General features: G+C 46.0%; 2 protein-coding genes across 3 annotated transcripts in view; one reads left to right on the plus strand and one right to left on the minus strand.

Moving 5' to 3' along the window:
- Positions 1-16,439: 16,439 nt before the first annotated feature.
- Positions 16,440-41,709, minus strand: SLC1A6 (solute carrier family 1 member 6). Of its 2 annotated transcripts, XM_003413048.3 has the most exons (9): positions 41,505-41,709; positions 38,620-38,757; positions 36,695-36,899; positions 35,161-35,203; positions 34,353-34,696; positions 31,288-31,521; positions 29,987-30,181; positions 17,547-17,681; positions 16,440-16,710 (listed from the first exon to the last, which is right to left on the minus strand). In XM_003413048.3, the coding sequence occupies exons 1-9, from the start codon at positions 41,707-41,709 to the stop codon at positions 16,521-16,523; spliced, it is 1,689 nt and encodes a 562-aa protein (XP_003413096.1). In that variant the 3' UTR covers positions 16,440-16,520. The 2 variants fall into 2 exon arrangements, with proteins under 2 accessions (XP_003413096.1, XP_064136925.1); XM_064280855.1 differs by lacking the exons at positions 16,440-16,710; positions 17,547-17,681; positions 29,987-30,181; positions 31,288-31,521; positions 36,695-36,899 and having other exon boundaries at positions 34,666-34,696.
- Positions 41,710-68,446: 26,737 nt separating this feature from the next.
- Positions 68,447-72,089, plus strand: part of TEKTL1 (tektin like 1) — a 6,526-nt gene continuing 2,883 nt past the window's right edge. Inside the window, exons 1-2 of the mRNA XM_003413302.2 lie at positions 68,447-69,016; positions 71,575-71,679. Coding sequence (XP_003413350.2) covers positions 68,447-69,016; positions 71,575-71,679 — 675 coding nt within the window. The remainder of the gene's footprint in view (positions 69,017-71,574; positions 71,680-72,089) is intronic.

Genomic DNA, 72,089 nt, shown 5'->3' on the forward strand with positions numbered 1-72,089 from the left:
TACTTGAGGAGTGGGGTGCTTCTAGGCACTTACTGGTAGGCTAAAAGAGCTTTGTAACACTTGCTCAAGTAAGGCAGAGGCTGAGGGCCAGAGAGAGGCGTGCCTGTGGGCATGGCTGGGAAAAGCTGTCCTGACGGAAGAACCACATCCTAAGTGTTCCTGAACCTGAATGGTAACGTGTTTACTTCCCTAATAAACCCCATAACTGTGAGTATGGTCTGTGAGTTTTGTGTGGCCATTGAAATGAATTATTGAACCCAGCAGAGAAGTAGAGAGTGCTGTGGGAGGAGGGACAGTTGGCATCAGAATTGGTAAAGATGGTGGAGAGAGGAGGCATGTCTGACCTCCATCTCATAGGAATCAGCCTTGGGTTGTTGATCTTAATTCTCCTTCCCCCTTGTAAAGTTAGAGGAGGTCAGATGCTGCCTGCCATTTTTACACATGCATATGCAATAAGGGCTCAATCATGGCTGGCTGATAAAAGCCCTGAACACAGAGGCTAACAGCTTCCTGTTTGGCAAAGGGAGGGTGATGCACCCTCTTTAAGACTTGGGAGCTTTGCACTGGTAATCCTCCCAGACTTCACCCAGGCATTTCTTTCTCAAGATGAACCTGATTTGTATTCTTTTGTTATATCTGTAATCATAAGTATAGTACTTTCTGTGAGTTCTGTAAGTTGCTCCAGTGAATTATCAAACCCAAAGGAGTAGAGGGAGCCAGCAGGTAAAAAGTGAGGAAGCCCAGGGGAGGCCTGTGAGCTTGCAGCTGGCATCCTGAAGGGATAATGGGAAGACCCTGAACCTGTGGCTAGCTTGTCGGAGGTTTGGGGTGTTGTATGGATTCCCTAAACTTGCAGCCGGTGTCTGCGTATTTGGTAATCTGAAAGCGTTCTTTCAACTTGCGAGCTTTGACCTAACTCCTGGTGGCTAGTGACAGGGAGTGAGTTATGCATGAGCAGCTGGTGTCAGAGATGATTAAGAAGTGGGGATTTGATTACTCCTCACATTTTGGGGATGGGACTTATGTTGATTCTTATCCATGAAGTTGGTGTCAGACTAGTGGGATTCACCGCAACAATGCTGACTCACAGAAATACGTGGTTTTGGAAGAGAAAAAATTAATGGAAGGAGGATGAGAAACCTTTGATTCCTGAATGGGATGAAAATCACCCATGGTATCAAACTGCAGCTGTGCTGAAGTCAGTTACTAGAGGCAAATTTACCAGTGGGCTTTAGGGGTGGTGGGTCTAAGTCCTAAGGAGTTGGCTCACTGGGTGCATGTTGTTGTTGTTAGGTGCTGTTGAGCTGGTTCTAACTAATAACGACCCTATGTACAACAGAACAAAACACTGCCCAGTCCTTGCAGTCCTCACAATCACTACGTTATGCTTGAGCCCACTGTTGCAGCCACTGTGTCAATCCATCTTGTTGAGGGTCTTCCTCTTTTTTGCTGACCCTCTACTTTACCAAGCATGATGTCCTTCTCCAGGGACTAGCCCCTCCTGATAACATGTCCAAAGTATGTGAGATGTATTTTCACCATCCTTCTTCCAAGGAGCACTCTGTTTGTACCTCTTCCAAGACAGATTTGTTCCTTCTCTTGGCAGTCCATGGTTGTTGTTGTTGTTGTTAGGTGCCGTTGAGTCGGTTCCGACTCATAGCGACCCTATGCACAACAGAACCAAACACTGCCCAGTCCTGAGCCATCCTTACAATCGTTTTTATGCTTGAGCTCATTGTTGCAGCCACTGTGTCAATCCACCTTGTTGAGGGTCTTCCTCTTTTCCACTGACCCCGTACTCTGCCAAGCATGATGTCCTTCTCCAGGGACTGATCCCTCCTGACAACATGTCCAAAGCATGTAAGACGCAGTCTCACCATCCTTGCTTCTAAGGAGCATTCTGGTTGTACTTCCTCCAGGACAGGTTTATTCGTTCTTCTGGCAGTCCATGGCACATTCAATATTCTTCACCAACACTGTAATTCAAAGGTGTCAATTCTTCTTTGGTCTTCCTTATTCATTGTCCAGCTTTCACATGCATATGTGCATATGAAAACATCATGGCATGGGTCAGGCACACCTTAGTCTTCAAGGTGACATCTTTGCTTTTTAACACTTTAAGGAAGTCTTTTGCAGCAGATTTATCCAATGCGATGTGTCTTTTGATTTCTTGACTGCTGCTTCCATGGCTGTTGATTGTGAATCCAAGTAAAATGAAATCCTTGACAACTTCAATCTTTTCTCCATTTATCATGATGTTGCTTACTGTTCCACTTGTGAGGATTTCTCTTTTCTTTTTGTTGAGGTGTAACCCATACCGAAGGCTGTGGTGTTTGATCTTTGTCAGTAAGTTCTTCAAGGCCTCTTCACTTTCAGCAAGCGAGGTTGTGTCATCTGCACATCGCAGTTGTTAATGAGTCTTCCTCCAATCCTGATGCCCTGTTCTTCTTCTTATAGTCCAGGTTTTCATATTATTTGCTCAGCAGACAGACCGAATAGGTGCAGTGAAAGGATACAACTGTGACGCACACCTTTAAACTATGCAGTATCCCCTTGTTCTGTTCAAAAGACTGCCTCTTGATCTATGTACAGATTCCTTATGAAACTGTATGATAAACTGACAGACACATCATGGATGCATAAGGAAAAGCAAAGTAACAAGAAATATACAGTTCCTTGGTTACTGTTATCTGTAACAACCAAAATGAAAAGGAAATAGCATTGGGCGAATCCTGATGCAGGGCCTACCTCAGGTCTTACTCCATCAGAGTTATGATCACTAGCCTCAGGGCCACCTACAAAAGGGAAAATTATGTTGGAACAACAGAAAATACCTCTACAGCCTCTGTTCACCGAGAAAGTCGTCCAGATGGGGGAAGGGCAAAACCAAGAAACTGCTGAAACTAGGGAGTATAGTGTGAAGGAGCTGTCTCATTTTGTAGATTGGTATCATCAGTTTCCTGAGGAACCTTTACTAAAATGGGTTATGACAGTAACTAATTCAGAGGACGGGTCTTTGGTTTCAAGTGCTGCAGAATGGAAGAGCATGTCAGTGTTGATGCAGACCCACAACTCATTATTGAACAATCACAAGTGGCTGTACATGATGTAGGCATATGCAGGTTGTCCCTGAGAGGACAGCTAGCCTGAGAGACTGGGTAAAAGCCACAGTGAAGTTTGTTTACCCCAAGGGAGACTGGCCTTCTCCCCCTATAAATGCCAAGAGGAACACTCTGGATGAAGTAGCTGATATGCTGCACATGCAAGTTATGCTGGGGTGGCTTTGTGATGATTGGAGTATTCATCTGCCTGATATGCACCTTGCTCAGGCCATGGTAAATATTGTGATTTAAGGGGGCTGCTTTTGCATGGGCGCCCCATCTAAACTTGCCACTGCAAAACTGAGCAATAGTCCAGGTAGACTTATCAGATTTACTGTCCCAGCTTCCCCTTATGAGCTCTACATATGCAAAAAAGATAAGTGTGATTCATCAAATAAAAAGGAAAAAGAAAAGGAGGAGTCAAGGGGCTCATCCCAGAAGAATGGAAATCTTTAGATGGTTACAAAGAAATGGGGTGAATACAGTAGACAGTGATGCAGTTGGGACAGAGGTCTTAATGCGGCACTACAGAAAGTTAGGTGAATGAACAGAAGCTCCTTCTGGTCCCCAGCGTTAAAAAGGGCTTAGCAAGCCTGCTCTATTTATCCCAGTCTGGCAGAATTTTAAAAAACCAGAAGGCAAAAATCACAGTGAAAAGCCCCACCAGGAATTGCTTGGGGTTAATCAAGGACTGACAAAGGAGCCAAGGTTTCCTGGTTTGACCTCCACCCAAGGCCATATGCATTATGAATGGGTAAAATGGTAAGGGGTAGAGAAGAAAAGTTTAAAATTAGGATGTTTAAACAGGCTTTATGTGAAGTGGTTGTACCTCCTTGAATGTATTACGGAAATGAATATTGTGTCTGAATGGGAAATATTTCCTTTACCTAGTATTGTAAAATAGAAGGCATGTGGGCTCACCCTTCGGTCAATATTGATTAAAAAGGACATGCTAAATGGTAACTAGTAAGATTGCCTGACCCCACACAGGTTGTTGATTTCAAACACTGTAGCATAGAAGCAGGAGTGCTGATACACATAAACTCACTGTATAGTATTCCTGGGTAGGGTGTTGACTGGACTTTGTGTTAAAAGACTGTGAGCACCACCCAGCTACAACCTCTGGGATTTTTGACCAGATTTCCATTAGAGAGACAATTACTAACTGGATATTGGATTTTGATTGAGACTGCCACAATGAATGAAGGACATAAAATAATCTTGAAAGCTTAAACCCATAATATTTTCAGAGATGTTGGAGAAATGCTCTAATAGGGATGGTGATACCCAGTAGGGTTCCATAATAAAGTGGAAATGGTTTATACAAGAACATGCTACCAGGGTAATGCAACGAGACACAAGCAGGGAGCATCTTTTCCCTTAGTGTTATCAGGTGGAAACCCCAGGGTTTGCTCCGTGAGACTCATCACAGTTAATAAACAAGAGGGCGAGATGGGAGAGTAGAAAGGTGCCTTTATTTCATTGCACAAGGAAAGGAACGTCATGGCTGCTGCCACCAAGACTGCTCAGCAAGGGCGAGAGGGAAGGTTACTTTTACGGGGCTTACAAGCAGGAAATTCATACAAGTTACATCAGGAACAGTTTTAATCATACGACGTAGGCACAATGAGGTTTACATATAACTTCATGCATTGCGTGTTCAGAAAATGGTGGTTAAACTCCATCCAGAGGCAAGGAAGTTACTAGTAAGTATGAGGTACTTCATGAGCTAAAAATTTATCCAGAATGTCAACATGGTGCCTAAACCAGTTTCTGCCCATTTCCTCTAGTTTTGGGCAGCAGTTAAGGAAAGCGGAACCAGGATGTTAGCGTAAAGCTACAAGTTGTGTCAAGCAAGGGAGCCAGGATGTTAATGTAAACCTACGGGGTGTGCCAAGCAAGCTGCTCGAGGCAGGGGACCTCTAGCTTACTAAGGTCAACTTTGGAACCACAGGAAAAGCAGCCAAATCCTATTGCCACTTGGGCAATGCCCTATGAAAAGCTCTCAATTGACCAAAAACCTGCTTGGTTCATGCATGACAGCTCCAGGCTGCACGGACAACATCCCGTGTGGAAAGCTGTTACACTATAACCAGCAGATGGAAACTTATTGGAGAAGGTAAAAACAAAACAGTTCAGTGGGCTGAATTGCACAGTTTGCCCCTACATTTGGGTTTTTACTGACTCATAGGCAATGTTCAATGGCCTGCCTATAGTGTCAGATAAAAGAGAAATAGAAACCTGGTCTATTAAAGGATGCCCATGTGGGGCATAGCCCTGTGGAAGTCTGAGAGGTACATTAAAGTAGGACATGTCAGTGTCTGTCAGAAAGAACACTCTTCCAGGACTGGAAGTTAATTGGAGCAAGCAAGTAGATATCCCGGTATGCTCCCTTTAGGTGTCCACCTGGGCCCATGAGATGAATGGAAATGAGGGAGGTGCAGCAATGCAGAGATGGGCTGAATCTAAGCATAACCCTCTTGGACCATTTGAGGCACAAAATATCAATAACTGTTTTGACTGCCAACAAGAGATAGAATGCAAATGGATATGCAGCAGATTCCCCAGGAGGAAGGCCTTACACATAGTTGGCAAGTCAGACTGATGGTGGTAGCCCCAGGAGACTACACTTACTTTGGACTGGGCTCTGCTTAACCAGTGATAGATGCAAATTTTCAGAGTACTGTAAAATAACTGGAAGAGAAGATTCTCCATCAATCTGGACTGCTGAGTCATATTTCTTCAGAATAAGAAATGCTTTTATCCACAGAGTAATGATTGGGTAGAGAATTAGAACAGGCAATTGAAACATTGGTTGTCTAAAACAGGAGGAGATAAAGGCATGAAGGGCTGGCTTTCACACCTTCACATGTTGAGTGTGCTAACACTCAGCATGAGGGGAGGCAGGGAAAATCCTTGCTGGATCAATTCCTCTGTTTTTCTGGTGGATTTGGGGAACAGAGGGTGAAAAACCAAAAAAAGGAGGATTCAATTCTTCCCGATAGCACTTTAATTTTATTCTTTTCCTCACATGACCTCAACTTTTTTTTTTTTTGTCCCCCTACCTAATGCTGTGGTCCCAGGACCAAGGTTGCAACTGTGTGTAACAGAAGCAGGAATGATTCCTAAGCAAAAAACTGCGAATGGGTGGACTGAGGAAAGGCACTTACTAGACTAGCATTGCTGCTGGCAATCTAAACCAGGACAGTGACTGAACCTAATATCATTTCCAAAAATGGAAAAGTTTTGATAATGAAATGAATAAATGAGTTATGCTATGAGGGTAATCCAACATTATATAATACTTAGAGCAAGAAAATAATATTATCTCTTAGCTCAATTACACCACATGCCTGAAATGGTTAAGTTGAGATGACGCCTGCTTTTGGAATCTGACAAGATCAGATGGAAGCCTGTGGCAAGCCAGAGTGGAAGGACCTCTTGCCATATGGTATGACGATGGACTGATATTAATAGCTAATCACTGATCAAAGACTCTAGTAATATGCTACTATCTTTTTCAGGTTATGCTATACAACTCTAGCACTGTTGAATCCTGATGTTAATAGTGAAATGTATGGGAAGAGAAAAGAATCCTCTAAATGTTAGGCATAGAAAAGAAAACCATATCCAAAGACCACAGAGTGGCCTCTACGGTAACAGAAAACAATCTTGGCCTTTGTCCTTGGTTTCTGTGAAGCAACCCTCGTAATAATTGAGATGCCTTTATCTGAAACCTCAGACTATACCTGAAGATTTATGCTAATTAGTGGGGGCTTCCCAGACCAGAAAAGATTCACCTGGTACAGTGGCATCACTAGGGGGGTACGAGGGATACAGACCACACCGGGTGACACTGTCAGAGGAAGGTGACAACAAAATGACTGCCTATAAAAATGTTGTGCAGTGTTTTGGCAGAAATTTATTATTTTTATAAAAATATCCCTGTAGTTAGTTATAACAACAAAAACATTTTTCTTAAGCCCAGCTTACACATATCAATATGCCTACAAGGCTAAAACTCTATGCTAATTTACTTTTTGAACCTTCTAATATGCTCAGTCAGAGCTGTTATTTTATCCAATTACAATGAAGCTTCAAATCGTGATTTTGTCTGTATGTTCTACAAGCACGTGCTGTTTTTGTTACTGTCGATGTTTTTATAGTTGCTGATTTTGTCAAATTTTCTGATGTTTTAGCTACAATATTATAGTAATTAGTATTTGTGAACCTATATCAATAATTTTTTGAGAGTGAAGCAGTAATTAAAGGAAAAGGAGTGATACTCAGGAATTATTATTTATGAGTAACATTAGTACAAAAAACATCACTAAGGATTCCGTATGGTCTTGTACTGGAGGAAGTTCATGTTGGAGTGATACCATGAGTTACTGCACTGGGGAACACCAACCCTAGTGATGCCACTGTCCTGGGAGGCTGATGGCAACTAACCTCAGGAGGCATGATTTAGCCTATCATGCATATGCAATGAAGTTTCAATCATGAGAGGCTGATAAAAGCCCTGAACATGTAGGCTAAGAAAGCTTCCTGTTTGGTGAAGGGAGAGTGACAACCTTCTTTGGGACATGGAAGCTCTGCATTAGGAACCCTCCCAGACTTCATGCATGTGTCTCTTCCTTATGATTATCACGATTTTTGTTCTTTTGCTATGATAAATATGTAATCATAAGTATAGTACGTTTTGTGAGTTCTTCAGTGAATTATCAAACCCAAAGGAGTAGGGGGAGCCAGCAGATGAAACTGAGGAAGCCCAGGGGAGGCCCATGGGTTTGTGGCTGGCATCCTGAAGGGTAATGGCCCCAAATCTGTGGCCAGCGGGTCATAAATTTGGAGTGTCATGTGGACTCCCCAGACTCGAGGCTGGTATCTTGTCTATTTGGTGTCTGAAGGAAGGTGTCCTTTAACTTGTGAGATCTGCCCTAGGTCTGGCTGGCTACAGTTTGAGAGAGAAAGTGCCATCTGGGCAGCTGGTGTCAGAGATGATGGAGAAGTAAGGAAGTGGGAATTTGATTACTTCTCACATTCTAAGGATCTGATTTATGCTGATTCTTATCCATGAAGCAGCCCTAACAAAACACCACAGAGTGGGTGGTCTTAAATAACAGAAATTTGTTGTCTCACAGTTTTGGAGGCTGGGAGTCCAACTCAGGGTCTCGGCTATATGGATTCCTTCTGAGGGTTCTGAGAGAGGAACTGTTCAGTGCCTCCCTCGTAGATTCTGGTTTCTGGCAGCAATCTTTGGCATTACTTTACTGTTTGTAGAAAAATCCTCACATGGCATCTTCCCGTATCTGTTCTCCCATTTTGGAAGACACGACTCAGAAGAGATTAAGATTAGAACCCACCCTACTCTGATATGACATCATTTAACTTATAATGAAAGAAAAACCCTAGTTCCAAACAAGGCTACGTTCACAGGTACCAAAAAAACCAAACCAAACCCATTGCCATCAAGTCGATTCCAACTCATAGTGACCCTACAGGACAGGGTAGAACTGCCCCATAGGGTTTCCAAGGAGAGCCTGGTGTATTTGAACTGTCAACCTTTTGGTTAGCAGCCGTAGCACTTAACCACTATGCCACCAGGGTTTCCTTCACAGGTACGGGGGTTAGGAATTCAGCCTATCTTTTTGAGGGACATAATTCAATCCATAACACCAGATGTTGCTGCTTGAATTTAAAATTATTAAAGTCAGTTCCTCTGTCACAAGACCCACATCTCGAGTGTTTGTGGCATGTGTACTAGTTGGCCACCTTATTAAACAGTGGGGATAGAGAACATTTCCATCATTGCCGAAAGTTCTATCAGACAGCATGGCCTTGGAAGGATGCTGCCTTTTATCTGTTGAACTCTTCAGGGAAACCCTGTGAAGACCCTCAGTTAAAGTAGCTAGCAAATTTCTTCTATACCGGTTAAAACTTGCAATTGGCTGCCTGTAACAAAAACCAGACTATGGCGGTTTAACCAAAAGTTTTCTTTTGTTTCCTCCCACGACCCTTCATGAAGCATGAAGTCTGGAACTACACAGCTCAGGGCTTGTCCTCAAATGCCCAAGATATCTACACTTTCCTGCTTTACCATTCTTAACATGTGGTAATCACCCTCATGGTCACAAGATGGTGTCTCTTTTCAGCCATTGCTACTGCCTCCTAGGAAGGTAGGATGAAATATAGTGTAAAAGACATCCCATCAAGCATTACTATTTGAATGCATGTTGGCTGGCTTCAAATTGGTGCATCTGTGTTATTTGGCTTGAAAGATTTTTCTGGTGCCTGGAGTCTGCTCTGCCCATGTGCACAGAGGATGTCCCAGGAATCATTCCTTAACCAAAGACTCATACAAAACCAAAGCCAAACCCATGGCTGTTGAGTTGATTCCTTTTCATAGTGACCCTATAGGACAGAGTAGAACTGCCTCATAACTTTTCCAAGGAGTGGCTGATGGATTTGAACTGCCAACCTTTTGGTTAGCAGCCAAGCTCTTAACTGCTACACCACCAGGGCTTCAAGACTCACACAAGTTGGTGTATAAACACCCCAGCTCCCTTCCTCACTGAGTGAAATAACTCTTTGAGTCATCTGCTACACCGGCTTCCAGCATTTCCCAGCAGGAGCCCCAGTTACCCACTGGGTAACTGGCTTGATAACACACATTATAATGACTGCTTTCCCTTCTTTGTATCACATCCTCACTACCCCACCCATGTTTCCTGGGACCACTAAAATTTTGGTCTAAACTAAGCTGAACTGAATCTTCCAGAATTCACTTTCTTGTTATGTTTGTGCTTTGGGTTGGCCATGTAGCGGGTTGATTGGTGTCTCCCAGAAAGTTAGTGCACCTGGAACTTGTTAATGTGACCTAATTGGGAAAAACAATCTTTGCAGATATAAAAAAAGAATCTTGAGGTGAGATCATCCTGGATTACGTGGGCAGGCCCTAAATCCAATGACAAGTGTCCATATGACAGAGGAAGAGAAGACACAGAGAAGAGGAGAAGGCTACGTGAAGACAGAGGCAGACTGGAGTGATGGCAGCCACAAGCCCAGGAATGCCTGGAACCACCAGAAGCTGGAAGAGATGAGGAAGGATCAATCCTCCCTTAGAGCCTTCGGAGGGAGCACAGCCCTGCTGTAACCTTGATTTCAGACTTCTGGCCTTCAGAACTGTGAGAGAATACATTTTTCCTGTTTTAAGTCACCAAGTTTGTGCTAATTTGTTACAGCGGCCCCAAGAAATAACACAGACCATGAAGAAAATTCTTGAGAGGTTTGCAGAGTTGAAGGGAAGCAGGAGCTGTCTGGTGGCTCACATTCTTGCAACTGATCTGCTGATCCACCTCCTTGCTGAGAAACAGCAATTGGACCTGCCACTGCTCGACTTTCCCCTGGATCCTCAGTCAGCCTCTCTGACTCCAGGGGCAGGCGTATGTTTACCTCCATGACAAAGGGCTCTGGATTCTGCAGGATACCTTCCTCACCGTCAGAGGCAGCACCAATGGACATAGGTTTTAGTCCACCCTCATGACATTCCATTTCTTGATGTTGTTTCCAGCCTTTCCTTCATCTTCCCCATTTTACATTCATCTTCTCTTTTCAGGATGAACCCAGAAACCAAGTCTTGTGTTTTACAGCAGATGACCTGTGTGGTCAGATAGGCCACGGATATCGGTTAATTTCTTTCTTGTTCTGGCTGCCATAGCGGATTTAAAAGAATGAAAAGATAATCTAATCTAATCCACAGTCCCCCCAAAATGATCTGTTTCCTTTGCCCCCAGAGGATAAAATCCTTTATTCTTTGAAATCCAGATGTATAAAGAAAACGGAGTTGGAGGAATGTTCCAAAGGTTGGAGGACATGGGGTCATGGATCCCTTGACAGTATAAGTCATGTCCTGCTCCCACCAAGGGTCCTCTGAGGATGAAAACCTCTGCTCATGGGCGGGGTAGGGCTGGGGGCTGACATTTTGGTTAGAGACTGGGATCCTAGGCAGAGCTCTCTATGGTCAAATATGGAGAAACTCAAAAAAACTCATTGCCATCAAGTAGATTGCAACTCGTAGTGACCCTATAGGATAGAGTAGAACTGCCTCATAGGGTTTCCAATGAGCAGCTAGTGGATTCGAGTGGCCAGGAAGTTTTATAACCAGAGGGGTCTCTTGCCTTTACATGAACTGTTTCAAGTCTTTGACCATAAATGTCACAGTGCTGACTACAGGTAGACTCAAGATGATCTTGGGCCCTTCTCCCAGCTTCTCTCAACTGTTTATGCCCCAGAGTTCTCTTAGGATCCAGAAGGACATGGAGGGGGTGGCAAAACCTACCTGAGCTTGGATTTTTCTTCCATCTTGGGGGTAGGTGCTCAACTGAAGTTTAATTTGATTTGGAAAAAGTAAGTGTCATGTTTCTTGGATCGAAGGGTCATCTTGTTGTTGTTAGGTGCCGTCAAGTTGGTTTTGACTCACAGCAACCCTATGCACAACAGAACAAAACACTGCCTGGTCCTGCGCCTTCCTCACAATTGTTGTTATACATGAGCCCATTGTTGCAGCCACTGTGTCAATCCATCTTGTTGAGGGTCTTCCTCCTTTTTGCCGACCCTCTACTTTACCAAGCATGATGTCCTTCTCCAGGGACTGATCCCTCCTGATAACATGTCCAAAGTATGTGAGACATAGTCTCACCATTCTTGCTTCCAAGGAGCATTCTGGTTGTACTTCTTCCAAGACAGATTTGTTTGTTCTTTTGTCAGTCCATGGTATATTCACTATTCTTTGCCAACACCATAATTCAAAGGTGTCAGTTCTTCTTTGATCTTCCTTATTCATCGTCCAGCTTTCACATACATATGAGGCAATTGAAAACACCATGGCTTGGGTCAGGTGCACCGTAGCTTCAAGGTGACATCTTTGCTTTTCAACACTTTAAAGAGGTTTTTTGCAGCAGGTATGCCCAATGCAATGTGTCTTTTGATTTCTTGACTGCTGCTTCCATGGGTGTTGATTGTGGATCCAAGTAAAATAAAATCCTTGACTACTTCAATCTTTTCTCCATTTATCATGATGTTGCTAATTGGTCCACTTGTGAGGATTTTTGTTTTCTTTATGTTGAGGTGTAATCAGTACTGAAGGCTATGGTCTTTGATCTTCATCAAAAGGCTCATGGAGTTTAGTTATACTCGTGACATCTAGAGTCATATACTCTTTGTTTACTTCCCTTGTGTTTTCCCCAAACTTTTAATAAGGGCTCATTAAATATCCCACCTGGTTCATTATCCTGTAAAAAAAATAATGCTAAGAGACCAATATTCACCGTTGTGTAATTAACAGACACAGTGCCCCCTGAGGTCCCTATGGGGGCGGCAGACCCAGTTGGCCTCAGGAGTCAAGATGTGGGGTTACAAGACTGTTATGGACTGAAATGTGTCTCCCAAAAATGTGCCAACTTGGCTAGGCCACGATTCCCAATATTGTGTGATTGTTCACCATTTTGTCATCTGATGTGATTTTCCTATGTGTTGTAAATCATACCTCTATGATGTTGATGAGGTGGGATTGGCAGCACTTATGTTAATGAGGCAGGACTCAATCTACATGATTAGGTTGTGTCTTAAGCCCATCTCTTTTGAGATATAAAAGACAGAAACTAGCAGAGAGACAGGGGGACCTCACACCACCAAGAAAGCAAGGCCAGGAGAAGAGTGTGTCCATTGGACCCAGGGTCCCTGTGCCTGAGAAGCTCCTAAACCAGAGAAGATTGATAAGAACCTTCCCAAAGAACTGACAGAGACAGAAAGCCTTCCCCTGGAGCTGACACCCTGAATTTGGACTTCTAGCCTACTAGACTGCAAGAGAGTAAAATTCTGTTTGTTGAAGCCATCCACTTGTGGAATTTCTGTTATAGCAGCACTAGCTAACCAAGACAGAATTTGGTACTGAGAGTGGGGTGCTGCTCTAACAGATACCTAAAATGGGGAAGTAGTTTTGAAACTGAATGGGTAGATGCTGGAAGAGTTTTAAGATTGCCTTGAAGAGACCATTGGTGGAATTTGGACATCAAAAGGAAGCCTCCGAAGGAAGTGAGGGGAGCTGTTACAATGGAGATGGGACAGTGAGAAGTAGTAGCAGAGAAACAGCAGCAGCAGAACAAGGAGATCAGCACAAGACAGCACTAGAGTCAACCCAAAGAGTGAGAGGGTTGAGTGCCTTTGTGGAGGAGACATCCTGGCAGACTGGGGTACCTCCAGGCACTTATAGGTGGAACTAGGCTTGCCCACCCGTGGAGAAACAGAGCTGAGTGCCTTCCGGCCAAAGTTTACTGGCAGAGTAGGGTGCCTCTAGGCACTTATCAGTGGAGCTAAAGAGCTTTGGAACACTTGCCCGAGCAGGGCAGACACGGGCAGTGAGGCCTGAGGGGCCGAGAGACCAAGGAACCAGGTAACAGAAGCTGAAGAGACAAGGAACACGGGAAGCAGAGCTGCCTCAGTCCCAAAGGGTGGAGTCACCACTCAGATGGATTAGGAGAATGGGGCTGCCCAAAGCCGAGGGAGCAGAGTTGCCATTCCAGTAGGCCTTTAAGGTGGAGCTGAAGCCCAGGGCCAGTGGGCCTTCATGCAGAATCTGGAGTGTATGGCCAATACCCAGAGTCTGGAGGGCAGGGCCATTGTGTAAATGGTCTCAGAGAACAGAGGATTATTGTCAAGACTTGAGGGCTAATGTAATGTGTTCTGCTCACTTACTTGATGCCTGTTATGCCTTCTTTCTCTCCATTTTCTCCCATTTGTAATAGAAATGTCTAGCTTGTGCCTGTTCCACCATTGTAGCTTGGAAGCAGATAATTTGTATTTTAGATTTCACAGATGAAGAAGAATTTTTGGAATTTGGACTTGTAGTTATTTGAGACTTTTGCTATGATATGATGGGGCGAATGTGTTTTACTTGTGACAAGGACATGAATTTTGGGGGGTCAAGGGGTAGAATGTTGTGGATTGAATTGTGTCCCCCAGAAAGGTATGTCAACTTGGCTAGGTCATGATTCCCAATATTGTGTGATTGTTCACCATTTTGTCATCTGATGTGATTTTCCTATGTGTTATAAATCCTACCTCTATGATGTTAATGAGGTGGAACTGGCAGCAGTTATGTCAATGAGCAGGACTCAATCTGCAAGATTAGGTGGTGTCTTAAACCAGTCTCTTTTGAGATATAAAAGAGAGAACTGAGCAGAGAGACAGGAGGACCTCATACCACCAAGAAAGTAGCGCCTGGAGCAGCGTAAGTCCATTGGACCCAAGGTCCCTGTGCCTGAGAAGCTCCTAGGCCAGGAGAAGATTGATGACAAGGACCTTACCTTCCCGCAGAACCGACGGAGAGAGAAAGCCTTCCCCTGGAGCTGACACCCTGAATTTGGACTTCCAGCTTTTTAGACTGTGAGAGAATAAACATCTTTGTCGAAGCCATCCAACTTCTGGTATTTCTGTTATAGCAGCACTAGATAGCCAAGACAAAGACCTAGCCACCAGTCCCCATGGAAAGACTCTTCCTCCATTCCCAACCTTGAAATGTGCAAGTAAAGAGTTAAATCAGTAGGCTTGGGGTTCTCAAACCCCACACATGCCGAAGAAAGGACTGGCCCTTAGATAACCTCTAAGCTCTTGGAATGTCCTGCCTAATAAGAATGACTTTGTATACTTGGAGCCTTGTACAACACAAGATAGTTTATGCTAACAATGTGATTTATTGTGAACACCTGTTGTTCACCTGGAACCTTGGGCCACACTATATCACTTTTACCTCTGGAGGGGTTAAAGACTGAATAACTTAGGTCAGTCACATGGACGCTCCATACCTACATGACTGATCCCCAATAAAAACCCTAGATATCGTGACTCAGGTGAGTTTTCCTGGTTGGCAATATTTCATGCGTGTTGTCACACATTGTTGCTGAGAGAATCAGGTGTTGTCCATGACCACTGGGAGAGGACACCTGGAAGTTCATGCCTCGTTTCTCTTGAACTCTGGCCTATATGCCTTTTGCCTTTCCTGATTTTAATCTGTATCCTTTCACTGCAGTAAACCCTAACCATGAGTATAACAGCTTTTCTGAGTTCTGTTGACTACTTCTTGGCAACTCATCAAATCTGAGGGTCGTCTTGGGGCCTCCCGACACAAGGGGCATAGATACAGTTTTATCGTGAGAAACAGTGGTCTTTCTTTACCCTCCTCAGATTCATCACTCCTTGAGAAAATAAGGAAGATGAGCTGACCCCTCTTGTTGAACTGGAGGCTTCCCTTCCCCCAGTTCCAGGGAAGCATTTCCTCCCCTTTCTTGCTCACTGCTCTCCCTCAAGTCCTCAGTACACTTAAAAAGAAATGGAAAACAATAAGCCACATAGGAGCACAGTTACAGAGACTTCCTAGACATATCCAAACAACTTGTGGGACTGGTTTACTGGGTCAAAAGACTTGGCCATACTCTCAGGGGACAGCTTAGTCAATTGGCATAACACAGTTCACAAAGATAATGTTCCACATCATAGTTTGGTGAGTAGCATCTGGAGTCTTAAAAGCTTGTGAGTAGCCATCTAAGATGCAACTGTTGGTCTCTACTCATATGACATAAAAGAGAATGAAGGAAATCAAATGCTCAAAGAAGAAACTAGTCCATGGGACTAATAACCCACACGAACCACAGCCTCTTCTAACCTGAGACCAGAAGAACTAGATGGTGTCCAGCTACCACTACCAACTGTGCTGACCAGGGACACAATAGAGGGTCCCAAATAGAATGGGAGAAAAATGTAGAACAAAACTAAAATTCCTAAAAAAGAACAGACCCACTGGACCAATAGAGACTAGAGGAACCTCAGAGACTATTGCCCTGAGAAACCCTTTGAATTTGGAATTGAAGCTATTTCTGCAGGCCACCTTTCAACCAAATAATAGATTGGCTTATAAAATAAACAATACTATAAGTACTTTGCTCCTTTAAACAATTAACTATATGAGACCAAAGGGTCAATATTTACCCAAAAGCAAAGATAGGAAGGCAAGGAGGGAAAGGGAAGCTAGATCAATGGAAACAGAACAAACAGAATAGAAATAAAGAGAATGCTGACACATTGTAAAAACTGTAGCCAATGGCATGGAACAATTTGTACAAAAATTGTTAAAGGGGAACCTAATTAGCTGTGTAAACTTTTACCTAAAACACAATAAAATATTATTAAAAGAAATGAAGACCTTGGACAACTTTCATTCCTGCTCCTTTATCTCAGTTTCCCCCAAACAAGCTGTGCAGAACCTGTGTGTTTACTGCATGTTTCACCAGGCAGTGATTATTCCCCAAGATGCTCCTCCCCAGTCCCACTCCTTTCTCTCTAGGCGGCAGAGCTGGAGACCCTTCACATGGCACTCTCGTTGCCTCCCCGCCCCCTGGACATCCCCTTCTCCTGTAGAGACTTGTAGGGCTTCCCCAAGCTGGGAAGGGTGAGCTCTGCTTCCTGCAGCTCCAGCTCCCGCTGAGATAAGTGCTCAATAACAGCCGCTCCAATCGAGTCCCCTAGAACGTTGGTCATGGTGCGAAGCCGGTCACTGGTGGAGGGGGAGAGAAGAGGAGCTGCCATTAATTAGGGCTTGAGGAGCTCCAGCAGAGGTGGTGGGGGGCGGAGAGTCCCTGTGCCTGAAGTCGGTGCCTGGGTTTCAGCCCAGTCCATAACCACATGACCTCAAGCAGGTTCCTCCCCCTCCCTCAGCTTCCTCCTCTAACATATGCACTTAGACTGGCTATGAGATGTTCACACTTGTTCTTAGCAATGCAAAAAGAGAAATGTTTTAAGAAATCTTATGTGGACATCTAATGCAAAAAATTAGGGATTATAAACTGAAAGATACCCAGGAAGATAACCACCATGAGTGAATCAGGCAGATGTGAGTCAACAGAGGTATTGACCTGCACATGCTGGAGACCATCCAAATGTTGTGCCTAAGAGGGACTCAGGTCCAGCTAACCACTGCTATGTGGGAATTAAAGTCCTACTTTTCCAGAAGAATCAAGAAATACAGTTTGTTGTTTTGTAAAATCTCTTGTTTTTCAATGTTGGGAAGTCTTAAAAAACATTTGCAAGCCAGATCCATGGATTATCTTTTGTGACTTTCACATTAAAAAGGTGAAAAGGGAGCTTTCTGGCTGGCAGGTAAAGCCCCACCACGTGTTTCTTCTCACCCTACTTCCCAAGGTTAACTCTATGTAATTTGGGATCCATAGGACATGGATTAGAATACCTCCTAGGCCCTCCTTTCACTCTAAAATCCCAGGACATTGTGTCCTTGTTGACATGAGGATTCACACATTGGGAATCCTCCAGGGGAAAGTGGGAGCTGAGAGGTGAAGGGAAACAGCACCAGGGTATAGCCAGTAGAACACTTACAGGAACCAGTCCACAGCTATAATAAGAGTGATGTCTTCAGTGGGCAGGCCAACCGATGTGAGCACAATCACCATGGTGACCAGACCAGCCTGGGGGATGCCAGCAGCCCCAACACTGGCTGCTGTGGCCGTGATGCTGCAAAGGAGACAGAACACAGGGTGGCAAGGGAAGGGAGAGATGAGGAAGATAGTGGGAAAGGATACAACAGAGGGAAGGGATCAGTCCTATTGATTTCCCAAAAATGAAAAGCAAACCCAAAGAAACGTTCATAAAATGCCAACGCAGGTGGAACCCCTCTTCTCTTGCTTAGATGTGGTTGTAATTACATTCAATGATATGATTAAACAACTCGTTGTAGGTACATGAGTAGGTATTTAATCAGCTTCCTCTGGAGGATAGAGAAACACAGAAGCATCACCCAGAGCAGCACCTGTGAGCCAGGAGAATGAGCCCTCCATATGCAAATAAGCCACTAGAAGGTAAGTCAGTACAGACCAGGTCCAGCTGACAGGAATGGAAACCTGGAAGGTGACAAGTTTAAAGCCAAAAGGAGATATTGTCCAGGGTGCTGAAACAATGAAATAATACTGGTTTTGGATAACAAAAAGGCAGAACAATGGTAGGAAAAGAAAGAGATGGTGACCACTATCTAGTAGAGGGCCACACTGGATCAGGGGTGGGCTAGACTTTATCTCTTGCATCAACTCTGATTGCCAACTCTGTTGTGGTAAGAAGGATTCTAAAGCTACTGAGCTTACCAGGAAAGACACTGACCTGTGGTTGTTGTCATGATTCCTGGTGGTCTCTGAAGCCCTTGCTAGATTCTATAACTGTTAACACTGGGCCATGCAGGACACTTAGTCCAGATCATAGCTGTATCAGAACAAGAACTGAGCAAATTCCATTCCAACAGACCCATTCACTAGCTGTACAAATTGGACATAAACTCAAAGCCTCATTTCCTCATCTGTAGATTTGGGAGCATATATCTACTGTTACAGATTGAATCATGTTCCTCAAAAAGAAATGTAGAAGTCCTAACCCCTGTAAATATGATCCTATTTGTAAATAGGATTTTTGTTGTTAATGAGATCATTCCAGAGTACTGTGGGCCCTAAACCTAATCACTCAGAAGTATCATACACGCATAGGGGGAAGACAAAGGCCACGTGAAGACTCATCTGCAACCAAAAGAACGCCAAGGATTGCTGGCAGACACCAGAAACTAGGAGGTCCACAGAAGGAATTGACGTGGCAGAAACCCTTATTTGGGTTGTTAGACTCCAGAATATGACAATGTAAATTTCTCTTCTTGAAAGTTACCCACTTGTGATACTGTTTTTGTTATGGCAGCAATAGGCAGCTAAGATACCTACCTCGCAATGTTATTGTGTATAATAAATTAGTGCAATGCCTGCTTAACAGGATCACAAGGAGGGGCACTAGCACCACTGTCCTAAATGAGGATCTTATCTACTCCAAAGAGCAGCACCTGGCATAAGCATCTGTAGGTGTGCTCAGGAGGCAGGAAATACACTGGATGGGATGAGCTAATTGAATCCAGAGCCAAGAAGCCAACTTGAACTCCTTTAGGTTAAGTTTCTATTAGGACCAGCCAGCCAATCACTATCTACCACTAAGTTTGAGGCATTATCTGATGAATTTCAAGCTGGCCATCACCATCTAGCTCTCTCCACAGACTCCCAGGAAAAAGGGGGTGTAGCTGGAAATTATTCTCTATTCAAGACCATCACCCAAAGGTCCCTCATCCTTACCCTTTTTGATGACTTTCCTATTTCTAACAATGTCAAAGTTTCCAATGAAAAATGCTCACTGCAGTTCCTGGAATCCTGACCTAGCCAAATCTAAAATGTGTTCACTTGTTGTTGATAGGTGCCATCAAGTCAGTTCCAACTCATACTGACTGTATGTATAACAGAACAAAACACTGCCCAGTCCTGTGCCATCCTCACAATCATTGCTATATTTGAGCCCATTGTTGCAGCCACTGTGTCAGTCATCTCACTGAGGGTCTTCCTCTTTTACGCTGACCCTCTACTTTACGAAGCATGATGTCCTTCCCCAGGGACCGGTCCCTCCAGATAACATGAGACGAAGTCTTGCCATCCTTGTTGCTAAGGAGCATTCTGGTTGTACTTCTTCCAAGACAGATTTGTTCGTTCTTTTGGCAGTCCGCGGTATATTCAATATTCTTCGCCAACATCACAATTCAAAGGCGTCAGTTCTTCAGTCATCCTTACTCACTGTCCAGCTTTCACATGCATATAATGTGATTGAAAATACCATGGCTTGGGTTAGGCACACCTTAGTCTTCAAGGTAATATCTTTGCTTTTTAACACTTTAAGGAAGTCTTTTGCAGCAGATTTGTCCCATGCAATGCATTGTTTGATTTGTTGACTGCTGCTTCCATGGGTGTTGATTGTGGATCCAAGGAATATGAAGTCCTTGACAACTTCAATCTTTTCTCCGTTTATCATGATATTGCTTATTGGCCCAGTTGTGAGAATTTTTGTTTTCTTTGTGTTGAGGTGTAATCCATACTGAAGGCTGTAGTCTTTGATCTTCATCAATAAGTACTTCAAGTTCTTCTGAAATTACCATTTATGTCTTCTTCCCTGCATCCTTGGTTTCCACTAGAAAAGGATCCCTATATCCCAGTCATCCATTAGAAAGACAAGAAAGACTGTTTGAAGAAAGACCCAACAGCAAGCTTTGCATTGCATGACAATGAGGTAGCTTAGACCAGGGACTCTATACATGTAGCAGAAGAGATGGCATATGGCCTCAACGTCCCACAAAACTTCCAGGGGCTATAAGCCTTTGTGTCCAGATGTTAGTTTTATCCTTGAAAATCTCCTGAGCAGATGGGACCCAAGTTCAGACTGTTTTCCCCACAGTGTGGTCTTTTAGGACTCCTATTAAGAGGGAGAACAACCTGTCCTGCTGCTGATCTCCAGTTATAAGTATTCCCAACTGTCTTAGGCTGGGTTCTCTAGAGAAGCAAAACTAGTGAAGTGTATACATGTTCCAACTCACAGCGACCCTATAGGACACAACAGAACTGCCCCATAGAGTTTCCAAGGAGCTCCTGGTGGATTCAAACTGTCGACCGTTTGGTTAGCAGCTGTAGCACTTAACCACTATGCCACCAGGGTTTCCATGTATGTATGGATGTAGAGAGAGAGAGATTTATTTCAAGGAAATGGCTTACGTGGTTGTAGAGGATGGCAAGTCCCAAGTCTGTGGGTCAGGTATCAGGCTGGAGGCTTTTCCAGACTTCCATAGCTGCAGGGGATTACAAACCCAAGATGGACAGGTCAGATGGCAGGATGCTCGCTCACAGGCTGCGGAGGCTGACAAATCCAAGATCAGTAGGTAAGATGGTAGGTTGCTGGCTCACAGGCTACAGAGGCTGATGAATCCCAAGATCAGCAGGTGATATGGCAGACCACAGTCTCAAGAACTGGAGGTCAGATGATGATGAGCTGGATGAAGGATCCAGAGGGAGCAAAAGCCAGTAAGCTTTGCCAGAACATCCATATATATTGGATCAGGTCAGGCCACACCCATGAGGAAACTCCCCTTACAACTGACTGGCTGATCACATCAGATCACATCATGGAGGGTGATTACATTACATCACAAAATGGAGAATAACTACATTATTACATGACTTTCAAATTACATTACATAACTGCCAAACTACATTACATAATAATCAAACTACATCATTACATAACTGCCAAAACCACTGAGAATCATGGCCCAGCCAAGTTGACACTCAACCATCACAGTCTACCATCACAGTCTACCCCTTGTCAACTTGGCACATGTACACATCTCCTTAAACCATACACAATCTCTAAATAGAGACAATTACAAAGTCATGCTTACACCTAGCATGATACAGCTAACGTGTGTAATACCAAAAACACACTAGCCCCATTTACATCTTATGTCTTCCAAGTGAAGAAAACAAAAATACTTGATGCACATATACAAGGAATGCTCAAAACAATTATAGTGCTCGTTTCTGCAAGTGGTCATGTAGTCATAACTGATATTCAGAACTATCTTCTTCCACCACCCATTCTGTATTCCCTTTTCCCTCAGCAAGCACTTCCGTTAGTTATGGTTCTTTGCCTCATAGGGTGACCCAAACCTTCATTCGTGAAGGGTCTGGGCCATCAGTAGACATTTCAGAATTGGGTTGCTGTAGTTTTCCATTGATTTTCAACACAGGACACAGTAGTACTAAGAGGCATCCTAAAGGATCTCCTGTATTCCAGATATGCTCTTCTTTACCTCCATTATGTACTATCAATCCAATTTCCCCTTGGTAACCAGGATCAATCTCACCAACCAATACCATACCCCCTTCTTTGCCTGTTGATCCAGAGGTGTGAGCAGCCCAAAGTGGCCAGGTAACATTAAGTTCCAGTTCAATGGAATCAATGTTCTGTCTCCTGGTGGGAGGATTCCTCCCTTTGGAATTAAGACCTCTAGACCCACAGAGTATATAGGATCATGGGGGCAAGAAGGAAAAATTTTGCTAGGGGGTCACTAGGGGTAATATTGAGTGGTGCCACTCCCACTTCCATCTCTTGATTCCTAGAACTGTGAAGCCTGGCTGTGGGAGAAAAAATACCATATATTGGTCGCTGGTTTGGAGCATATACAGCCTCCTGGAGAACAATTGCCCAACCCTGCAAAGTACTATCACCTAGCTGGCACTGTAGTTGTGTCTTCAGTAGACCATTCCATCATTCGGTCTAGCCATTTGCTTCATAATGACGGGGAACATGGAAAGACCAGTGAATTCCATGAGCGTGGGCCCATTGCTCCACTTCGATTGCTGTGAAGTGGGTTGCTTGATCAGAGAGAATGCTCTGTGGGATACCAGGACAGTGGATAAGCCATTCTGTAAGTCCAAGGGTGGTAATTTTGGCAGAAGCATTGCATGCAGGGAAGGCAAATCTGTATCTAGAATAAGTGTCTATTCCAGTAAGAACAAAATGCTGCCCTTTCCATGGAAGTGGTCCAGTGTAATCAACCTGCCACCAGGTTCCTGGTTGATTACCTCAAGGAATGGTGCCATATCTGGGACTCAGTGCTGGTCTCTGCTGCTGGCAGATTGGGCACTCAGCAGTGGCTGTAGCCAAGCCAGCCTTGGCGAGTGGAAGTCCACGATGCTGAGCCTGTGCATAACCTCCATCTCTGCTACCATGGCCACTTTGTTCACGAGCCCATTGGACAATGATGGGAGTGGCTGGGGAACACAGAGCACATCATCCTATCCACTTGATTGTTAAAATCCTCCTCTGCCAAGGTAACCCTTTGGTGAGCATTCACATGAAACACAAATATCTTCACTTCTTTGGCCCATTTAGAGAGGTCTATTTACAAAAGTCTTCCCCATACCATCTTGTCACCAATTTTCCAATCACATTCCTTTCAAGTCCCTGATCATCCAGCCAAACCGTTGGCCACAGCCCATGGATCAGTATACAATCACACAGCTGGCCATTTCTCTTCTCAAACAAAGTGAACAACCAGGTGCACTGCTCAAAGTCCTGCCCATTGGGAGGATTTCTCTTCACCACTGTTGTTCAAGGAGGTTCAGAAATGGGTTGTAGTCCCACTACTATCCACTTTTGAGAAGTACCTGCATACCATGTAGAACCATCTGTAAACCAGGCACGAGTTTTCTCTTCCTCAGCCAACTGATCTTAAGGAAGACCCCATGAGGCCATAGGTCAGACTGGGAGAAGGCAGGTAATGTGACAGGAGCGGGCATTTGGGCCACTTCCTCGTGCAACTTGTGCCTTCAGGTCCTGCTCGAGCCCCATCTCGTATATACCACTTCCATTTAATGATGGAATGCTGCTGCGCACATCCAGCTTTATGGCTCTGTGTGTTAGACATCACCCAGTTCATGATGGGCATCTCAGGCTGCATGGTGACTTGGTGGCCCATGGTTATGCATTCAGTATCTACTAAGACCCAATAACGAGCCAAAAGTTGTTTCTCAAAAGGTGAGTAGTTATTTGCAGAGGATGGCAGGGCTTTGCTCCAAAATCCTAAGGTCTGGGCTGTGATTCACCAATAAGGACCAACCAAAGGTTTCAAACAGTGTCTCTATCTGCCAGTGACACTTCAGGCACCATTGGGTCTGCCAGATCATATGGCCCAAGTGGCAGAGTTGCTTGCACAGCAGCCTGAATTTGTTGCAGAACCTTGTCTTGTTCTGGACTCCACACAAAACTAGCAGCTTTTCAAATCACTTGATAAATAGGTCAGGGTAGCAAATCCAAAAGAGGGATATGTTGCCTCCAAAATCCAAAGAGGCCCACTAGGCGTTGTGCCTCCTTTTTAGTCGTGGGAGGGGCCGGACACAATAACTTATCCTTCACTTTAGAAGGAATATTTTGACATGCCCCACACGACTGAACTCCTAGAAATTTCACTGAGGTGGAAGGCACCTGAATTTTTGTGGGATTAATTTCCCACCCGCCACCATGCAAATGTCTTACCAATAAGTCCAGAGTCATTGACATTTCTTCTTTACTAAGTCCAATCAGCATAATGTCATCAATCTAATGCATCCGTGTGGTATCTTGTGGAAGGGAAATGTGATCAAGGTCCTTGCAAATGAAATTATGACATAGGGCTATGACATATATCTCTGAAGTAGGACAGCAAAGGTGTATTGATGACCTTCCCAGCTGAAGGCAAACTGCTTCTGGTGGTCCCATGAAACTGGAACTGATAAAAAAGCATTGGCCAGATCAATAGCTGCATATCAGGTACCAGGAGATGTACTAATTCGCTCAAGCAATGAAACCACATCTGGAACAGCGGCTGAAATTGGAGTCATCACCTGGTTTACTTTATGATAATGCACTGTCATTCTCCAAGATCTATTTGTTTTTTGCACAGGTCAGATAGGTGAGTTGAATGGGGATGTGGTGGGAATCACTACCCCTGCATCCTTTAAGTCCTTGATTGTGGAAATAATCTCTGAAATCCCTCTAGGAATGTGGTACTCATTTCTGTTTACTGTTTTCCTAGGTAGAGGCCGTTCTCAGAGCTTCCACTTGGCTTTTTCTTACCATCATAGCCCTTACTCCACTTGTCAGGGATCTAATGTGGGGGTTCTGCCAGTTGCTGCATATATCTATTCCAATTATGCATTCTGGACCTGGTGAAATCACTACAGGATGGGTTCTGGTACCCACTGACCCACTGTGAGATGAATCTAAGACTCCTTTAATAACCTGACCTCCATACACCCCCACTGTGACTGGTAGGCCACAGTGCCATTTTGGGTCTCCTAGAATTAGTGTCAGTTCAGAGAGAGTATTCAGTAATTCCTGAAAAGGCTGATTATTCCCAATTCCCTAGTGAACAGACACTCTCATAAAAGGCTGTAGATCCCTTTGAGGAAGGCTGGAGATAGATAAATGGTATTAATTTTTGGCAGTGTAGTGGGGTCCTTCCTCAAGGGGACTCTGTCCCCTCTTCATTCAGTGGGTTTGAGTCTGTAACCTGGATGAAGTCTGGGAATTGACTGAGGGGCCATGACTTTCTGTTCTGGTGGTTTAAGTTAGACTGCCATTCACTTGATCTAGAATTCTTTCACTTGTACGGATCAGGTAAACACGTAGAATTTCAATCTTTTTTCACTCCTAAGGACACCATGACTAACTAGCCGGTGCCATAAGTTCATACATGTCAGCTATTCTGATTACTTCTTTGACTTCACTGTCCATTATGGTAACTATACCCACCTCGTGTTTTTCGACTGAGTGCTGCTACTTGGCCCCTACCACCACAGGGCCCAATCAGCCCCATTGTAGTTAGGTGTCTTAATTCAGTTAAGGCAATTCCCACTGTCAAATATGACTTACACAAAATAGGAATCATAGAAGCCTTCAAGGACGCTGGGGCTCCCTTCACAAATTTGTTCCTCACCATTTTGGTAAAAAGTGTGTCCTCTGGGCACTCCATGTGTGGGTCTGCAGGTCTAACATGATAAATCCACTCTAATATGCCAATTTCCTTAAGCCTTTGGATATCTTCTTCTACAGTATACCAACACAGGTCCTGTACTTCTACTTGATTTAGTGTAGGCTACAGAAACCCTGGTGGCATAGTGGTTAAGTGCTACAGCTGCTAACCAAAGGGTCGGCAGTTCAAATCTGCCAGGCACTCCTTGGAAACTCTATGGGGCGGTTCTACTCTGTCCTATAGGGTTGCTATGAGTCGGAATTGACTTAATGGCACTGTGTTTTTTTTTTTGTTTTTTACCATGTAATCCATGCTTCAGTGAACCAGCCAAATAAACTATTAGATCCTTTCCTAACCTCTCGAACTTAACCACTAAATAAAGAATCTGTGCTTAGTGGACCCATATCAATAAACTCAGAGTGATACAACTTTATATTCCTTGCACCATTATCCCACACCCTTGATAGCCATTCCCACACATATTCCCCTGGTTTTTGTTTGTACATATTGTAAAAGTCAAGCAGCTCTTTTGGAGCATAGTGTACCTCCTCCTGGGTCATACTTTGTACTTCACGTTTTGGGCTCCCTGGAACTTGAGTCTAGTTCTAAGTCTAGAAACAAAAATGGGTGGTGGGGATATGTTCTGAGAACATTCAGCAATGTCTTGCAAGGTATCTGCCTCAGGCAATGCCCCATGCAATGACTCAGATGCCTCCCCAGGCAATGACTCCGATGCCAGCCCAGGCAATATCTCAGACAAAGGCTCTTCAGACACAGCTGGGTTAATCTCATCAGATGGGTGTGGAGATTATTCAAAAGCAGTTGTAGCAGTACACTGACAGGGAACTGCCAGAAATACAAGCCAGACACAGAAGTGGATGTGGAACGAGGGATATCGTTGTTGATGTCAGATAGATCTTGCCGAAACAGAGAATACCAGAAAGATGTTTACCTGTGTTTTATCAACTATACAAAGGCATCTGACTGTGTGGATCATAACAAATTATGGATAACTTTGCAAAGAATGGGGATTCCAGAACACTTAACTATGCTTTTGAGGAACCTGTACACAGACTAAGAAGAGGCAGTCATTCGAACAGAACAAGGGGATACCGCATGGTTTAAAGTCAGGAAGGGTATGTGTCAGGATTGTATCCTTTCACCATGCTTACTCAGTATGCTGAGCAAATAATATGAGAAGCTGGACTATATGAAGAAGAACGAGGCATCAGGATTGGAGGAACACTCAATAACAAATGTTGTTTGCTGAAAGTGAAGAGGACAGCACTTACCACACTGTGTGGGAATTGTTGCTTCACTCATTGGCTGCTCTACCAGACTGTAGACTCCTTCTAGGCAGAGTTAGTGCCTTTCTAATCTTTGGGTCCTCCAAATATCAAGCACAGTGATTGTCAGGTAGACACCAAATGAATGATGGCGCAAGACAGGAAGGAACAAAGGCACACCAACACCCCCAAACTTAAAATCTTTCCAAAGTTGCTTTGTTCTAGGCAATGGAGACCTAAGCTAAGAAACTGGCCTCTGGGTTTCTAACAGCAGAAGAGTCAAATTGGGCTTTTCCTTCCTCCAAAAAAACTCTGCACAGGAGCAGATCCTTGGAGAGTTGTGTCCCGCATGCTCCAGGCAGCCTTTTAGGTGCTCATGCAAAGACCTGAGCTACGATCAACCTTTCATCCCACTTCCCTGTTATTGTTGTTGTTCTTGTTAGGTGCCCTGGAGTTGGTTCCAACTGATTGCGACCCTATGTACAACAGAACAAATGCTGTCCAGTCCTGCACCATCCTTGCAATTGTTGTTATGCTTGAGCCTGTTGTTGCAGCCACTGTGTCAATCCATCTCCTTGTGGGTCTTCCTCCTTTTCGCTGACCCTCTACTTTACCAAGCATGATGTCCTTTTCCAGGGACTGGTGGTCCCTCCTGATAACATGAGATGAAGTGTTGCCATCCTCACTTCTAAGGAGCATTCTCGCTGTACCTCTTCCAAGACAGATTTTTTTATTCTTCTGTCAGTACATGATATACTCAATATTCTTCACCAACACCATAATTCAAAGGCATCAATTCTTCTATGGTCTTCTTTATTCACTGTCCAATTTTCGATGCCATATGAGGTGGATGAAAACACCACAACTTGGGTCAGGTGCACCTTAGTCCTTAAAGTGACATCTTTGCTTTTTAACACTTTACGGAGGTCTTTTGCAGATTTGCCCAATGTAATGTGTTGCTTGATTTCTTGACTGCTGCTTCCATGGGCGTGGATTGTGGATCCAAGTAAAATGAAATCCTTGAGAACTTCAATATTTTCTCCATTTATGATGATGTTACTTATTGGTCCCATTATGAGGATTTTTGTTTTTTTTATGTTGAGGTGAAATCCATACTGAAGTCTTTGATCTTCATCAGTAAGTGCTTCAAGTCTTCTTCACGTTCAGCAAGCAACATTGTTTCAGCTGCATATCACAGGTTGTTAATGAGTCTTCCTCCAATCCTGATGCCTTGTTCTTCATATAGTCCAGCTTCTCATATTATTTGTTCAGCATACAGACTGAATAAGTATGGTGAAAGGATACAACCCTGACACACACCCTTCCTGACTTGAAACCATGCAGTATTCCCTTGTTCTGTTTGAACGACTGCCTTTTAATCTATATACAGGTTCTTCATGAGCACAATTAAGTGCTCTGGAATTTCCATTTTTTGCAAAGTTATCCATAATTTGTTACGATCCACACAGTCAAATGCCTTTGCATAGTCAATAAAACACAGGTAAATATCTTTCTGGTATTCTCTGTTGCAGCCAAGATCCATCTGACATCAGCAATGATGTCACTTCCCTACACCAGGGTTTTTTCTATTCTTATTTACTCTCAGTCTCTATAAAAGAAAAGACTCTCCCCCATAACCCTTTGAGGTGCTTGCAGATCTTATGCTTGGAGTGTTTTCCATGTTGTATTAATTCCCCTCCCCACTATTACAATAGTCCCTTCCCTTTTCCCCCTTTTCTTTCTGAAGAAAGTCTCTCCTTTTCAAAGTCTGGATTTGTGTTTTATTTGACATAGACAATTCCATAGAAGAAAACCTCTGTCCGAATGGAGTTTACATTCTAGTGGGGGGAAGGAAACAGTAAAGAAGTTGACTAAGTAAAAATATATATTAAGGAAGATGATGCTATAGGATAAAATAACTGAGCCTAAGGAAGAACTTTAGATCAAAGAGCACAGCCTTCAGTATGGATTACATCTCAACATAAAAAAAACAAAAATCCTTACAACTGGTCCAATAAGCAATATCATGATAAACGGAGAAAAGATTGAAGTTGTCAAGGATTTAATTTTTACTTGGATCCACAATCAACACCCATGAAATCAGCAGTCAAGAAATCAAATGATGCATTGCATTGGGCAAATCTGCTGCAGAAGGCCTCTTTAAAGTGTTAAAAAGCAAAGCTGTCACCTTGAAGACTAAGGTGCGCCTGACCCAAGCCATGGTGTTTTCAGTCACCTCATATACATGCGAAAGCTGGACAATGAATAAGGAAGACCGAAAAAGAATTAATGCCTTGAATTATGGTGTTGGCGAAGAATACTGAATATACCATGGACTACCAAAAGAACAAAAAAATCTGTCTTGGAAGAAATACAACCAGAAATACAACCTTAGAAGCAGGAATGGCGAGACTATCTCTCACATACTTTGGACATGTTATCAGGAGGGATCAGTCCCTGGAGAAGGACATCATGCTTGGTAAGTAGAGAGTCAGCAAAAAAGAGGAAGACCCTCAACAAGATGGATTGACACAGTGGCTGCAACAATGGGCTCAAGCATAACAATGATTGTGAGGATGGTGCAGGACCAGGCAGTGTTTCATTCTGTTGTACATAGGGTATCTATGAGTAAGAACTGACTCAAGGGCACCTAACAACAACAAGGAAGAACAGGCATATGATTTTTAATAGGGCATTTGGGAAATGCTTCTCTGGAAAAGGGACATTGAGGCAAAGCCCTGAAGGAGATAACGATGCTTTTTACTGCTTTTATAATGACTAAATTGGAACCCCTGGATGATGAGAACTAGGAGTTCCAATTTATAAGCACCTTGGGTGGTTAGGATGCACCAGCCATGCTTTGGAAAGTGCTGAACAAAGGGATCTCCCACAATAGCACATGAGGGAAGATGGACCAGAGTATCTTGCCAGCTCCTGATAGCCTCAAAATTGCATGTTTGGCCTCACTGTCACTCTTCCCACATCTCCCTCCAACATCCAGGACTTCCCTTGACTTCCAGCAGTGACTCCCTCCTCCCTCTGGCCGATCTGCCTCCCTGACAGGGATGACCTCTTAGGTCTCACCTGCTGGCACAGTCATGCCCCACCCAAAGCTGCCTCACCTGATGGTTGTGATCTGGCCCAGATTGAGCTCATAGTTGTTGACCTGGGCAATGAAGATGGCGGCCAGGGCCTCGTAGAGGGCGGTGCCATCCATGTTCACAGTAGCCCCCACAGGCAGCACAAACCTGGTGATGCGGCGGTCCACACCCAGGCCCTCCTCCAGGCAGCGGAAGGTGATAGGCAGTGTTGCGGAGCTGGCGGAGAAAGCCCCAAGACTGAGACCAGGAGGTGTCAGGGCAGGACTGGGGCAGCCATGGGGCAAAGGAGGTCTTCCCCTGAGCACATTGAGGGGGGCAGGGGCATCTCGTTTCTAGAATAAGAACTGTGATGAGGAAGAGGGACTCTCTCATGACCAGGTGCACCCAGCAATGGGGGCATTCCAGGCTGGAGGTCTCTTGGCCCACTTAAAGCCAATGACTAGAAACTAGTTTATGCCACTAGTTCACCCTGACTTTCTACTCCCAGAAAGGAGAAGACTAAGAGTCTGCTAATCTCCCACCCCTTGGAGCTAAGAGAGAGGTGGTATGGAAGACCATATTGTATTGCCACTCCTGATGTTGTCATGGGAGCAACCTCAGATACACTAACTCTCTGGCCTCTCTCTCCACCACTTCCCAGGGGAGGAGGAGTGATCTGATTGGTGAGTATAGTCCAAGGAGTAAGCATCTTTTTGGGAGTCAGCCTGGCCACAAGATATGTTCTGGTCAGCTTTATGCCATGCAGTGAGATGCCTGGATCCACAGAAAGGAACCTGGTGCATCCAGCTCTGCAGTGACTACATAACTTTGATTCTGGGATGCAGAGGTAGCAATGTGATTTGGCCGCAGATCGAAAGGCAAGTTCTCCAATCAACATTACAGGTAGTCAGGTGATATTTTTCTCCATCTGCTTGGCCCTTGTGATACCTCTCAAATGATTTTGAATTTAGATGGGGAAAGGTATGTCCTTTATTGACCCCCTAAAATTACAAAAAAGGAAGAAAGAGATCTCCAGAGATCATTTCAAGGGGAAAGCAGAACTTCTGGGCTAGAAATTGAGAATATGGGGCATTGTGGAACCTTTGTTCTAACTTCAAACCTGGTACCTGATTCTCCTCCATATAAAAGGAAAAAGAAACAGGGCCAGGAGAGCCAGCCCAGGACAAAGACCAGCCATCTGGAGACTTTCAGGAGCCCCTGGCATTATCACACAGCTCAGAAGAGGTGTCTGTGGTGGGGTTAAGGGCAGGGCTCCTAGAAGAGCCTGTGAAAGACCAGGAGTAACCCAGGGAGGGCACCAGTGGTGGTAAACAAGGCCGTACCTGGAAGACGTGCCCATAGCGGTGATGAGGGCCTGCAGCAAGCCACCGATGAAGGGGAAGGGGTTCCGGTGGGTGATGAGGAAGTAGATGAGGGGGAGGACACCGCCAGCATGGAGTAACAAGCCAACGATGACTGTCAGGGTGTACATGCCCAGCTGACCCCCCAGGACGGCCATGTCTTCCATCTCCAGGATCTTCCCAGCAATCAGGAAGAGGATGCCCACAGGTGCGTACCTGGACCAAGCCAGACACCTGTTAGGGCTCCCTCCTGTGCCCCCGCCACAGGAGGAGGTGGCAACCCAACACTGTGCATCACACTTGCCCATGTGGAGCCCTGGAGCCAGCCAATGCCCCACATAGGAGCCCTCTATTCCACCCCAGACTTTCCTACGCATTTAATAAACTGGGGCTGGAATCCACCAATGTATCCCACCTCCCCCTGCTGCCACTCACCCACAGCTCAACCCAGGGAGCGGAACAGTTCTTATAGCTCCAGACTGAATGTGGGTCTCTCACTCCTCTACTACCCTATTCAAGCACTCCCCCCAAAAAATAATCATTTTCTTCAGGACCCCTTGCTAGACATTGCCCAGGCATTAACCACCTCTGGCCTTCTAACTTCTCGTACACACTGCCCCCAACTCTTTGCCCCACATATGTAACCTTTATGCCCCTCTTCTCTTTCCTGTAAGCTCATATCCTCCTTCACTCACCATCCCTGAGCTATTTCACCTGGATTTTCCACTGGCATCTCAAATAATCTACCCTAAATCAGAATAATTCATTCATTCAACAGATATTTATTGAGTACCTACTATGTTCCAGGCATATGGTCCCTGCCCTCATGGAGCTTACATTCCAATAAAAGATACAGGCAGTAAACATAGAAACATGTAATTAAGAACTTCAGCTAGTGTTAACTACTATGATGGTGGTATGAGTGGGTGGTGCTACTTTGGCATGAATGAGCCTCTTGGGAGAGGTGACACTGAAGCTGAGACCTGAATGATGGGAAGGAACCATGTATGTCTGGGGGAAAACACTGCAGGCAGAGTAGACATGAGATGGTCTTGAACTTGGAGTGTTGGAGAAGCAGAAAGAAGACCAGTGGTCCTGGAGCAGTGCATGAAAGGGAGACTGGCAGAGATGAAAAAAGGGAGTTAATTGGGGGCTCACCTGTGTTCCCAGAAACCAACATATTCCTTGGTCTTGTGAGTTTCTGTGAATGGCTCTATAATTTCCCCACTACCCAGGCTTCAATTGTTTCTCCTTTCCTTTTAGAAACTGAACTCTAAGCTTGGTCATGCTTACGGTGGATGGATTTTGGGAAGCTGGTGCAATAGCTTGGCTCAGAAATCAAGAGACTCAATCTAAAGTGGTGGGAATGGGAACAATGAGGGCAGCTCCAGTCACATTTGTGTTCTCCAAGCTGGGGTCAGGGTTGGCCCTGAGAATTGGTTGGAGTGTTGATAAGTTGTCTCCAAATCAATGTGTCTAGACTTGCCTCTATGGTTACTCTGTGAATCCATCTCTGAATTCGCTTGTCTCCATCCTTCCACCTTGTCCTCAGCAAAAGTCCTCAGCTCTGGATCAATTTTCCATGACTTCTTTCCTCCTATACTCAGCCACCTAGTACATCCAGATTTTACCCAACCATGCCAATGACCACTACAAATTCATGGTTCCCAATTTCAGTTGAGCCTTCAATATTTCTTTGTCCCTTTGCTTGCTTATCTTTGATAACCTCCCATTCTTCTCAGCTGCTTTTCTAAGCTCCCACCTTAGCTTCAAGTCTCCTATACAACTTTCAAACTATTCGGGATGATGTACATAATTTTCCCCAACTGAGGACCAGCCAGCCTTGTCGGCATCTTCCCACGCCAGTCCCCAACTTACCCTATGCTCCTGCCTCCCTGAACCATTCTCCAAACAACTCAGTTTCTTTCAAGATTTGAGTGTTCTCTTCCCTCTGCTTGAAGTACCTCTGCCCTTTTATGGTCCTGTTGAATTCTTACTCATCTTTCAAGGGCCAGCGAAGGGGTCACCTTCTCTCTGACTTCCTCCTCACCTTCCAGGCACAGTTCACTGCACACCCCTCCATTCACTGCCCACATCGCCACACTTTTTTTTAATGTTCTTTTACTACAGAACCTACCATTTTGTATTCTATTTATCTAGTATATGTCTGTCTCCTGCAAGGCTTTGTGAGCTCCCTGAGGACAAGAACTGAATTCAATCTCTCTATATTCCAGAGTTCAAGACAAAGTCGGCCTGGGGGGATGTCTGCTGAATGAGGGAAGAAATTAGTGGAAGACCGAAGGAGTTTAAAGAAAAAAATTAATAAATCAATTAAGGAATAGTAAGTGAGTGAAAATCAGGAGGAAGCAAAGGAGCAAATGAGACATGATTGAGTGGGGAGGGGAGTCAATGAATGAACACGTAAGTGAATAATCAATGAGTAAATGAGCAAATGGATGAATGAATGAATGAACATTTGAGTGAATGAGAGATGAATACGTGGGTCAATGAATGAGTGGATGAATAAATGAGTCAATCAATAGTTCAACTAATGCATGAGTGAGTTCATGAATGAGTTTTTTAGTTGTGAATGAATTTATGAGAAAATGAATATACGAATGAATAAATTAGCCAATGCATAGAAGGATGACTGAGTAAGTGAACCAATGCATGGAAGAATAAGTATAAATAAACGAGCAAATGAGTGATTTGACCATTATATAGGAGAATGAGTGAACCAATGCATGGAAATTGCATATAAATGAAAAAATGAGTAGATGAACGATTTGACCAATGAGTGAATATCAGTCTCCTGAATAAGTGAATAAATAGATGAATGAGGGAATGAATGAGTGAATAACACATTGCAGAGAATAAGGGAGTGAATGAATGACTGAGTGAGTGAATTAACCAATAGACAGATGAGTGACTGTGACCATATATCCTCAACAATCCCTTGATTAGCTGCCACCAGTCTTGACCTCCCAGCCCTGGTCTCACCCTTCCCAGGCGCTATCACTGCCCACCCCAGCACAGCCCAGACTCACCAGATAATGATGCCCACCAGCCGCATAATAGCCTCATTGAGGCTGTCGAAGAAGTCCCGCAGGACTCGGCCCTTATGCTTCATGCCACCGATGACCAGCCCAAAGGCCACAGAGAAGACCACGAGGCCCAGCGCATTGATGCCATTGGCTGAGCCAGGCACTGGTACAGTCTCCTCGAAGCTCAGCACCTCGTGCAGGGTGCCCAGGGCCCGTGTGACATTTTCCAGGAGACTTGTCCCATTGTCCACTGAGGACGTAGGAGGCATGGAGGTGCCCAGCTCAGACCCGTTCTCTGTCCTCACAATGGTCCTGGTTACCACCCTTGTGCTATACTGCGTCTTGAACTGAAATAAAGAGACATTGGCCCCCAACTCGGTTCTGCAGATGCATTAGAATCACCTGGAGAAATGTCTTTAGAACACCAATTCCTGGCTCCCATACTTTATAGAGTCTGACTCAATAGGTCTGTAGTGGGGCTCCAGGATCTGCATTTTCCACTGCTCCTGCCCAGTCAAATTTAGGGGCCTCTCTCTGAACTCATGTGTGGGTGTCCCTCTGTCAGAAGTCCTGGGCTCTTGACCCCAGACTTGATGCCTCCTCCACTTCTCCAGCCTGAGCCCTTCTCTCAAACCCTCCCTTGATCACCACACCAAAGAGAAATATCATCTTTTTCCCAGACTCTTCCAAAAGCCCCTCCCCATTGCTCTGCCAGGCCTTTCTTTCTACACTCCACCCTTGGGCTGACCATGCAGCAGCAAGCTCCCCCCACCCTCCCAGTCTCTTCAATTAAACTGCACTTCCCCCTGACCTGTTTGAAGCAGGCTTCCACAAGGTTGGGCGGAAACATATTTCTGCAGAAAAACATCAATAAGAGGAAGCTGTTAGAATTTGGAAGGGAGTGCTATAATAATAAAAACAAAAACATGAGTAATAATGATATTAATGGCAGCCAACACTTAAAGCTTATTCTAGGCCAGGCATTAAGCTAAGTGCCTTACCTATATTATCTGATTTAAACAACAACCCTAAAGGTGAGCGCTAGTAGTGTCCCCACCTTACACACAAAGAAACCAAAGCACAGATAATTTCTGTAAGTTATCCAAGGACACACAGCTGCTGAGGGGTGGAGATGGACCTCAAATCTAGGACTCTCTAAGCACCTTATACCCATTGCCATTGAGTTGATCCCGACTTGTAGTGACCTAATAGGGCAGAATAGAACTACCCCGTAGGGTTTCCAAAGAGAGGCTGGTGGATTAGAACTGCTGCCCCTATGCCATCTCAGGGACCCCTCAAAAGACCACAGGCAGCACCTGAACTCCTCCAATTCTAGGTACCCCCAAGTCAGGGACTACAGTAGAAGTATGGCTGGCCTTGATGCTGACTGGCAAAATCCAGCTACTCTAAGTGCATCGTTCACCCTCCACTGGAGTTTGGGAACACCAGGCAAATGCCACCCAAGTTCCTGCAGCTACAGCTTCCCCAGCATAAGGGTCAAAAGACCATATCCGAGGGGTCAGTCCTGTTACAGAATGTGCACAAGGCTCCAATGCAGAAAATGATACCAATAAACCTTGTTGTACTTGCTGGAAAGTCGATCCCAACTTATGGCAACCCCATGTGTTGCTGCATAGGGTTTTCAAGACTGTGACCTTTCAGAAGCAGATTGCTGGGCCTGTCTCCCAAGGCTTCTCTGTGTGGATATGAGCCACCAACCTTTCAGCTAGTAGTTGAGTGCTTAACCATTTGTACCACCTGGGGACTCCCCGATAAAACTAGGCTTAAATAAATAAATAAATACCAAACCTATTGCTGTCAAGTCAATTCCAACTCATAGCAACCCTATAGGACAGAGTAGAACTGCCCCATAAGATTTCCAAGGAGCAGCTGGAAGATTCAAACTGCTGACCTTTTGGTTAGCAGCCAAACGCTTAACTACTGCGCCACCAGGGCTAAATAAATAATGGCAGAAAATAGTACCAACAAAGCTAGGCTTAAATAAATGAGTAAATGGTAGAAAATGGTACCAATAAAACTAGGCTTAAATAAATGCATGGCAGAAAATTGTATCAACAAAGCTAGGCTTAAATAAATAAATGGCAGAAAATGGTACCAATAAAACTAGGTTTAAATACATGAGCAAATAGATAAATAAGTAAATGGCAAGAAATGGTACCAATAAAACTAGGGATAAATAGATTAATTAGCTAATTTTTAAAACCAGGCTGAGCTTGGGGTGTTGCCATTTCCACACTGTGTCACCTGCCCCCTTTGTCTCTATGGGTTGTATAAGTTGTTGCATGTAGGGCTGGAAATCCCAACAAAAGTAGAAAGAACTTCACCTGACCAGGTCCATGAAGGCATCAGCTGTGGGGACGGGCTCAACCCGGCCCTCGCGGTGCAGCCCCTCCTTGGAGCCCTTCCCAGGATGGATGATGGTGACCATGAGGATGCCAATGAAGACAGCGATGACTGTGGTCACCATGTAGTACACAGCTGCCCTCATCCCCATTCGCCCGGTTGCCTTGTTGTCCAGAGACGCCATGCCTGGAGAACAGAGGGTACGCCCTGCACAGTTGGACTACACCCCACCACCCATTCTCCCAAATGTTCGCTCCTCCCTCCCCATACTGCCAGCTCAACAGCCTGCCAGCAAGCACCCACTTCTCCTATACTCCTACCCACACACCCAACCATGATCCATTCCCCCACATCCACACCACCATCTTCTACGTATATCATCACCCTTCAACCTCATTCTGTTGTCCATGTGCACTGTCACACCCCATTCCATCCTTTATCTCATCTTTCTCCCAAGCACTATTCCTCTAACCATACTACCTTCCTTCTATACCAAGTTAGCCCTATTAACCCCAACCCCATTTTCCATTTACCCCTATTTGCCCCACAGCCTCACTTTCATTCCACTGTTCATCCCACTACCCACCCCAGCACCACCCCTCCATTCACCCAGCTAACTGGTGTCCACCCAGATGCCCTTTACCAGGCCAATACACTTATCCTCTAGCTGCTGTGAGTGTTGGCTGCAAATAGCTCATAATGCCTCTTCTTCCTGAGAACTGCCCTCAGCGAAATATGAGCTGCCTAACCAGAAATGTCTGGGAGGCTATGCCTTCCTCCCATGGGAAGCCTATAGCCAGTGACTGATACAGGGATACAAAAGACCAGCTCATGGGGGGACAATTTTGTAGCGCAGTAGTTAAGAATTCAGCTGCTAACCAAAAAGTTGGTAGTATGAATCTACCAGCTCCTTGGAAACCCTATGGGGCAGTTCTACTCTGTCCTATAGGATCACTATGAATTGGAATCGACTTGATGGCGACAAGTTTGATTTGGTTCACATTCCAGAGCTCCCCATGGGATCAGACTGAGAGGTCCCCCTGTTCTGGAGTGCTGTTCACAGTCCAGAAATCCCCCATGGGATCAGGCCAAGAGGCCAGCCACCTTCTAAACCTACATCTTTACTTAGCTTCTTTCCCTACCCTGTCCTGCTTCTCTCACTTCCTCATGGGTTTTTCTTCAGACCTCGCCTTCAGTAAATTACTCGTACAAATACCCTTATGTCAGGCTCTGCTTTTAGGAAACCCAACCAAATCATTCTTTCATGCCTTTATCTTTACCACTGTTCCAAAATCCAGGGATTAGCAAACTATAATCCACAGGCTAAATCCAGTCTACCTCTGTTTTTGTAAATAAAGTTTTATTGGAACACAGCCATACTCATTTGTTTACATACTGTCTGTAGCAGATCTTATGCTACAACAGAGATGAGTAGTTGCAACAGAGACCATATGGCCCTTGAAGCTGAAAATGTTTACTAGCTGGCCCTTTACATAGTCCATCCATACTTCCACCCCACCCTCCACCCACCATCCAGTCACCTCAATCTTACTCACTTTCCACACCTTCATCCACATCCCACCCCCTGCCCATCCACACCATCTCCCAGCTACCTTCCCTGGGTGCCCCATCATAGTCTTTTTTTTCCCTCTTGATGAAATGGCACCCCTATTACAGGCTGGTATTTTATCTCCAAAGAAGGTCAGGGAAGTTGAGATAAGTGGTGAAGGTCATATGGGGTCTGGGACCTAGGCTTTGGCCAAGGACTCTTGGCTAGGTGTGGGCTCCATGTTGGAGGCACTGAACTGGGGAGGAAGACCCATGCTTGTGGCAATGTTGGATCTGGGTTCAAGGTGAAGCTCTGGGATGGGTCCTGGAGGCTAACGCTGGCCTGGGTCTCTCTCACCTGTGACCAGGCTGGAGACAATGAGGGGCAGCACCAACATCTGCAGCATCCTCATGAGCAGCTCTCCAGGGAACGAGAAATACTTGATCTGGCGGTAGGTGAGTTGGTATGGGCGCAGAGCAAAGGCCAGGCTGACTCCTAGGATCAAAAAGAAGGATCAGGGAGTGGAGTGTTGGTCAACCCCCACCCCACCTCAGTCCCAGGCAGGGGTTCATCCATCCCAAGGAGAGTGTGTGTGGGTGGGAGTAAGAGAGAGAAACACTCTATAAGTGTGTGTTTGTGTGTCCCTTGGTATGTGTGTGCCTTGTATACACATATGATGCCATGTGTGACCATATTGCTATGTGCGTAAATAAATGCACACATTAGTGTGTATGTAGGATGCATATGTGACAGTGTATGTTCATTTGTGAGCATGGACATGTGCCTTTTACACATGGGTCCATACTCCTATGAGTGCGCATACGTTTTTTCCTGTGTGTATACAGGACTGACTTTGTGCATATGTATTACTGTTTTCAAACATGGAGGTATATGTGTGCCCAGAAATGTCTGTATGTGAATGTGTATTTAAACTCATATGGATTAGATTGTGCCCCCCAAAATATGGGTTGGAATCCTAACCCATGTACCTGTGGATGTAAACCTGTTTGGACAAGGTTTCCTTTGTTATGTTAAGTAGTTCAGAGCCTAGTAGAGTAGGTTTTAAATTTAACCATGTCTGAGTTATTAAAAAGGAGCCCTGGTGGCATGGTGGTTAAAGCGCTTGGCTGCTAATCAAAAGGTTGGCGGTTGAAATCTACCAGCTACTCTGAAGGAGAAAGATATGGCAGTCTGCTTCCAGAAAGACTACAGCCTTGGAAACCCTATCGAACTGTTCTACTGTGTCCTATAGGGTCACTATGAGTCGGAATCGACTCAATGGCAGCGGGAGTTATAAAAAGAGTAGATTAGACACTGAGATACCCACACGCAGGGTGTCGGAAGTGGGAGGAGGGAGACAGATGCTATGTGAGGATCGTCTACAAGAGAAGGAACCAAGGAATACATGTCCCAGGCTACCAACAAGGGAGGAATCAGCGTGGTGGACAGCCTGATCAGGACTTTTAGCCTCCAGTCTAACTTCTATTCTTGAAAGTCACCCACTTGTATTTCTGTTACAGCAGCACTAGGATCTAAAACAGTTGGGGTGAGAAAAAGACAGGAACATTATATGGGTATGTGTTTGTGTGTGCCTTGGTATGGGTGTACCTTGTGCACATATATGATCTCACGTGTGACCCTATCGATATATATGTATGTGCGCACATTTGTGTGTACATATACTGCCTATATGATGGAGAACATTCACTTCTAGGCATGTACGTGTACCTTTATACCTGGGTCCATACACATATGAGTGTGTACACATATTTTCCCATGTGTATATAGGAGTGGCTTGTGTGGATATAGCCCTGGTGGCACAGTGGTTACGCACTCAGCTACTAACTGAAAGGTTGATGGTTCGAACCCACCAGCCACACCAAGGGAGAAAGATGTGGCAGCCTGCTTTTGTAAAGATGTACAGCCTTGGAAACCCTATGGGGCAGTTCTACTCTGTCCTGTAGGGTCACTATGAGTTAGAAGCAACTGGATACTCTAAGCAGTGGTTTGGCTTGTGTGCATATGTGTTACTGTCTTGTGTGCATATGTGTTACTGTCTTCAAACATGGGGTGTATGTGTGCCTGGACATGTTTATGTGTGGGTGCGTATTTAAGCTCCTAAGTGTGCGGGTGTGTGTACGCAAAGGAATGAATATGCATATATCAATGTGTTCAGAAGTTCTGGTATATGCGTCCATGTGTGTTTGTGAGTTTATGTGCTTGCACCCGTAAGTGTTGTGCATACGTAAAAATGTGTTAGTGTATGTGTGTTCACATGAAGAAAGTGTGTTTGCATAGCAAATACATGTATGCATGTATACATATGTATCCACCACCTGTCTCAGTTTGTCGTACTGTGGTGGCTTGTGTGTTGCTGTGATGCTGGAAGCTATACCACCAGTATTTCAAATACCAGCAGGGTCATCCATGGTGGACAGATTTCAGTGCAGCTTCTAGACTAAGACAGACTAGGAAGAAGGGCCTGGCCATCTACTTCCAAAAACCAGTCAGTGAAAACCCTATGGATCACAACAGAACACTGCCTCACTTGCTTTGTACAGGGCATCAGGAGGGATCAATTGCTGAAGGAGGACATCACATTTGGTGAAGCAGAGGGACAGCGAGGGCAAGGGACACCATCGGTGAGATGCACTGTCACAACAGCTGTGACATGGACTAGAACATTCCGGCGACTGTGACAAGAGGGGGTAACATTTCATTCTGTTGTACACAAGGTCACCATGAGTTGTAGTTGACTCTATGTTGTTGTTGTTAGTTGCCCTCAAGTGAATTTCGACTCATGGTGACCTTACATGTATAGAGTAGAACGGTGCTCCATAGGGTTTTCAAGACTGTGACCCCTTGGAAGCAGGTGGCCAGGTCGGTCTGCTGAGGCCCATCTGGGGGGGTTCCACCAGCCAACTCTTCTGCTAGTAGTTGACCCTTAACTGTTACCAGCCTCACCCAGGGATTCCTCTACCTATCTCTACATATGTAGAGAGATGACACTGACTCACCCACGGTTGTTTGCATGCGTGTGTATCCACCCGTGTGAGTGTGCCCTTGTTAGGAAGGGAACGGTGCTGTGGCTAGTGGGTCATGTGCCTGTGTGAGCGCAGAAATGTGCACGGAAAAATGCAGGTGAGATTCAGTGGGGTGGAGCAAAGAGACGTGAATGCGGGAATGTCCCAAAGTCCCTGCCCCCTAGGTCGTAAGGCCCACCCCTGCGGGAGCCGACTCACCAATGACCACAGCGCTGATGGTCAGCAGGATGAAGGCATTGCGGCACAGGAAGCGCAGCACGTGCTCACGGGTCATGGTCTGCAGGCGCAGGCGCGTGCGAAGTGCTCTCTGTTGCAAGCTCTCCTGCAGCTGCTGCAGGCAGCCCACCCGGCCCAGCCGCTGGCCGCTCTCCCGCAGAAACAGGCTGTTGGCGTGGCTGCTCATCATCTACCTGCGGGGGGAGGGGGGACAGGGGGAGCCGGGGCAGAGGGGCCGAGCCTGGTGAGGGACTGGACAGTGGATGGGGTGGGGGCGCTTCACAGCCAGACCGGGGCAGCTGGCGGGACAGCCCTCTTCTTCTCGACTGAGGTCATCACAAGAAATTGGAGGCTGCCCCAGCTCTCAAAACAAACTAGCAAGCTTTTACTGAGCACCAACTGTATGCAGAGCACTAGACAAGGCGCCTTGGGGCTAGGCCCAAGATTAATACGGTTTGGTGTCCGGCTTGGAGGCGCTAACAGCTGGCTTTCCATAAGGACACAAAATTGGCAGGTGCCTGGCAAATATGGTTGCCCGATAAATCTAACTACTGTGTGTGAATGCCCCAAGTGAGCAACATACAGAGCAGGGAGTCACTTGGGAGGGAAATGGTGATGATTCTTGGCTCTTCAGGTTCTCTCTTTAAGAGGAAACGTGGTCATGAGCCTCTCCTGGGAGCCAGGCACCCTTGCAAGGAAGTTTCCAAAATTCAAGCTTTGTGTCTCCCCTTTGCTTGTGGCTATATCCGTGTATCCTTACTTGATTTTTTTTTTTTTTTTTGCTTTAGATTAACTCAATTCTTTTCACAGAAATAAATTTGTCTAACGTGGAAACTTTAGTTCTCTATTTGAAATGATGCCACAGTGGCAGAGCACTGGGCTGCTCAAAAGGTCAGTGGTTTGAACCCATCAGCTGTTCCGCGGGAGAAAGATGTGGCAGTCTGCTTCCCTAAACATGATACACCCATTGCTGTGGAGTCGATTCTGACTCAGAGCAACCCTATACTAACCCTATAGGACAGAGCAGAACTGCCCCCTTAGGGTTTCCAAGGCTGTAAATTTTGACAGAAGCAGACTGCCACATCTTTTTCCCACAGAGCAGCTGATGGGTTCGAACTGCCAACCTTTTAGTTAGCAGTGGAGCACTTAACCACTGCGCCACCAGGGCTCTTTCCGTGAAGATTACAGCCTAGAAAACCCTATGGGGCAGTTCTACTCTGTTCTATAGGGTCACTACGAATCGGAATCAACTCAATGGCAATGGGTTTGGTTTTTTTTTTTTTTTTTCAAAAATAAATACATACAATGGACTACTGCTGTTGTTAGCTCTGTGAAGTCTCCCCCAACTCATGGCAATCTCATGCACGATAGAATCAGACAATTATGACCCATAGAGTTTTCACTGGCTGATTTTTGGAAGTCGATCACCAGGCCTTTCTTCCTAGTCCACCTTAGTCCAGAAGCGCCACTGAAACCTGTTCAGCATCATAGCAACACACAAGCCTCCACTAACAGACGGTTGATGGCTGTGCATGAAGTCATTGGGTGGGAATCAAACCCTAGTCACCCACATGGAAGGTAAGATTTCTGCCACTGACCCACCACTCACCACCACGGAATACTACTCACCCATAAAGAGAAATGATTCCTGATACATGTTACAACCTAGATGAACCTTGAAAACATCATGCTGAGTGAGCTAAGCCAGTCACAAAAGGACAATTATCATATGATTTCACTTACATAAAATGCCTAGAACAGGCAAGTGTATACAGACCTAAGTTTATCAGTGGTTACCAGGAACAGGTGGGAGGGAGGGGGAAAAGGGACTTCACTGCTTAGAGGACACTGAGCTTCTGTTAAGGGTGATGGAAAAATCTGCAGACGGGTAATGGTGGTGGTTGTACAACATGAGGACTACCGCTAATGTCACTGAACTGTATACGGGAAGAATGTTGAAATGGCAAACGTTTGGTTATGTGTAATCTTAACCACAATTCGCTTAGACTGATTGGAACGATTATTCACAAGGACAACAAAAGCCTCTGGGTAAAAGTGAGATGTCATCTTTTGCTATGGAATGGATGTGGACACGGTCTTATAGTTCCAAATACAATCTATACTCTGCCCTAAGGAAATTATAAAATAAGATGCTTATAAAAGTAAACATCTTTCCACCCATTTACCAACTAAACACCTTACCTGCCCATATGGGCAACTTGGAAATGACTACGCTCTGCGCTCTGAGCATTTCCTCTGTATTCATGGTGACATTGTGACTTCCATGGGTCTGGGGGACTTCTGTCTTCATTGGCCCCTTCTTTCATTAAAAAACTTTTTTTAATTATATTTTCTGATAGTGTTGGTATAAAAACAAACATATTAATATTACATATTAAAACATGTTCTTTGGCAGCCACCATGGAAAACAGTTTGGCAGTTCTTCAAGAAGTTGAACATAGAATTATGCTATGGGCCCAGAAATCCCAATCCTAGATACCTACCCAGAAGAAGTGAAGGCAGAACACAAACAGAAACCTGTGCACCAATGTTCTTTGAAACACTTTTCCCAACAGCCCAAAGGTGGAAACAATCGAAATGTCCAACCGCAGATGAATGGATAAACACAATTTGGTATATAATAAAATACTACCCAGCCATAAAGAGGCATGAAGTCCTGAGCATGTCACAACATGGATGAACCGTGAAAACATGCTGAGTGAAATAAGTCAGTCACAAAAGGACAAATACTGTATGATCTCATTTATATGAAATTAAAAAAAAAAAAAAACTCATTGCTTCGAGTCGATTCCGACTCATAGCAATCCTATAGGACGACATAGAACTTCCCACAGAGTTTCTAAGGAGTGCCTGGTGGATTCGAAAGGCTGACCTTTTGGTTAGTAGCTGTAGCTCTTATCCATTACGTGACCAGGGCCCTGGTGGTGCAGTTGTTAAGCGCTCAGGCTGCTAATCCAGAGGCCAGCAGTTCAAATCCACCAGCTGCTCCTTGGAAATCCTATGGGGCAGTTCTACTTGGTCTTATAGGGCCACTGTGAGTCAGAATCGACTTGATGGGAACGGATTTAGTTTCATACGAAATAAGTAAATATATAATACCACCCACTGCTGTTTGAGTCAATTCAAACTCATAGCAACCTTATAGGACAGGATAGAACTTTCCCATAGGGTTCCCAAGGCCGTAATCTTTACAGGTCTGCTTCCACATCTTTCTCCCATGGAGCAGCTGGTGGGTTCAAACCACCAACCTTTCCTTTAGCAGCTGAGTGCTTAACTGTTGTGCCACCAGGGCTCCTTTTCAGCAAATATACAGAAAGCAAAAACAGTAGTTACCAGGGGTGAGAAGAGGTAGGGAAGGGGGAGGCTTCTTAGGGGGCACTGAGTTTATGTTAATGGTGGCGGAATAATCTGGAAAAGGAGGGTGAGAATGGGTGCACAACGTGAAGAATGGAATCAATGTCACTGAATTACACTTGTAGAAATTGTTGAGTTGGTTTGTTTTGCTATGTATATTTTCACCACAATTTTAAAAATATATATATTATGTTCTTTGACCTAAAAGATTTTTTTCTTCTGATTAAGAAAAAAAAAATTTTTTTTTCCATGGGTCCCTGAAAGTACCGTGGCCCTGGCACTGTACTACCTGTGCCTGATGGCTAAGCCAGCCCTACCTACACTAATCTCACCGCAAAACAGCGGCAGTATATTCAGTCTGGCAGCATGGAATTTGGCCCATCCCCCAAAGTCCACTCTTGGGACATTGCCCAGGCTCTCTTGCCCACTGTCTTCCCTTTCCACCTGGCCACTGGATGGCAGCAAGAGGACAATAGGGGGTGGAGGGAGGGGGAGATAAAGTATTTACTCACCCAATTCCCCCCGTCAGGCCCTGGTTCCCCCACCTAAGCCCACAATGCCTGTAGAATCATCCTCTGCTACAGCCAGGCTCTCTGGGGTCCCAGTACGTGCCCCCTCCCCTTCCCCTTTCAGATGGTAACAGCTCCCCACTGATACCTGTCCAAGATGCTTCACCACCTTGTTGGTTTTTCATGTTGTTGGTTGCCATCCAGTCGGCTCTGACTCATGATGACCCCATGCACAAGGGGAGAAAACAGTACCCAGTCCTGTGCCATCCCCATGATCAGGTGTGGACTGCACTATTGAGATTCATAGGCTATTCATTGGCTGGTTTTTGGAAGTCAATTGCCAGGCCCTTCTTCCTAGTCTACCTTAATCTGGAAGCTCCTCTGAAATCTTCAGCATCAACACACAAGCCTCCATGAACAGATAGGTAGTGGCTGCAAGTGAGGTGTGTTGGCTGGGAATCAAACCAGGGTCTCTTGCATGGGAGCCAAGAATTCTACCATTCAACCACCAATGCCTCATTGGTTTCCCTTAGCCCTGCTCATATCTTTGTACAGTCCTTATCTGAAACTCTTTTTAATTACCCCTTTTGAGTGGGCAGGTCCCTGGGTGTTATAAGTGGATTGCACTTAACTACTAATCAAAAGGTTGGCTGTTCTGACTCACCCAGAGGCACTGCAGAAGGAAGGCTTGGCATTCTGCTTCCATAAAGATTACAGCCAAAAAAGCCCTATGGAGCTCAGTTCTACTCTGTTAACACACAGGATCACCATGAGTTGGAATAGACTCAATGGCAACAGGTTTTTTTGAGTGGGGTGTTTCCTGACAAATATACCAGTTGCCTCTGGCTGTTACAAAAAACTCTCCAGACCAAAGGAAGCCATGAACTATTGTATCCTCTACTGGTCTCTGTACCTATTTGGTACTCTTGGAATCGCTGAACCTCTAAAGAGAACTTCGCCTCCCCCAACCACTCTTGGAGGGATCACTGCTCCCAGATATCTCTCCTCATACTCGCCACACCCTTGGCACCTGAATTCATCCAGGTCAGAGGCAGGAGTCTGTGGGAGGCCTCAGTTCCACCACCAGTAGGTCCCTGGACTCTTTTTGCTACCACTAGCTGAGCAGCTGACTCTCTGTGGTCACTGTCTTCCTTGTCCTCCTCTGCTTTCCTTACATCTGTGAGGTAGGGCATCGGCCTCGAATTCCCAGTCCTACCTCCCCCAGCTCTGGGCCCTGCCTCCCAATACCAAGCCCCAGTTGGGGGTCCCACTCTAAATGGATCTGCTGCATGAAGCCAGAATGCTACTTGCACTACCCTGCGGGGTGCAAACACTTAACAAGCTGAGCTCAGCTGAAAGGTCGGCAGCTCAAGTCCACCCAGAGGCACCTTGGAAGGTCTGGTGATTTACTTCTGAGAAATCAGCCTTTGAAAACCCAATGGTGCACAGTTCTACTCTAACACACATGGGCTCGCCATGAGTCAGAGCTGACTCAACGGACTCGACAGAAACTGGTTAACTTCCCACCTTGCTGTGAAAAGTTCCAGACACAGCAGCATAGACTACTTAAGAAACATGTCATTACTCCCTCTTCTTAAAAAAAGGCCAAACCCACTGCGGTCAAGTCGATTCCGACTCATAGCAAACCTACAGGACAGAGTAGGACTGCCCCATAGAGTTTCTAAGGAGCATCTGGCGGATTCGAACCACTGACCTCTTGGTTAGCAACCGTAGCACTTAACCACTACGCTGCCAGGTTTCCTCCCTCTCCTTGGGGATGTGTATATTACTTCCTGTTCGGTGGCACAAAGTTGCATGTGGATACCAAGGGGGTGTTAGGCTGAGAGCCAAACTCGTCACAAAAACTCTAGAGTTTTCTCTTCACTTTGTCTTATAAGACAACAAGACATAGTAGGGTCTAGAGCACAGCCCATGGGCCAAATCTGGCCCACTACCTGTTTGTGTAAATAAAGTTTTATTTGCACACAGCCATGCTCATTTAACACATATTGTCTATGGCTATCTTGGCACTACAACAGCAAAGTTGAGTTGTTTTGACAGATTTTATGGACTGCAAAGCTGAAAATATTTACTCTCTGGTCCTTTTCAGAAAAAAATGTTGACCTCTGGCCTAGAAGAAGAGCACTTATGAGCTCTTTGTTTCAAACCTGTTATGGAATGGATTATGTTCCCCCAAAATATATGTTGGAATCCTAACCCCATGCCTGTGGATAAACTCTAATGTAATGTAACGACCGTACATCTAACTTAGTGTTATCGAATCACCTTCCACAACACAAGCAAATGTAATATAATCAATCAATCAATCAGTTGAGGTCATACCAGTGTAGAATGGATCCCCAACCTAATCACTTTTGAGTTATATAAAGAGCAACATAGATACAAACACACACACACACACACACACATACATTCACACACAGATACTATGTGAGGATCCACAAGGAAACAAGGAAAACCAGGGGCTACCAAAAAGGCTGAGGCCTTGATTCCAACTTGTAGCCTCCAGGCCTGTGGGAATCTACTTGTCTGTCCTTTAAGGCCATCCCCTTGTGGTATTTGCATTACAGCAGCTCTAGGAAACTAAGACAAACCCCAGCTCCACCTTTCAGCAACTGCCCACATTCTAGGAGGCAGGCTTGTTTCGAAGGCCACTGTGTGGATTATATGAGCTGATACACTGGCGTACTTAGAACAGCGCCTGTTGAGCACACAACAGAAGAAGCAGAAATTCAACAAACACACAATCGAGGGCAAAAAAGAATGCTAAAGTGTATGCGTGTGGCGGGGGGTGGGTGGTTCTCTAAAACCTTTCTCAAATCTGTCTGCAATGCTTGGCAAACAATGCTTGACTTGAAACGGTTTTCCTAGGACCTCGCCCCCAACTTGGGCCCCAGAGGAGTCTCCCCTTGCCATGGGCTCTCTCTTTTCTGGTCTCTCCTGGTTCTAGGCCTTCTCTTGGGCCTGCTTTTAAGGCTTTCTGCTCTGAAAATGGCCCTTCTGGTGTCCCCAGACTCTGCCCTAGGAGCCCTTGGGTGGTACAAACTGTTAATGCACTGGATGGCTAACCAAAAGGTTGGAGGTTCGGGTCCACCCAGACGTGCCTCAGAAGAAAGGCCTGGCAACCTACATCCAAAAAATCAGTCACTGAAACCCTACGAAGCACAGTTCTACTCTGACACACACCAGGTCACCATGAGTCGGAATGGGCTCATGGCAGCTGGGTTTTTTTCTTTAAACTGATGTAAACTGCAGTAATCAAAGCAAGAATGCTTTCTGTACATTTTATCTCAACACTATGCTAGCGGAAGACATGAGTAAAGGGAGAGGAAGAGAATAAGAAACTCCTGTATAACACCCACCACATGCATACACTAACACATGCTCACACACACTCTTGTGTGCAAACACCACATACCTACAAACCTTTGGGCACATAACCCCACACAGACACACAATGCCATACAGACACACAATCTCACACAGATGCAAAGCACGCATAGACACACAGTCACACACACAACCCCAGAGAGACACAGTCACACGCAGAAACAACCCCAACAGACTCACAATCCCACATAAACACAGTCACACACAGCTCCTCAGACACAAACCCCACACACAGCACACAGGTTCAGTAACAAAACTCCAAGCACACAGCATCAGCCAGACGATTCCTACACACGCACGCACCACTTAGGACACAAAACACAAAACATGTGACATTCTAATGCATCCCACATTTAAAGAGTCAGCCCCACGCACCTCTTTGGTGATGCAACCCCATACGTAGGTTCAGTCAACACACACATACCATCACCACCACCACACACAACTTCATACCTCCTGCAGCAGGGCCAGAAGTCTCAGCCACAACCAAGTCCTTCTGGAGTTGGAGGAATAACACGACCACCACCTCACAACACACACACACACACACACGCACGCACACACACACACACACACACACAGGGATAGGATCCAAGGTCTGGAAATGGACTAGGCATCAGGCACAGAGATGGAAAGCTGCACTCGAGTTGAGGCCAGGCATACCTAGTGCCCAGTGCCGAGGCCAGGGATACAGGGACCGAACGGGGAGGTGGGGGGACTCGGCGATAACCAAAAAATTAAAAAACAAACCCGTTGTCATGGAGTTATAATTGGGATTCATGGCGACCCCATGTGTTACAGAGTAGAACTGCTCCACAGGGTTTTCTTGGCTTTAATCTTTACGGAAGCAGATCGCCAGGCCTTTCTTCCGCGGCACCGCTGGGTGGGTTTGGTTAGTAATCGAGTGCAAACCGTTTACATCATCCAGCGACCTGGGGGTAACCAGGCGATAGGAAACTCACCAAGGCGACCAGGAGGTGAGCGGCACAAGCGACTCTCGGAGGTTGAACCAAAGGCCCCGAGAGGTGGGAACTCGGGCGCAGGGTCCCCCACCCGTTTGCTCGCGAGCCCCAGACCCCGTCCGCGGTCCCCCACTCACCGGCGTGCGGAGCACGGGTCTGCTGCCCGCCCCTCGGCCTGCGTAGAAGAGCCGCAGCTGCAGTCGAAGAGCCGGGCCGGGGCCGCAGGGACGGCAGGTGACAGCAAGGCGCTGGCACCGAGAGCGGACGGCGGAGGCACCGGCGTGGAGCTGGGCGCGCTGTGCAGGCAGCGGTGGCGGGGCTGGCCCTGCGCTCACGTGGGCGCGGGGCCCGGGCGGCCAGGAAGGGGGCGAGATTCCCTGCGGGACGCCCCCCGCCTCCCCCACGCCCGCCTGGGCTCAGCAGCTGCGCGAGGGAATGGGGATTGTGGTTTGAGGAGGGGGTGGCGCTGGGTGGGCGGGGGGGGTGGCCTCGCTTGCAACCAGCCCCCGCCCCCAGTTCATGGCCGCGCCTCCTGCTGCCTTCGCCACCGCAGCCGCCGCCTCCGGAGCCCGAGCCCGCAGAGGCCCGAGCTACCCCGGGGAGCGGGGAACCCGGCCCGGACACCGCATCCCCCACGGAGGCCTGGACAAGGCGCGGGCGTCCCGGGGCCAGCTGCTCCGCTGCCCCTCTCCTCCCTGGGGGACACCTTCTGGCCTTGGCTACTTGGGCCAGCCGCGCTCCCTTTCTGCAACTGGCCTCCACATCTGAGCCACGCAGGTGACTCCGCCGAGCCCCGAGAAAATGCATTCGTGTGAAGCACTGTGCAAATGGAAGCTGATTTTTGCTCTTGGTATGGTAATTAAAAGGAGCCCTGATGGCACAAACAGTGCTAAGCAAAAGGTTGGCTAGCCCTCTGCGGGAGAAAGACTTGGCTGTCTGCTTCCATAAAGATTACAGCCAAGAGAACCCGGTGGAGCAGTTCTACTCTATAACACAGGGGTAGGCTCTGAGTCTAAACAGACTCAACAGCACCTTATAACAACGTTGTAATTAATAGCATTCTTTGCTGTGCCAGCTCCTGCCGGCAGTGTTGATCCCGCTTTTCTTGTCAAATACCGACTTGGTTTCTTTCAGCATCTCCCGCCCCTTTTGAAAGCTAACTGCCCTTCAAAGAGCTGAGCTGAACACACAGCCTGGCAAGTGATAAAAACTCAATACGTATTTGTTATTGATACTGTTGTTGTTCTTATTATTGAATAATTTTTTGATGGCAGCCACCTGAATTAGGCACTTCTGCTTATATTTAATCTACTCACCCCTATGAAGATGGTCTGTGGGTGGCATAAACGGTTAAGCCCTGGGTTGCTAGCCAAAAGGTTGCCAGTTGGAACCCACCCCAAGGCACCTCAGAAGACAGGCCTGGTGCTCTGCTTCCGAAGTCCACAGCCTTGAAAACCCTGTCAAGCACAGGTCTACTCTGCACACACGGGGTCACCATGAGTCAGGATCGACTTGACAGCAACTAACAACAAAAACAAGACGAAGTAAGTGCACGACCCCTATTTGAAGATGAAGGGCTAGGTGCTCAGAGAGGTTAAGTAACTTGCCTGAGGTCACACAGCCAGGGAGCTGTCCAATTCCAATTCCAAGCTCTGTGCCCTTTCTACACACAGCCCTGGCTCTGCTTCTTGGGAATATTCCTAGATAGGTTGTTCTCAAACTTAATCGTAACTTAGAATCACTGGGGGAGCTTTTAAAAATTTGATGTCCAGGTCACATCTAAACCAATCACATCAGCATCCCTGGGGCTGGGGCCCAAGCATCCCCAAACCAAAAAAACCAAGCTTGTTGCCGTCAAGTTGATTTCAACTCATGGTAACCCCATGTGCTATAGAGTAGAATTGCTCCGTAGGGTTTTCTTGACTGTAATCTTTAAGGAAGCAGGTTGGCAGGCCACTGGGTGGGTTTGAACAACCTTTAGGTTAGCAGCTGACCACATACAGCTTGAGCCACCCGGATGCCTTCAGGCATTCCCAGGTGATTCCAATGCACAGCCAAGGTTGAACCCCTGCCCTAGGTACCAGGCTCCCCTGGGTCCCACTGCAGCTCCTCCCTGTGGCCTCCCCATCCCCGCCACTTCCATCATTGGCTGAGCACGAATACTTCTGCACCCCTCTCAGAGACTAGAGCCGCCCCTGAGCTCCTGGCTTTTAAGAGTCATTCACTTCACAAATGTTTATTGTGTGTCCATTGTGCATTAGGCCGAGCTAGAGGCTGGGGGTTCAGTGGGGAAGAAGCCTGAACACTTCTTGCCCTGTTACGCAAAACAATAATAAAATAGCAGTGGTTTTCAAACTGTTGGGTCTCAGGACCCTTTACACTCTTAAAATCATGGTGGATCCCCAAAACCCATCACCCCAGGCTAATCATGAGAAAAACAACAAATTCCAGTAGAGGAGCTTCTTACAAAATACCCGACCAGGACTCCCTCATCCTCGGAGGCCCTCTCCTTTACCAAACACAATGTCTTCCTCCAGCGATTGGTCCCTCCTGATGAAATGTCCAAAGCAAGCGAGACAATGTTCTATTGTGATCCATATGGTTTCCATTGGCTGATTTTAGAAAATCGATTGCGAGGCCTTTCTTCCTAGTCTGTCTTAGAGTGAAAGTTCTTCTGAAACCTGTCCACCGTGGGTGACCCTACTGGTATTTGAAATACTGGTGGTATAGCTTCCAGCATCACAGCAACACACGAGCCACCACAGTATGACAAACTGACAGACAAGCGGTGGCATAGGGTTGTACCTATTGCCATAGAGTTGACTGCAACTCATAGCGGCCCTATAGGACACAGTAGAACTGCCCCATAGTGTTCCCAAGGAGCAGCTGGTAGATTCGAACTGCCAACCTTTTGGTTAGCAGCCAAGTTCTTAACCACCTTTCCACCAGGGCAAAGGAGGCACATATGAAGGGCTCCAAAAAAGCTCATTGCTGGGATTTTCCAGAGTTGGAACTAGGGTGAGGTGAGTGAGGCACCCCCCTCAGGAGCAAAATGTAAGGGGCAGTCCTGAGTCATGCTACAATGTGAATGAACCTCAAAAATATATGATGAATGAAATAAGCCAGTCCCCAAAACCCAAATATTATGTGATTTTATTTGTAAGAAATATCTAGAATAGGCAAGTGTATACAGGCCTAAGTTTATTAGGTGTTACCAGGGACAGATGGGGGAGGGAAGGAGGAGCCATTCCTTAAGGGGTACTGAGTCTCTGTTGAGGGTGATGGAAGAAAAAAATTGGAAACAGAAAACGGTGTAATTAATGTCACTGTATTTTATACGTGAAGAATGTTGAGATGGCAAATGTTTTGGTGCATATATATTCACCCCATTAAAAAAGAAAAAAAATTAGGTGCTAGAATTTTCCAGGTCAGGAGTAGGGTAAGGTAAGTGAGGCATTCACTTCAGGGGGGAAACGAAGGAGGCAGTCCTGGTTCACACTACAATGGGGATGAACCGCAAAACATTATGCTCGAGAAGCCAGGCACACAACAGCACATATTGCATGTTTTCGTTTAAATGAAGTATCTAGAATACCGAAATCCATGCAGATAGAAAGTAGATTAGTGGTTGCCAGGGACTGAGGGGGAGCAGGAATGGGGAGTGACTGCTAATGGGCACAGGGATTCCTCTGGGGGGTGATGAGAATGTTCTGGAAGTGGACAGAGGTGGTGGTTGCACAACATCGTGAATACACTGAACGGCACTGAATTATACACTTTCAAACGGTTCATTTTATGTTATGGAAATTTCGCCTCAATTTTTTAAAAACGTAAGGAGGCGCCCACAAGCTCAGCTGGTAAGACAAATAATATTACAAAGCAATGTCTTTAAAAAGCAAAATTAATGCCAAAAAATCCATAATGAACAAAATATCACAATTGTAAGTAACGACGAAACCAGAATTCCGGACTTTTCCTTTTGCCTCGGGCCCTCACTTGGCCCTGCATAGCGCTGTTACCAACCCTGACTTTATTTAAATTTTTGATATTTTGTTCATCATGGATTTTTGCAGTTATTTTTATTTTTTTAATTCTTACTGTTTATCTTCATTGCCAGGTTTTTTGGCACCGCTTATATTTTGTTCCCAAGGCGAGTGCTTCACCCTCCTCCAGGCCCTGCAGAGTCTCTTTCATTCTCTCTATAAGGGAAAGGGTTCTGACTCCCTTGGAAAGATCTAGAAAGGACTCTAAGAGGTGAAGTTGCAGGCCACATTGTCAGTAAGTGTTGGGACCAGGATTTGAGTTCAAACCTTAGGCCAGCTCAGGTCCACTCTGACCAGGGGCTCTAGCTCTGGGCCCATGGTGAGGCTGGTGGGCCCGCCCAGAGGGATGTCCCCAGGCTGTCCAGATGACTGCTCTGGCTGTGGCGTGGGGCCACCTCTGAGGAGCCTGAGCAAAGGAATCGAGGCTACTTCCTCTGTGGGAAGCACTGAAGTTAATTAGGGCAGAGCTGGCCTGCGGCATCCCCGAGGCCCCCAGAGTCATTACGAGAGAGGGGGCCTCATTATCACTGGCAGCTTCCCCATTGTTCCCAGGCCCCCAGAGGAGCAGGGGAGTGGGGAGGAGAGTGAAGCCCCTCCCCCCGCCCCCCGCAATCCCACTCATTGCAAGGTGGCCTGATATACAAATATCCCACAAGCAGAATTTTAGGAGTGAAAAGAAAAAGTCAGAAATGAAGGGATAAGTATGCCCCTAAAATCACTCTGGAGCCCTGGTGGAGCAGTGGTTAAGAGTTCAGCTGCTAACCAAGAGGTTGGCAGTTCAAATCCACCAGTTGCTCCTTGGAAATCCTATGGGTCAGTTCTACTCTGTCCTATAGGGTCACTATGATGCCAACAGGTTTTTAAAATCAGTCTGTGCTCATATTTGTATGAAATGTTCAAAAGAGGCAAAGCCTTAGAGACAGAAAGATTAGTGGTAGCCAGGGACTGGGAGGGGGGGAGGGAAGATGGGGAGGGACTGCTAATGGGTACGGGCTTCCTTTGGGGTGATGAGAAAGTTTTGGAAGTAGAGGTGGTGGTTGTGCAACATCTTGAATGTACTAAATGCCACTGAATGGTTTGCTTTAAAAGGGTTAAAATGGTACCTTTTATGTTAGTTGGGGGAGCCCCCAGGTGGCATAAATGCTTAGGCACAACGTTGGCAGTTCAAACTCACCCAGAGATGCCTTGAAAGTAAGGCCTGGTAACCTGCTTCCCAAAGGTCACATCCTCAAAAACCCTATGGAGCAGTTCTACTCTGCACACTTGGGGTTGCCATGAGTCGGAATCCATTCAATGGCAATTGTCTCAGTCTGGGTTCTCTAGAGAAGCAAAACTAGTGAAGTGTATATAGATATATAAAGAGAAATTGCCTCACCCAAGGAAACGACCCACACAATTGTGAGGAAAGGGCTCACACAATTAGGGGAGCGGGCAAGTCCCAAATCTGTGGGTCAGACGACAACAGGCTAAAGACCTCTGCTGGCTCAGGTGGTCGGTCGCAGGGGCTGATGAACCAAAAGTCTGCAGGTCAGGCGGCAGGCCAGAGGGCTCTGCTGGCTCACGCCGTTGCAAGGGGTTGGCAAATCCAAAGTCTGCAGGTCAGGCGGCAGACCAGAGGGCTCTGCTGGCTCACGCCGTTGCAAGGGGTTGGTGAATCCAAAGTCTGCAGGTCAGGCGGCAGGCCAGAGGGCTCTGCAGGTTTATGTCCCAAGAACCAGAGGTCAGGTGATGAGATGACCATAGGGTCTAGAAGAGAGCAAGCTTTCACAGAACATCCATTTTTATAGTGGGGGCAGGTCTTGCCTCCAAGGAAACTCCCCTTTCAATTGATTGGCTGCTCACATCAGATCACAAAATAGAAGGGGGTTGCACAGTGTCTGCCAAACCACTGAGAGTCATAGCCTAGCCAAGCGGACACGTAGCCTTAACCATCAGAGCAACTAACAGCAATGTTAGCTAATGATTATTTTAAAAAACCAAACCAGTTGCCGTCTAGTCGACTGGACTCACGACAACCCCATGTATATCAGAGTACAACCATGCTCCATAAGATTTTCAAGAGCTGATTTTTCAGAATTAGATCACCAGGCCTTTCTTCTGAGGCACCTCTGAATGGACTCAAACCTCTAACGTTTTCATGAGCAGCCAAGCACGGCCACCATTTGTACCACCCAGGGACGCCCATGATTAGTTAGTCAACATTCATTAACGCTTGCTTTGTGACCATCAGGGCACTGCTGGAGTCAGGCTACCCAAGTGTAAATTCTACTCCCCCTACTTATTAACTCTCTAAGTTTAGGAAAGTTTGCTTAACTTCTCCAAGCCTCAGTTTCTCTATCTGTAAATGTAAAGTGGCTTAGTTGTCTAGTGCTGCTATAACAGACATACCACAAGTGGATGGCTTTAACAAAAAGAAATTTATTCTCTCACAGTCTAGTAGGCTACAAGTCCAAATTCAGTGCATCGCCTCCAGGGGTAGGATTTCTCTCTCGACTCTAGAGAAAGGTCCTTGTCATCAATCTTCCCTGGTTGAGGAGTTTCTCAGCGCAGGGACTCCGAGTCCAAAGGATACACTATGCTCCTGGTACTTCTTTCTTGGTGGTGTGAGGTCCCCCAACTCTCTGCTAGCTTTCCTTTCTTTTTACCTCTTGTAAGATAAAAGGTGATGCAGGCCACACCGCAGGGAAACTTCCTTTACATTGGATCAGGGATGTGACCTCAGCAAGGGTGTTACATCCCACCCTAATCCTCTTCAACATAATCCAATCTTGCCTCATTAACCACAAGCAGAAATTACGATTTACAATATATAGAAAAATTTTATCAATCACAAAATGAAGGGTAACCACACAAAATCATGGCCTAACCAAGCTGACATATATTTTGGGGGGACGCAATTCAATCCATGACATAAAGGATATTGAATATACCATGGACTGCCAGAAGAATGAACAAATCTGTTTTGGAAGAAGTACAGCCAGAATGTTCCTTAGAAACAAGGAAGGCAAGACTTCGTCTCACATACTTTGGACTTGTTATCAGGAGGGACCAGTCCCTGGCGGAGAACATCATGCTTGGTAAAGTACAGGGTCAGCGAAAAAGAGGAAGATCCTCAATGAGAGGAATGGCACAGTGGCTGCAACAATGGGCTCAAACATAACAAAGATTGTGAGGATGGAGTGGGACTGGGCAGTGTTTTGTTCTTTTGTATATAGGATCGCTATGAGTTGGAGCTGACTCAATGACACCTAACAACAACGACAAAGACAAATGTAAATTGGGAAGAACAGGAACTCTGTTTCAGTAAGAAATGATGCTGGAGACCAAGACCACCCCAAACCCCAACTTATTCTCTCTCCTAGCACACTGACCCTCATGAATTACACCGGCGAACTTCCTAGCTGTACCAGCTCCCTGGAGCTGCCATAACAAATCACTACAAACTGGGCAGCTTAAAACAATATAGCAACCCTACATACAACAGAATGAAACATTGCCAGTCCTGCACCATCTTCACAATCGTTGCTATGCTTGAGCTCATTATTGCAGCCACTGTGTCAATCCATCTCATTGAGGGTCTTCCTCTTTCATGAACCCTCTACTTTACCAAGCATGATGTCCTTCTCCAGGGACTGATCCCTCCTGATAACATGTCCAAAGTATGTGAGATGAAGTCTCGTCATCCTTGATTCTAAGGAGCATTCTAGCTGTACTTTTTTCGAGACAGATTTGTTCATTCTTTGTGTGTGTGTGTGTGTGTGTGTGTGTGTGTGCTTTAGGTGAAAGTTTACAGCTCAAGTTAATTTGTTCGTTCTTTTGGCAGTCTATGGTATATTCAATATTCTTCACCAACACCATAACTCAAAGGCCTCAATTCTTCTTCCCTTACTCAGTGTCCAGCTTTTGCATGCATATGAGGTGATTGAAAACATCATGCCTTGGGACAGGCACACCTTAGTCCTCAAACTGACATCTTTGCTTTTTAACACTTTAAAGAGGTCTTTTGTAGCAAATTTGCCCAAGGCAATACGTGGTTTGATTTCTTGACTGCTGCTTCCATGGCTGTTGATTGTGGACCCAAGTAAGAAGAAATCCTTGACAACTTCAATCTTCTCTCCGTTTATCATGACGTTGCTTATTGGTCCAGTTGTGAGAATTTTTTTTTTCTTTACATCGAGGTGCAATCCATACTGAAGACTGTGGTCTTTGATCTTCATCAGTAAGTGCTTCAAGCCCTCTTCACTTTCAGCAAGCAAGGTAGTAATCCATTAAGATTACAACCAATGTGGGGACCATGGTCTCAGAGAACTCTAGCTTATTTGGTGTAACATAGTTTATAAAGAAAATGTTCTGCATTCTACTTTGGTGAGTAGTGTCTGGGGTCTTAAAAGCCTGTGAGTGGTCATCTAAGATATTCCACTGGTCTCACCCCTTTGGGAACAAGGAAGAGTGAAGAAAACTAAAGATATGAGGGAAAGATTAGTCCAAAGGACTAATGGACCACAGCTACCACGGCCTTCACCAGACTGAGTCCAGTACAACTAGATGGTGCCCAGCTACCACCACTGACTGCTCTGACAGGGATCACAATAGAGGGTCCTGGACACAGCTGGTAAAAAAAAGTAGAACAAAATTCTAACTCGAAAAGAAAGACCAGACTTGCTGGCCTGACAGAGACTGGAGAAACCCTGAGATGAACCCCAGACACCCTTTCAACTCAGTAATGAGGCCACTCCTGAAGTTCACCCTTCAGCCAAAGATTGGACAGGACCATAAAATGAAACAAGACTAAAGGGGCTCACCAGCCCAGGGGCAAGGACTAGAAGGCAGGAGGGGACAAGAAAGCTGGTAATAGGGAACCCAAGGTTGAGAAGGGAGAGTGTTGACACGTGGTGGGGTTGTTAACCAATGTCACAAAACAATATGTGTACTAATTGTTTAATGAGAAACTAGTTTGTTTTGTAAACCTTCATCAAAAGTAAATAAAAATTAACAACAACAACAAAAGATCACAGTCAAGAAAATAGCCTATGAAGCCGTTCTACTCTTAACTCGGGGTCGCAAAGAGTCGGAATTGACTCAGCTGCTACTAACAGCAACACTACACCCATATTAAAAAAAAAAAAACAAGCAGCCATCAAGTCGACTTCAACTCAAGGAGCCCCCGTGTATGTCAGGGTAGAACTGTTCTCCCTAGAGTTTTCACTGGCTGATTGCCAGGACTTTCTTCTGGGGAGCTTCCCGGTGGAATTATCTTCCTTGTATTATCACTCCATATATCACTTAATTTGGGAGCTTTCCTTGTCCTTAAGTGACCCTTTTTAAGCTCATTTGATCACAAATGACTGTCCACAACATCAAAAAGTCACTCTTGTGATACAGTATGTACATGGATTATTAAACCAGTTGCTGTGGAGTTGATTTCAACTCGTGTGTCAGAGTAGAACTGTTCAGAAGTAGGTCTCCAGGCCTTTCTTCTGAGGCACCTCTGGGTAGAGTAGAACTTCCAACAGTTTGGTTAGCAGCCGAGTGCATAGCCATTTGTGCCGCCCAGGGACTTACACACTTATGAGAAAAAAAAAAAATTTTTTTTTTTTTGACCATCCGCAAATTCCCCAGTTTGAGTGCGCCACCTGCTTCCTGTTGAGATGTCCCCCTTGAGGTAAAAGACTGAATGAGCAGGCAATGGGCATACCACAAATAACAACAGAACTCTGGCCCACAACCTGCAGCATCTAGCCCAGGAAGACAAACAATTCCTGCAACAATGAGCCCCAAATGGCCAGGACCAACAGCTTCCTTAATTTTTGTCCCCACTTCCAACTTAGCACCAACCAGAGAAAGTCAAATATGTTCTGCTAGTCAATCACAAAGGTCCCTGGGTGACAAAAGTCCCAGAGGCACCTTGGAAGAAAGGTCTGGAAATCTGTTTCCAAAAGGTCACAGCCATGAAAACCCTATGGAGCACAGTTCTACTCTGACACACATGGGGTCACCTTGAGTCGGAGTCAACTCATCGGCAACTGGTGGAACCAATCACATAGGATGCCCTGCTTCTAGTTAGCCTGCCTCCGGCTTCTTCACGCCAACAGAGGACAGGCCTGAAGCCTTCCCCTCTTTCCATTATAAAGCTTTCCCACTCTGCTGCCTGCCTTTGAGTTTCAGCCAAACGCAAGTGAAGGTGGCTGACTCCCTTGCTACAGCAAGTTCTGAATAAACAGCCTTTGTTCTTATTTGGGTGTTCTTTGACTATTTCACAACAAGTATTTAGAAGAAAACCACAACAAATAAATAGACAGTTAGAAAGAGATTGTGATAGGGGTGTCACAGTGTTAAGTCCAGGCTCTGGGGAGCACTGGAAAGAGACACATGGTCCCATCCTGTGGGGGAAGGGGCATCTACCACCTATGAGCGTCCGTGTTGGGGGCGGGGGAAGAAGATAGGGCAGAAACTTCAATGACTTATCTGTTTATGATCAAGGGAATACCTGTTCATTGTAGAAAACTTGGAAAATGCAGAAAGTGCAAAATAAGACAAATAAATCTTCCAAATACTATCCATAATCACCAACCATTAAAATGTTGGTGGATTGCCAAAGAGTGGACAAAGTTACCACACATCTCAGCAATCCCACTCCTAGAATTATACCCAAGAGAACTGAGAGCAGGAACGTAAACAGATACTTGTACACCAGTGTTCATTGCAGCACTATTCACAACAGTCAAAGATGGAAAGAGCCTAAATGTCCAGGAACAGGAGAGGAAACTGTGCTTCTCTCTGGTTCTACCTGCTGTGTGCAGAGGAGACAGAGAATGTCTCATGGAGACAGGCCAGGAGCAGGGAGGTGTCATGGATTGAATTGTGTCCCCCAAACAATCTCTCAGCTTGGGTAGGTCACAATTCCCAGTATTGTATGATTGTCCACCATTTTGTCATCTGAAGTGATTTCCCTATAGCTGTAAATCCTGTCTCTAGGATGTTGATGAGATGGAACTAGCAGCAGTTATGTAAACTCAAGCTACAAGATTAATCTACAATTTAAGCCAACCTCTTTTGAGATATAAAAGAGAGAAGTGAGGAGAGAGACCAGGTGGACCTCATACCACCAAGAAAGGAGCACTGGGAGCACAGTGCGTCCTTTGGACCCAGGGGCCCTGAGCTAAGAAGCTCCTTGACCAGGGAAGACTGATGACAAGGACCTTCCTCCAGAGCTGACAGAGAGAGATGTCCTGAATTTGGACTTCTAGCCTACTGGACTGTGAGAGTTCAAGCCATCCACTTGTGATATTTTTGTTACAGCAGCACTAGATGACTAAGACAGGAGAGATCCCAGACTAAAGGGGCAGATGCTTTTGTATGAGTGTCCTGTGGTAGCTTAGAACAAGAGACATTTATTCACTCTCAGTTCTGGAGATCAGAAGTCCAAAATCAAGGTGTTTGCAGGGCCAGGCTCCCTTCAGAGGCTCTAGGGAAGGACCCTTCCTCAGCTCTTCCACCTTCCAGTGCCTCCAGGCATTCCTGGGTTTGTAAAGGCATCAGTCCAATCTCTGCCTCTGTCTTCACATGGCCTTCTTCCCTGTATGTCTCTTATAGAGACACTTGTCTTTGGACTTAGGGCCTACCTGAATCATCTAAACAATATTCTACTATGACCCATAGGGTTTTCATTGGCTGATTTTTCGAAGCAGATCTCCAGGCCTTTCTTTCTAGTCTGTCTTAGTCGGAAGCTCTGTTGAAACCTGTCCAGCATGGGTGACCCTGCTGGTATTTGAAATACTGGTGGCATAGCTTCCAGCATCACAGCAACACGCAAGCCACCACAAGATGACAAACTGGCCCTAGAATAGGTACATTCATAGAGAGGGAAAGTACTTTAGAGGCTACCAGGAACTGGTGGAAAGGCAGAATGGGGAGTTACTGCTTAATGATTACAGAGTTTCTGTTTGGGGCAATGTCTTAGTCAACTAGTGCTGCTGTAACAGAAATACCACAAGTGGGTGCTTTAACAAAGAGAAATTTATTTTCTCACATCTGGTAGGCTAGAAGTCCAAATTTAGGACATCAGCTCCAGGGGAAGGCTTTCTCTCCGTTGGCTCTGGAGGAAGGTCTTTGTCCTCTGGTTGAGGAGCTTCTCAGGCACAGGGACCCCAGGTCCAAATGACGCGCTCTGCTCATAGCATGTACCAGTTCGTGATTCTCTTGCCTCCTTCTCTAGAATGTCAGCTCCTCGGCAGGAATCTTGACTTCTGTTTTAATCACTGCCAAGTCCACAGCCTAGCCCAGCCTCTGACACAAGGTGGGTCCTTAATATTTGTTTGTTGACTAACTGAATGATGTCGATTCTGCCATACTAGGTCCACGTGTGGACCAACCACAGACACGGGCATCCCTGTTCTGGCCATTTGGTATTCAAACATCCTTCCCATTTATGGGGAGCCCAGGTTATATGGGAAGCAGGATGGCTCAAGGGCCTTACCTACCTTGGGCATTACCATCTAGGCACAGGATCTCAGCTTAGCCAGCCAGATGCTCTGACGGGGCTTTGAGTCTTGTGGGAGTGATCACAGTGCAGGGTCAGTTGAAGACTAGTGGAGGCAGCTCCAGGGAAGCTGAGCATCAGTACTTGGGGACAAGGTCTCACTTAGGACCAATGTGACACACTAAGCAGACTGCTCCTGGGGCAGGAATTTGGCTGTGTTTCCTCTGTCCTGGTTCCTGCTTGAACCTGCTTCTTCCTTTTCCTCAGTCTCCCTGTTTCTCGTCTTCTTTCATTTCCTCTCCAACCTCCTCCTTCTGTTTTTTTTTTAATTTTTTTATTGTAATAAAATATATATAACAAAATTTTCCATTTTAACCATTTTATAAGTACAATTCAATGACATTCACCATGCTGTGCAACCATCACCGCTACCTATTTCCAAAAGTTTTTCATCACCTGTCATGGATTGAATTATGTCCCCCCAGAAATGGGGGGGACATAGGCGAGCCTACTAGACTGTAAGAAAATAGATTTCCCTTTGTTAAAGCCATCCACTAGTGGTATTTCTGTTATAGCAGTACTAGATAACTAAGACACATGGAAACCTAGTACATTAGCTATGGTTGCATAATAACTCAAAACCAAACCAAACCCATTGCCATTGAGTTGATTCTGACTCATATGGACCCTGTAGAACTGGCAGTAAAACTGTCCCACAGGGTTTCCAAGGCTGTCATCTTTACCATCACCACTCATCTGTCAGTTTGTCATAATGTGGTGGCTTGTGTGTTGTTGTGATGCTGGAAGCTATGCCACCAGTAATTCAAATATGAGCAAGGTTGCCTGAGTGGCGTCACACAAAAGAGGAGAAGTGACAGAGAGAGACAGAGATGCAGAGAGAAGACAGCCATGTGAAGACCGAGGCAGAGATTGGAATGATGCATCTAAAAGCCAAGGAATGCCAAGGATTGCCAGGAACCACCAGAAGCTGGAAGAGGCCATGAAGGATCTTCCCCCACAGCCCTCAGAGGGCGCATGCTCCTGCCAACTCCTTGATTTCAGACTTCTGGCCTCCAGACCTGTGAGAGAATCAATTTTTGTTGTTTTAAGCCACCTAGTTTACGGTATTATATGGCAGCCCCAGCGTCAGGAGTCAGGAGTGCCTATGTGATGCAAATGGTTAAGCGCTTGACTACTAACTGAAAGGTTACTGGTTTGAATCTGCCCAGAGGTACCTCAGAAGAAAGGCCTGGTGATCTACTTCCAAAAAATCAGCCAATAAAAACCCTGAGGAGCACAGTTTGACTCTGACACACATAGGGTAGCCATGAGTTGGAACTGGCTCAAGGGCAATTGGTAGGAAACTAGTACAGTGACCTTTGCCAGAACTATTTTTGGGAGGACTGATGGGTTCTAGAAGGAGGCCTGGTTGCACAGTGGTTAAGCGCTTGGCTGCTAACCAAAAGGTCAGCTGTTCAAACCCACCAGCCACTCTGTGGGAGAAAGATGTGGCAATCAGCCTCCGTAAAGATTTACAGCCTTGGAAACCCTGTGGGATAGTTCTACTCTGTCCTGTGGGGTTGCTATGAGTCAGAATTGACTAAATGGCAATAGGGTTTTTTTTTTTTTGGATGGGGGCTAGAGCTATACTGACAAGTCCTTCCCACTTACTGATCAGCATGGTAACAGCCTTTGTAGGAGGTGACTGGGAAGAACCAGGAAGAACCTCCTCTCCCAGCCCGGGCTTCCCACTATCTCCTGACACCTCCTCAAGGAAAGTGACCTCTTTTCTCAAAGACAAAGTGGATTCTAGGTCATATCCCCCTGGAACAAAAGACCAACTGATGTGATTATCTCCAAGAGAAAGGGGGACACCAGCTAAAAGTAGATTCTGGTGCCCCAGAAGGGAAGACACCACGGGACCTAGAAAAGGGTCTCCGATAATTACCTGGCAAGGGACAAGGAGATTTCAAAGCAGAGGGCACCTCCATGTAATGCCAAAGTAAAAAAGGAAAGGGGGAAAAACAACAAAAGAAAAGGAAAGCCAGAAGTTTTGAAGAGTCTCCTGCCTTCCGCAATTTCACTCTAATTAACCTAAGGGCAGAATTCTGATTCCCTTTTTGTATTGTTATATAGAACAGGTAGTCTCACTAAAGATGGGTGAGAAAAGGAATTTCTGTAAAACACCCTTCATTATAAAAACCAGAGAGTTAATTTCACAAAGAAATATAATTCCCCACTGGCCCAAATTAGAAATAATTGGGCTTCAGTATGTTGGGAGAAGGGAGATGCTTATAACCAAAACTAACTACATATATCCACCACCCTTCTGTCAACTTGTCATACTGTGGTGGTTTGTGTGTTGCTGTGATGCTGGAAGCTATGACACAGGTATTTCAAATGCCAACAGAGTCACCCCTGGTGGACAGGTTTCAGCAGAGCTCCCAAAGACAGACTACGAAGAAAGGCCTGGCAATCTACTGCCAAAACTCAGCCAGTGAAAACCCTATGGATCACAACAGAATAGTGTCTGATATAGTACTGGAAGATGAGCCCCCTGGGTTGGAAGCCACCACACAATGGGCACAACAATGGACTTAAGCATAACAACGATCATGAAGGTGGCACAGGGCTGAGCAACATTTTGTCTTGTTGTGCATGGGGTCACTATGAGTTGGAGTCAACTCAATGGCAATTCACATCAACATACATAAATATATGTGTGTGTGTCTGTGTGTATTTGAGTATCTATATAATGGGAAGAATGAGACAGAGAAGCATAAAGAAATGCTTAGAGAAAAATCTAGACTGATCGGAATAGATACCTCTCTAGACCATAAAATTACAGATGACTCTTGTTCTCTTCATTGTGTTTTCCTGTATTTTACAGATTTTATACAATGTGCTTAGATTACATTCATAACATAAAAACAAGCATATTTGTTAGCTTCAGAGAGGTACCTGGGCTACAACAACTGCGAAAACTTTACCCAGCCCTGGGGCTTATGTATGTAAGTGTTTCTGTAGCATTTTTTTTTTTTTTTTTTTGTCACTTAGGTTCAGCCACATGCAGTTGAATCTCTTGGAAACTGAGAGCTAATCCCAGCCATTCTGTGGTGTCTTCCAGGTATCTACTGTCTCAGTTTTCTAGTGGTGCTATAACAGAACTACCATAAGTAGATGGCTTCAATGAACAGAAATTTATTCTCTCAGATTTTAGGAGGCTTAAAGTTCAGGGTGCCAACTCCAGGGAAAGGCTTTCTCTGTTGGCTCTGGGGGAAGGTCCCTGTCACCAATCTTCCCCTGGTCTAGGAGCCTCTCAGCACAGGGACCCTTGATCCAAAGGAGGCACTCTGCCTCGTCTCTTCTTGCTTGGTGGTAATGAGGTGTCCATGTTTCTGTTCCATTCTTTTATATCTCAAAAGATATTGACTCAACATACAACCTACCCCTGTAGATTGAGTCCTGGCTCATTAACATAACTGCCTCTAATTCTGCCTCATTAACATCACAGAGGTTAGGATTTACAACACGTAGGATAATCACATCAGATCACAAAATGGAGGACAACCACACAATACTGGGAATCATGGCCTAGTCAAATTGACACACATTTTGGGGGGTCACAATTCAATCCATAGCACCTACCAACCCTGGTTACGACCAGGAGGATTTGAAACTAGAGGAGAAGGTGGTTCGCCTATTCCTCAAATGCAGGTAGACATATCACTCTAAATAAGAGTGTGCAAATGGGCAATGGGAACCAGAAGCTGCAGCTGAGTTTTGGAGGCTGATACAGACAGTCAAACTGGGGTTGGAACACGAAAAGATGAGATGTGGGCTGTAATGAGCAGTGGGCAGTTATCTGCACCAATTTCAATTCTGGAATAGTGGTTTTATAAATCAGGAGTGTGGTGACTTGAACGGATTGGACAGATAAAAAACCAGAATGGGGCACACTATAGCCGCCCCCCATGCCCCTATGGATTTCACCAGAGATCCACGTTGGAGCCAAAATCCTCTATATGTGAGTCTGGCACAAGAAAGTTTCCTCAAGTGTCTCTTGGGTGTTGTTGTTGCTAGCAGCCATTAAGGTGGTCTCCACTCATGACCACCCCATGCACAGTGGAACACTCCCTGGTCCTGCACCATCTTCATGATTGGTTGCAGATTTTTTAAAGTAAATTGCCAGGGCTTTCTTCCTAGTCTGTCTTAGTTTGGAAGTTCTGATGAAACTTGTTCAGCATCCTATGAACTCGCAAGCCTTCTCCACTGACAGACGGGAGTGGGGGTTGGCTGCACATGAGATGCATTGGCCAGGAATCAAATCCCACGCGTGTGAGAGTAGAACCATGCTCCATTATGTTTTCAGTGGCCGATTTTTCAGACATATATCACCAGGCTTTTCTTCTGAGGACTCTCTGTATGGCTTCAAACCTCTAACCTTTCAGTTAATTAGCAGTCAAGCAAGTTAACCATTTGCACTCCCTAGGGACTACGATGGCTACAGTTTTCAGGGTCAGCGATGGCAGCTGAGGGTTCAGCAATGGTAGCCATGATGTCCTCCAGAGCCACAGTGTGTCATTTCTTTTTCAGAGGGGGGCTGTGGTTCTCACTATAAAGCCACCTTTTCAGTTTAGCTTGCACTACAAATCTGCTTGCATCAGCTTGTACTAAAAATTTAGCTTTCACTAAAAATCTGGGGAAAAGTCCGTAGGTGGTGCAAATGATTTGTGCTCAACTAAAAAAAAAAAAAATTTTTTTTTTTTTTATTAACCCAAAGGCTGATGGGTGTCTTAGTTATCTAGCGCTGCTATAACAGGAATACCACAAGTGGACGGCTTTAACAAAGAGAAATTCATTTTCCCACAGTAAAGTAGGCTAAAAGTCCAAATTCAGGATGTCACCTCCAGTGGAAGGTTTTTTCTCTCTGTCGGCCTTCTTATCAATCTTTCCCCAGACTAGGAGCTTCTCTGTGCAGGGACCCTGGGTGCAAAGGATGCACTCTGCTCCCAGCACTGCTTTCTTGGTGGTATGAGGTCCCCAACTCTCTGCTGGCTTCCCGTTCCTGTTATCTCTTGTAAGATAAAAGGTGGTGCAGGCCACACCCCAGGGAAACTCCCTTTGCATTGGATCCGGAGTGTGACCTGGGTAACCAAAAACCAAACCCACTGCCATCCTCGAGACTCATAGCGACCCTTGGTGGCATAGTGGTTAAGTGCTACGGCTGCTAACCAAGAGGTTGGCAGTTTCAATTTGCCAGGTGCTCCTTAGAAACTGTATCAGGCAGTTCTATTCTGTCCTATAGGGTCGCTATGAGGCAGTGACCTGGGTAAGGGTGTTATAACTCCATCCTAATCCTCTTTAACGTAAAATTACAATCACAAAATGGAGGACACCACACAATACTGGAAATCATGGCCTAGCCAAATTGATACACACGTTTTTGGGGGGACATAATTTGATCCGTAACAGTGGGTTTGAAGCTACCCAGCAGAAGAAAAGGCCTGGCAATCTGCTTCCATTAAGATTACAGCCAAGAAAGCCCTATGGGATACAGTTCTACACTGTAAAACATGGGGTCACTACGAGTCAGAATCTACTCAACAGCAACGAACAACAACAAAAATCTGGAGAATTGGGGACAGTGGGGCTACCTTAGACATTGGGGTAAGAGAAGATCTCTTTAAGGCAGTTATATGGAAGCTGGGTTCTGGAGACTGAAAAGGAGCCAGCCGTGGGAAGAATATGGAAAGGAGTATTCTGCCCAGAGGGAACAGCAAGCCAAAAACCTTGAGTGGGAAAGAGCTCAGGGCTCCTAAGAACAGGAAAAAGACCAAAGTGGCTGGAGGGTACGAAACAACAGGGAGAAGGATACAGATGAGGTCGGCTTCCTCAAAGTGCCAGAACTCCAAGGCACATCTCCCAGGCTCCAAAGCGAAAATTTCATCCAACGCCTCTCCCTTCCCCCACATCTGGAACGCCGCAACCTCCCCCCACCTGGTCTGCGTTGTTGGCCCTGTCACCATGGTGATGGGCTCAGTTTCACTCACTCTGCAGAGCGAGGAAGGAGTTCTGTGCGGTTGGGGGTTGTTGCCCCGCCGCCTGAGGGTCTAGGGCCTGGCCGGGGCGCCAGGTAGTCACCATGCCGGTGTTGGTTCCCCCGGCTGAGCGCAGCCAGGACACGCGCGTGGGGGCTTCAGCATGGCGCGAGGCGGCCCGGACCATCACGCAGAAGGCGCACCAGGTGACCGACCGCTGCGGCCAGGAGGCGGTGGCCATGTGGCAGCCCAAGAACAGCGTGCGGGATCCGCACGTGGCGCGCCACCTCCGCCGCGCCGCCTACATCCAGCCGTGGCGGTTTCGCGTGGAGATGGTCAAGGGCGGCGGCACAGTGGAGCAGCCGCCGCCTGGGGAGGGCGTCACTCTGTGGAAAGGCAAAATGAAGCCACCCGCGTGGCACACCCGCCTGCCGCTGCCCTTGCACCGCGACGCGCGCGCCCTGCAGACCGCTGAGGTGGTGCACGCGCACGCGCGTGGAGCGCGCCTCACTGCCGCGCGCTTGGGCCGCGCGCAGCACCAGATCAATGGACAGCTCCGGCAGCTTCTGCGCCAGCGCGAGGCCACCGACCACAGGCTCAGCGAGGTGCGCAAGAGCCTGCTCATTAACCAGCAGAGCACCAAGCTGCGCCGCTACCGGCCCAAGTCCGAGAAGGTGGGACCCCCCCACCCCCACCCCAGCCTCTGCTCCCAGTGCTGAGCCTGGGAAGAAAAGCTCTCCCCCGAGAGTGAACATTCCCCAAACCTCAACCAAAGTGAGTGAGAGCAAGATTAGGACACCCCAAGATGAAGTGCCTCAGCCCCCAGACCCCCAGGGTAAGACTCCCCAAAGGGGGTGTGATCCTCAGCTATCAGCCCCTGAGGGGGAAACACTCCAATCACCAGTCAGAGAAGGTAGAATCCCTGAGTCAGACTAGATTAAATTCTTCCAAAAGTGTAAAATCTGCAGCCTCCAGCCAGGAGGATAAAAGCTCCCACCCAGCCCCCCAGGCCCAGGTGGTGAGGCCCTCCCATAGGCTTGAGACCTTAAACGCCCCAATCCCAGCGAAAACACATGCCTGATCGCCAGCTGAGGAGAGCCATCGGGTCCCAATCCAGGTGAAACTCTCCCCAACATGTGAAAAAAATCCCACCCCTGCCCCCAGGCCTCATCTGAGGAGAAAGGAAGAGGTGCTGCCTACAGAGTGGGACCCCTGACTCTCAGCCTGCATACCTGGGAGTTAAGTCCTAGCCAGGGAGGGAATGTGAGACCCCTAACCTGAGCCCCCTAAAGAGAAACCCCCAACTTCTACCCTAAAAGGTAAGAACCTTCCTGCCTCCCTAGGGAGACACCTACTACCAGCCCCCAGTTCCAGATCGAGGAACCTATAAAGGCAACTCCCACCCCTATGAAGAGATCCCTTCCACTTCAAACAGGGAGAGGCAATAAGACCATCTTGGAGGAAAGGATCCCCCATCCCCAAGCCCCAGGGAGTGAAAACAACCCTCCCCCAAGTTGAGTCACCGCTATTCCAGTCCACTGGGCTTCTACCTGGAAAAGAAGCCGCTAGCTCTACTCTCCAGAGGATAAAACCTCCCCCAAGTGAGAGTCCCCGGGAAAGATAAATTCTTCTCAGATAATGAGACCCCCAAAGAGTGAGAGTGCTCCCAACTCCATGCTCCTGCTAAAACAAAAAACCCTGACAAAGCAAAAATTAACGAGTTTATTTGGTTTTGAAAGGATTCAGTAATTGGCAGCATAGTCCCAGCAAAACTAGGAAGTGCTCCCCTGAACAAAAGCAAGCTGGGATTTAAAAAATAAATAAAGTGACACAGAGAAAGACAAATAGAGCATTTTTATATATATTTCACTCAGACAGCAGGTTGTACAAAGCATGTCTTATCTAGTCAAAAGGGTCTGTTTGATGTCTACCTTAGTTATCTAGTGCTGCTATAACAGAAATACCACAAGTGGATGGCTTTAACAAACAGAAGTTTATTCTCTCAGAGTCTAGTAGGCTAGAAGTCCAAATTCAGGGTGCCGGCTCTAGGGGAAAGCTCTCTCTCTCTCTCTGCTGGCTCTGGAGGAAGGTCCTTGTCATCAGTCTTCCCCTAGTCTAGGAGCCTCTCAGTGCGAGGATCCTGGGTCCAAAAGACACGCCCTGCTCCTGGCACTGCTTTCTTGGTGGTATGATGTCCCCATGTTTCTCTGCTCGCTTCTCTCTTTTATATCTCAAAAGAGATTGACTTAAGACACAACCTAATCTTGTAAATTGAGTCCTGCCTCATTAACTTCATAAAACCAAAAAACCCAAACCCATTGCCATCGAGTCAATTCCCACTCATAGTGACCCTACAGGACAGAGTAGAACTGCCCCATAGAGTTTCCAAGGAGTGCCTGGTGGGTTTGAATTGCTGACCTTTTGGTTAGCAGCTGTAGCACTTAACCACTTAACCACTACACCATTACTTCATAGAGGTAGGATTTACAACACATAGGAAAATCACACCAGATGACAAAATGGTAGACATTCACACAATACTGGGAATCATAGCCTAGCTAAGTTGACACATATTTTTGGGGAACGCAATTCGATCCATGACAACGTCTAAGCGAATAGGCTGGTCAAAATGTGTGCACAAGAGAAAAAATGTTTGTGTATACCAGTGAAGTCAAATGTTGTTAGTGTTTGCTGCTGTTGAGTGGATTCCTACTCATGGAGATGCCATGTGTACAGAGTAAAACTGCTCCATAGGGTTTTCAAGGCTGTGACATTTCAGAAGCAGATTGCCAGGCCTGTCTTCTGAGGCACCTCTGGGTGGCTTTGAACAAGCTTTTGGCTAGTACAGTAAAACCTGTGAAAGCCGGAGCCTGTGTAAGGTGGAAACCTGTCAGAGAAAGAAAACTGATATATCTGCCACTAATAGAGGGCAATAGAAAAGTGGTAAGACTACACCCTGTCAAACGCAGAAAACTTTCAAGACCCAGAAACACAAGGCTTTCACAGGTTTTGCTGTACTTGAGCGCTTAGCCTTTTGCACCACCCAGGGATTCAAATGAGGGAAGGATAGAATCTTTCAGGCCTTTTGAACTCCAGCAAGTCTGGAGGACACAGGACAAATTTAACACTCCAAAACTAGAGTTCATGAGGATGGCAAGCCCCCTACCCTGGAGAGAGAAATCTTCCTCTTGCCCTCTCCTGAAGGTCAGAGAGATTCTCCTCATTGTCCTAGGTCCCTGACAAGGCTGACAGCATGCTGACGTGGGAGGAAGAGGAGCTGAAGGCCATGAAGAGGAAGATGGAGACAGATATGGAAAAATCAGAGACACTGCTTAAGGTTGGGGCCACCTGAGACCAAGTTAGAGGGGCTGGAGGGGGCAACCCCAGCTGCCTGATGGGCAAAGCACTGTGGCCTTGGGTACTGTAACGACAGCAAATCCCTCAACCCACTCACATTGTTGCTGTTGTTCTTAGTTGCCATTGAGTCAGCTCCAACTCATGGCAACCACATGTGTGCAGAGTAGAACTGTGCTCTATAGGGTTTTCAAGGCTGTGACCTCTCAGAAGCACATCTCCAGGCTTTTCTTCCAAGGATCCTCTGAGTGGGTTTGAACTGCCAGCTTTTTGGCTAGTAGTCAAGGGCTTAACCCAGGGACCGCCACTGAACTGACACCATATTTGCACTTCGTGAAATGGAAAAATTAAGGCTCTATGAGGTGGAGTTGACTCTTACACTAACAATGGACA

Source organism: Loxodonta africana, chromosome 3 (assembly GCF_030014295.1).
Source record: "Loxodonta africana isolate mLoxAfr1 chromosome 3, mLoxAfr1.hap2, whole genome shotgun sequence".
Classification (NCBI taxonomy): domain Eukaryota; kingdom Metazoa; phylum Chordata; class Mammalia; order Proboscidea; family Elephantidae; genus Loxodonta; species Loxodonta africana.

Coding starts and splice junctions, on each gene's coding strand:
- SLC1A6 (XM_003413048.3), bottom strand. CDS start 41,709: ATGAGCAGCCACGCCAACAGCCTGTTTCTGCGGGAGAGCGGCCAGCGG. Junction 35,204..36,694: donor GCCTTCATGGACCTGGTCAG/GTGAAGTTCTTT, acceptor GTTTTTCTGCAG/AAATATGTTTCCGCCCAACC. Junction 31,522..34,352: donor CTGGTGGGCATCATTATCTG/GTGAGTCTGGGC, acceptor GGCTTGGTCCAG/GTACGCACCTGTGGGCATCC.